Here is a 72089-nt window from a genome sequence, read left to right on the forward strand (position 1 = left end):
ATGGTGATGCCACCAGAGGTATTTCTTTTGCCGAGTATATGTTTGGATATGCGAGGCTTTCTGCCTTTCCATATGAAATTTGAGATCATTTTTTCTATCTCTGTGAAGAGCAATGTAGGGATTTTAATTGGAATTGTGTTAAATCTATATATTGCCTTTGGTAGGATTTTCATCTTCACAATGTTATTTCTGCCTATCCAGGAGCACAGATGAGCCTAAACAATGGTACCAAACTGACTGTATTTACTGAAAAGAAAACTAATAAATTAAATTTATTAATTTATTAAATATTAATTTAATATTAATGCTTGCTTCACAGGCAAGTGCTTAACCACTAAGCCATCTCTCCAGCCCCATACTTATTACTTTTAAGACAGAGACAGATAGAAGCAAATATATATATATATATATATATATATATATATATATATATATATATATATAAAGAGAGAGAGAGAGAGAGAGAGAGAGAGAGAGAGATCATAAGTGCACCAAAGCCTCTATTCACTGCAAACAAACTCTAAACACATGCTCCATCCTATGCATCCGGCCTTAGGTAGCTACTGGGGAATAGAAGCTGGGTCTTTTGGCTTTGCGAACAAAGTACTTTAACCATTAAGCCATCTCTACAGTCATATTTTAGGACATAGTTTTGACATCTTCAGAGGCCTATTCAGACTTCATTAAGTAAAGTAATCTCTATAATCAGTAGTCATGTGACAGATGAAGTGATGACTGGAAGACCAGAGCAGGAAGTGCTGGGAACAATAGAACTCAGTCAGGCGTTAGTGACAGGCATGTTTCTATGGTCTGTGGGAAGATATTTTGTTGTTACCACATTACTGATTGAGTTTGAGGGTCAGATATCTCTGTGACTCCCGTCAAATCCGGGCCTCTCAATTGTGTCATCCAAGATGTGTCTTGTATGCTAACTATAGTAACAAATTGGTGTGTAGATAAAATACTCAAAGTTTTCCTATAGATGAGTTTCTTCCATCTTCATTTTCAAAAATAAGAAGAGTGGGCTAGAGAGATTGCTTAGCAGTTAAGGTGCTTGCCTGAAAAGCAAAAGGACACAGGTTTGACTCCCCAGGACTCATGTAAACCAGACACACAAGGGGTGTATGCATCTGGAGTTCATTTGCAGTGGCTGGAGGACCTGGAACACCCATTCTCTCGCTGTCTCTCTACCTGCCTATTTCTGTATCTCTCTCTCTCTCTCTCTCTCTTAAATAAATAAGTAAAAATAAAATATTTTAAAATAAAAAAAATCAGAAGAGGAAATTTAGGAGATTATTACTATTAATGCTTAATGTTACAGGTAAGGAAATGAAGCCCAGATAGGTATTCATAGTGGTTACGAAAACATGAGGCATTTATATATTTCAATTTGGCTATAGAGTCTTTAAACTTGACCACTATAATACACAAACTGTAAAAGGACAGTCTCAAAATAGCTGAGGTTTAATGTGATGGTTAGGAAGCTAGGATCTGCTCAAAGTGCTTTTCATATACACACTGCACAGAGTAAAATGCAGCTCTCACCTCAAAGGGAGCAATAGAGGTTACTTGAGCAAGATATGAGTAACCATGATCTGGGGACACAGATTCAGGCTACTTCAAATACTACAATTTAACCTGGTAATAACCACATGAATTTATTACAGTCATGGAACAAAGAAAGTCATGATCAAGCTAAGGGAAATTTTTATATTATGGAATTTTTTAATAAACACAAAATTAGTATATAATAAACTTTAGGATCAAGATTTTAATCCACAATAAGTTTCAACCTTTTAAGTTTGTGCTATTAAAAATTAATTTTATTTTGAAAATCAAGCATGGTTTGCACATGATCATGTGAAATCTGAGAGAGCTGGAGTAAAGTGTGGATGTGTATGTCATCTCCTCTGACTGCTGTAAGAAGACTTCAGAGGTGAGTTTGAGTGGGAAAATTATTTGGAACAAGATTGTAATACCTTAAGATTCAGATATATTTTAGAAATGGAAAGTCACTGGTTTTCAAGCAATACACACCCTACTCCTCACAATTAACTAGGTTTATCCTTCCCCTTAGCAACCATTATTTGTGATATTTAGAATAAGTTTATAGTGGTCCCAGTTCCCTGCACTAGATGGTGTGCAGGAGGGGATGGCCTGGAGTGAGTAGGCCATATCCCTTTTTCCCAGCTCCTCCCAGTCCTCAGGTCCTGGTACGTCCCATCATGCCTTGGTTGGGGAGGCCTGGTCCCTGTGTGGGCTGTGGAATTAGGCCTTTTGCTCTGGTATCCTCACTGGCCACTGGGTACCAATATTCCTGTTTACCCAAGTCAGAGGTGTCATGAGCCAAAGGACAAAAACTTGCTTCCCACTCAATAAAATAAAAGGTCTCCCTAAAATTGGTAGACCACTATGCAAAAAAGCCAGCGAAAGTCAGAAAAACTGAGAGATCCTCACCAAGGATGCCTAGTCCTACAATGGAAGCCTGAAATGAAATCAGAGAGATATCAACATAAATTCAATCCCAAAATGAAAACACAATAGCCAATGAGACCCCGATCAAAAGAATTGTTGAGCGAGGAGCAAGCCATCAAAGAAGCAACAATTGTATCAGGATATTGAGCAGAACCATCTCTTAGAATATTAGGCTTATTTTTTTCTTTTATACATTTTTTCTTTTTATTGACAGCTTCCATACTTTCACAAGTCTACACTCCACTATATCCCCTCCCTCTCTCCATTAGTCTCTCTTTTATTTTTATGTCATCATGTTTTCCTCCTATGATGAGGCTCTTGTGAAGATAGTGCTAGGCATTGCAAAGTCATGGGTATCAAGGCCATTTTCTGTCTGAGCGATTCATTGTAAGTAGTCCTACCCTTCCCTTGGCTCTTACATTCTTGCTGCTGCCTCTTCTACAGTGGACCCTGATTCTTGTAATGTGTGATAGAGATGTTTCAATACTGAACTTTCCTCCATCATGTCTTCTCAGCACTATGGCACCTTTTGGGTCACCGCCATCTGAAGAGAAAAGCTTCTCTAACCAAACGTGAAAGTAGCGTTTAATATATGGGTATGAACATTAAGTAAAGTGCTTACAGGTCAGCTTGGTGAGCATAATATATGTATTTAGCCAGACAAGAGCAAGTATTACATTCCTCATACTCATTACATCCCCCACCATAGACTTTTGATTAGGTTTTTAAGTAGCAGGCATGTATTCCTTCCCATAGAGCAGGTCTCCAGTTCAATTAGGGAACAGTTGGTTTCCCACATTACAGACCTGCCTCTATTGCACCCATTGGCTCATTTGCCTTGCTCACCCAACTTGAGCCTTGCAGTGTCCACTACGTTCACCACTAATAGGTTCTGTCTCCCATAAGCCTACATGCAGTGCATCTTTTCCTAGATTTCTGTCAGCTTGTCTACTGGGAGAAGGTTTTCAGCTCATCCCTGCTTTGATTTCTTGGTTATCTGCAGCCCAGGCATGTAGATTCTTCAGAAATAGGGTCTTATCATCTACTCCTGGTGGGAAACCAAGAGCCTTGGCAATAGTCTGTAATGTTTTGGGGGCATCAGGGTCCTTCTTGGCCAACAACTCCCTGGACAGTATCCAAACCCTGGCACTGAATTTTGCTGGAAACAGTCTATGGCTTCTGAGTGTACCATTAACCAAAAAAGTAGGTTATCATGTGGCTGATTCACAATATTCTGAGTTTAAATTACCACCCCTACACACACACACACACACACACACACACACACACACACTCCTTTTACTCAATCTCTTCCCCTGACCTTGCTTAGGCCATTTCAACATAAAGTGTGCCTCCATAAAGTCAGGAAAATTGAAGTATTGAAGTAACTTCTTGCATCATGGCAGATCACAATGTGTTAAAGCTAGAAATTAACAAAAGACACATCAAGAACTCCATTAGCTCCTGGAGACTAAACAGTCCACTTTTAAACAATAAATGAATCATGGAAAAAATCAAAAAAGAAATTGTAAAATTCCTAAAATTGAATGATAATGAAAACACAACCTATCAAAATTTATGGGACACAATGAAGACAGTTCCATGGGGAAAATTCATAATGCTAGATGCCTTCATTATAAAAATAGAAAGATCCCAAGTTAATAACCTATCTGTCCACCTAAAAGTACTGGAAAATAAGCAAGAAGAATACAACCCAAAGAGCTCCAGATGGAAAGAAATAATCACTATGAGAACAGAAATTAATAACTGGAAACTAAGAAAAAAATTAACTGATGAAAGGAAGAGCTGGTACTTTGAAAAAATAAACAAAATTGACAAATCTCTGGCCAATTTGATCAAGTTACAAAAAAAATGAGAAGTCTCAAATTAACAAAATCGGAAATGAAAAAGGAGAGATAACAACAGACATCACAGAAATTAAAAGAATCATCAGGGCATACTTCCAAAACCACTATTCCACAATACTGAATAATCTGGAATAAAAGGATGAATTCATAGACACATACCACCTACAAAAACTAAACTCAGAGCAGATTAATCTCCTATACAAACCTATTACACATTGGTGATTGAAATGGTAATCAAACACCTCCCTAAAAGGAAAGGCCAGATCTGGATGGATTCTGAGCAGAATTCTATCAAATCTTCATTGAAGGACTCAAACCAGTATTTCTCAAGCTGATTAGCATAATCTGACTAGGGAAACCTCCCCTGCTCTTTTTATAAAGCTAGCATCACCCTGATACCAAAGTCACACAGAGTCACAACAAGTAAAGAAAACCATAGGCCTATATCCCTGATGAACTTTCATGCAAAGATCCTGAACAAAATCCTTACAAACCAAATTCAACAACACATCAAAAGCATTATTCACCTTGATCAAGTAGGGTTTATCTTAGGGATGCAATGATGTTTTAACATATAGAAATTGGTCAACATAATGTACCACATAAATAAATTCTATCATAAGAACCACATGATTATCTCAATTGATGAAGAGAAAGTCTTTGACAAAATACAAGACCACCTCATGATCAAAACATGGGAAAGAATAGGCATGGAGGGCTTATATCTCAACACAACAAAGGCAATATACAAAGTACCTAAAGCCCAAATAATACTTAATGGAGAAAGACTCAAGGAGTTCCCACTAAGATTGGGAAACAAACAGAGGCGTCCACTCTCACCACTGATATTCAACATAGTTTTAGATCTACTAGCCCAACCAATAAGATATGAGAAAGAAATAAGAAAGACTCAAATGGAAAGGAAGAAATCAAGTTTGCCATGTTTGCAGATGACCTGCTCCTGTACATAAGTGACCTGAAAGTCTCCATATCAAAATTTCTAAAGTTGATAAATTCCTTCAGTAAAGTGGCAGGATACAAAATTGATGCACAGAAATCAGTAGCTTTTCTATATGCAATGGACCAATATACAGAAAAAGAAATCAGTGAAGCTATCCCATTTCAATAGCAACCAAAAAACTAAATAAATACCTTGGAATATCACTAACCATGAATATGATGGATATATATAACAAAATCATTTTTAAAAATTCAAGAAAGAAATTGAGGAGGACTTGAGAAGATGGAAAGACCTCCCATGCTCCTGGATATGTAGAATGAATATTGTGAAAGTGGCAATTCTACCCAAAGCAATATATAGACTTAACACAATACTAATAAAAATGCCAGCATCTGGGCTGGAGAGATGGCTTAGCGGTTGAGCGCTTGCCTGTGAAGCCTAAGGACCCCGGTTCAAGGCTCAGTTCCCCAGGTCCCACGTTAGCCAGATACACAAGGGGGCGCACGCGTCTGGAGTTCGTTTGCAGAGGCTGGAAGCCCTGGCGTGCCCATTCTCTCTCTCTCCCCCTATCTGTCTTTCTCTCTGTGTCTCTTGCTCTCAAATAAATAAATAAATAATTTGTTTTTTTAAAAATGCCAGCATCCTTCTTCATATAGATTGAAAAACTGTCCTCAAAATTCAAATGGAATGGAAGAAGTGTTCATATATCCAAACATATCCTCAGGGGGAAGGATAAAAAAATAGCATGTCTGGAGTTATCACCATACCTTATCTAAAGCTATATTACAAAGCCATAGTAACAAAAACAGCATGGTACTGGAATAAAAACAGAAACATAGACCAGTGGGACAGAAGTGAAGACCCAGACCTTAGGTCAAGTAACTACAGATACTTAGTCTTTGAAAAAGGTACCAATAATGTAGACTTGCAAAAAGACAGCATCTTCAACAAATGATGTTGGACAAATTGGATGACTGTGGTGGTTTGATTCAGGTGTCTCCCATAAACTTAGGTGTTCTGGATGTTAGTTTCCCAGCTGATGGTAATTGGAAATTAAAGCCTCTTGGATTCTCTTTTTCTATCTGCCTCTTTCTCTGTCTTTCATTCTTAAATAAATACATAAATAAATAAATAAATAAAATTAAAAGGGGCTGGAGAGATGGCTTAGTGGTTAATCACTTGCCTGTGAAGTCTAAGGACCCCGATTCGAGGCTTGAATCCCCAGGACCCACATTAGCCATATGTACAAGGGGGTGCATGCATCTGGAGTTTATTTACAGTGGCTGAAGGCCCTGCATGCCCATTCTCTCTCTCTCTGCCTCTTTCTCTGTCTGTTGCTATCAAATAAATAAATGATGAATGAACAGCAATAAAAGAAAAAAGCTTCCTGGAGGTGGTGTATTGTTGGGGGCAGGCTTATGTGTTACAGCCAGTTTCCCTGTGCCAGTACTTGGCACACTTTCCTGTTGCTATTGTCCACCTTATGTTGGCTAGGGGGTGATGTCCACCCTCTGCTCATGCCATCATTTTTCCTTCCATTGTGGAGCTTCCCCTCGAGCCTGTAAGCCAAAATAAACCTCTTTATTTTTCCCACAAGCTGCTCTTGGTTGGGTGATTTCTACCAGCAATGTGAGCCTGACTGCAACAGTAAAGTTGTACCAAGGAGTGGGATTGCTGCTAGACTCCTGACTGTGTGGCTTTAGCCTTTTGGAGCTAATTTTCAAGAGGAATGTGGAAGAATTTGAAACTTTAGCCTAAGAGATGCCTTGGAGTGCTGTAAGTACAGCTTGATGGACTATTCTGGCCACAGTTGAAAGACCTGAATGCAGTAAGAACTATGGACTGTGAAGTTTGGCTTAAGAGGGTAAAAAAGAGCTTTGCTTGGACTGGGCTAGCTGTGTGAAAAGCCCATGTTCTGAGAAGTTGTGCAAGGTTGCTTTACATAGAAATGAACTGATGTGGGCAGATGGATATGGCACAAAAAGAAAAAAAAAAACTTTGGGTGAGCTGCTGCCCATTCAGCTGCAATTGAAAGATTACAACCTTTGAGACTGGGTTAGCTGACCTGCAGTGGGACAACAGAAAGAATATAAACTCTTTTTGAAGGGGCCTGAGTGCTCAAGGAGTGTTCTGTTCTTCAAAGTCTGCTTAATTTCCCCCTGGATTAACAAATTGGCACCCTACCTAGTATTGTGGAGTATAAGAAATGATGAAAAAATGCTGGAAAGAGAGGGTCATGGAGTTTGCAACACAGTCTTGTGTTTTGGAATCAGCCATGGGCAGTGTGAAGCAGGTTTTCTGGATGCCTGCATGGAGACCCCATGGGGCCATGAGGATGAACCATGGATTGCAGTGGAGACTCAGTGGAGATGCTGGGATCATGACATGGCTGCCAAGGAGAGCTGCCAGCCCCAGATGAAGTTTTCCAGGACTAAGTAGCCTAGCTGGAGGAGAGGAATTGGAACTCCAGAGACTCGATGCTGGTTAGAATTATTGGACTTAGAGACTTGTCACTGGCTAGAGTTGTTGGACTTGAAGCTACTGAGTTTGATGTTTGCCCTGGTTGATTTAAGTCCTGTATTGGTTGAGTATTTCTTTTCTGTGCCCTGTGCTATTTTTGTAGTGTGAAAGTTTACTCTGTGCCATTATGGGGCTTTGGGGGGATTTTTGGTGTTACGGCTCAGTGTAAAGACTAGGACTATGGGGATGCATGAACATCACTGGAATTAATAAAAACTATGGGGCTTTTAAAGTTGGATTGGATGCATTGCATTTTACATCATATGTGCATATCAGTTTATGGGGGCCAGGGGCAGAATGTCATGGTTTGATACAAGTGTCCACAATGAACTTAGTTTTTCTGGATGTTAGGTTCCCAGCTGATGGCAATTGCAAATTAAAGCCTTCTGGAGGTAGTGCATTGTTGGAGGCTGGCTTATGGGTGTTACAGGCAGTTTCCCCATGCCAGCATTTGGCACTCTCCTGTTGCTATTGTCCACCTATGTTGGCCAGGGGTGATGTCCACCCTCTGCTCATGTCATTGCTTTTCCCTGCCATCGTGTAGCTTCCCCTCAAGCCTGTAAGCCAAAATAAACCTCTTTTACCCAGAAAATGCTTTTGGTTGGGTGATTTCTACCAGCAATGCGAACCTGACTACAACAATGACCATATGCAGAAAAATTAGATTAGACACACTCATTTCTCCATACACAAAAATCAAGTCCAAATGGATTATAGACCTCAATATAAGACCTGAAACTATTCAATTACTTGTAGAAAAAAATATGGGGTACTTTCCATGATATAGGACTGGGAAAATACTTCCTGAACAAAACCCCAGTAGCTCAGGAAATTAAACAATCACTCAACCAATGGGATCTCATGAAGCTACAAAGCTTTTGTACAGACAAACATACCTCAAGTAGAGTCAACAGATTACCCACTGAATAGGAGAAAATCTTCATCAGCTATACCATTGACAGAAACCTAATATTTAGAATGTACAATGAATTCAAAATACTAAACAATAAAAAATCAGACAATCCACTCCAAAAGTGGGGCAGAGAACGAAATAGAGAGTTAGAACACTTAAGAAAATGTTCAATATCCCTAAACATTTGGTAAATGCAAATTAAAACAACTACGAGATTCTACCTTACCCCAATAAGGATAGCAAACATTAAAAAATCAAATGAAAACAAATACTAGAGAGGATATGGAGAATTAAGAACACTTTTCCACTATTGGTGGGAATGTAAGATGGTACAACTACTATGGAAATCAATATGAAAACTCCTAAAAAGGATAAATATAGAGCTACCAACCAACCCTGTTATTCCCTTACTGGGCATTAATGCTATATTCATGCACCTCGGTGCAGAGATATTTGTTTAGCCATGTTTATAGCTGCTCACTTCATAGTAGCTAAGAACTCGAATCAATCCAGGTGCCCTTGATTGTATGAATGGATAACCAAGATATGGTATATCTAATTCTAGTCAGCAGTAAGAAAAACATGACACAATATATTTTTTTTTTTAAATATCAAACTTGGAACAGAACATATTAAGTGAACTCACAAATAACGCAAAGACAAATGGTGCATGGTCTCATTCATCTGTGGTTCCTAACCTGGATCAGGCCAAGGTTTTGACATACATGACCAGCATCTTAAGGCTTGGACAATAGGGAGGGTAGGACTTGGGAGAAGAGGACGTGGTGTGGTGGTGGGGGCACATAAAGCTGAACTCAAACTGAACTGGTACCCTAGAATCCTATATCCTGGAAGTTAGACTAAAAGGTTGAACCCTCAAGAGGACCTTAGGGGAAATACATGAATAGAAGGACCTTGAAGAGGATGAGATGAACCCTAACCTTAAGTTTCTCATGTTATCTCTTCTTTTTCCTGTCCTTTTTTTTTTTTTTTTTCTTTTTCCTTGGTGCTGCCTTGTAATTCTCTGTACCAGGCTGCAGTTAACCACCACAATGAGCTGTTTATAGGAAGGATCTCCAAGGTCTCCTAAAACAAATAAGACACCCCTTTGTCAGATCACTTTATTACCCACAAGAGGTTAATGGGATGCTGTTGGCATGGACCATGGAAAGACCTGGTTGGAATTCGGGAGAGAGTTCCCATAAAGTTAGCCCATCTAGAGCTGGAAGTTGCTAGGCGATCTACCAGGGAAAAGTGGCCAACCTCTGTCTCAGCAACTCAAAGTCTAAGCTACTCAAAAGCAAACAACCTGACCTGATGCTCACACAAGTGCAGTACTGGCACACAGCCATGATAGGTAACCAACTTCTCTTGTATTGGCTAACAGATCTACTCAGTGGAAAGGAAACCATATCTGGAAGTGAGAAACAAGTCAGAATCATATCCAGATATTGATTTTGCTTTGCAATATAAAGCTACCACTAACCTTGGGCCATAAAAGGGTCTATACCCTTTAAATTCTTTCTAAATTAATAATGGTTTATCCTGTTTGATGGGTGCTGAATTCACTCTCTGTTGGAGAATCTGCTTCTCTTTTACAGATGGGAGTGGGACTTGTGGAGGTAAATGACTCAGTGCACTCCACCCTGGCTCCAGCTGAAACCACAGAGGAATTGGGGAAGTTAGCAAGAGTGCTGCTTTCTCGGGGAACTGATATCAACAGAAGGGTAAAGGAGATAGACACTGAGGACACCCAACACCTACCAAACCAGAAGCTCCTGGGAGCTCATAACTGAAATAGACTTAAAATGCACCTAACGTGGCTTAGGGAATTTTGAGGAATGGGGGATGGAAAGATTGTTAGAGCCATAAGTTGGTCATTATGCACAGAGACACTGTCTCTCCCCCAAAACGGACTGCTGCCCTCACAATGCATGACCCAAAATCACCATGGGGTAGACCTGTATCCCCAATGAGGAGGGCCTCTTTAGAAAAAGGGAAGAGATGAGGGAAAGGATGATACCAACATCTGTTGTTTACATACTAAGTATGTCCATATCTTAAAAAAAAAAATTAAAGGAAAAAAGATAAAGTCAACATAGTATTTATGATGTCAGTTACATCTTTTGACTCCCTTTCTTGGATATATGAAAAATGCCTTCACTGGGAATATATAAAGAGGTAAGTTTATAGTTAGATCTATGATTGGAACATCAGGGGACCATTCAGCCTGTACTGGTTTTAGGTACATAAACAGTAGTAAAACACATGTTCTTAAAGGGAACATATTTTGGGAAAAAATACTCCTCTTTAGCATATCATGTTTATGTGTAGTTGGGAAAAGATATGACTAAAGTCAGATGCATCATGAGAAGGGATGTGGACAGTGGGGAAAATGTTATATACCCCAACGTGACTAGCGAGCCATAGTGCCACGCAAGCTACTCCTCAACCAATAAACATATTTTTCTTGTGAATAACTTCAGAAGAAGCCTTTGACAATGACTGGTACCCACGACTACTTTCTACTCACACAGCCCACATCTGCTTTGGTCATGTGTTTCAAATCTTTACTATTATTTTGCTCTTAATAAAGTTTCTTGCTGCTTCACTACTAAGCACTACTAGTGCCTTTCTTCAGTTCTTTGAGGAAGAAATCAAGAACCAGAGATAATAGGCAACAACTGGGTTAATACATTAATGGGAGCAATATATCAATCAAACAATATATTTGGCAGCAGTCGAGAGAAATCATCACTTTGATTTTTTGCCATAGTGTCTTCATTCTGACCAAAATCATTTCTAATGTAACATATTTATCTGTCTTTGACTTAATGTTAAAAGGCTATCCACATAAAATGTTTCTGTGTTTATTTATTTATCTATTTGAGAGAGAAAGAGAGAGAAGAAGGAGGAGGAAGAGGAGGAGGAGGAGAAAGAAAGAGAGAGAGAGAGAAAGAGAGAGAGAGAGAGAGAGAGAGAGAGAGGGAGAGAACAAGTTTGCCAGGGCCTCCAGCCATTGCAAATGAACTGCAGATGATGTGCCACCTTGTGCATCTGGCTTACATGAGTCCCAGGGAATCAAACTGAGGTCCTTTGGCTTTGAGGGAAATTCCTTAACCACTAAGCCATATCTCCATCTCTGTTTAGTTTTTAAAATAAGTAAAAGACTTTTATTGATTCACTTATAAACTAACTTGTTGCAATATTCTCAGAAAAATATCTAAAGAAATGAAATTCTCCTCACACTTCTCTCACTGTAGAAAACTAATTTGAGTTCTAATTAGTATATAAATGTGATTTAAAATAATCTTTACAAGACAAAATAATTTACACTCAATTAAATTTCATATTTGGTAAAGTACTAGATGGATTATAAATGTCTGAAAAACATGGCTGTTGTGCCCAACTCCTCATTTTTATTTGATTTTTGGAGAGAAGAAAGGAAGTATAGATGTGATTATAGGTCCCCTCTCATCCACAGCCTTTGATCTTGGTTTCTTTCCTACCTTCATTTGAATGGCTGAGGTTTCGGGGTATGTGATGGTTTATATTGATTTTCAACTTAACAGCATCTAGAGTCAACTACGAATCCAGCCTCTGAGCATTCCAGTGTAGGGTTATCTAGATTTGGCTAGCCTCTGGGCATATCCGTGAGGGATTATCTCAATGAGCTTAACTGAGAGGGGAAGATTCACCTGCATTGACTACTTTCTGTTTCCTCACTGTGGACTGAATGTGACCAGCTGTCTCCTGCTCCTGCTGTTATCCCTTTTTGTCCATGATTGACAGTGAACAGGAAATGTCTATTAAGTTGTTTCTGGTCAGCTTTTTGTTAACAAGAAAGGTGTTTCGAATAACTGTAAATAATACAGTGTGTTTTTATAGAATTAAGTCTTTTACCAAGAGAAGGGGAGTATACAGATGGTTAGCTACTCAGACCTAGTAAAAGAAGCTCTAAGTTAAAAAGGATTTTAGTTAAGGTCACAGGTAATTTGTAGTGATGAAATCATTATGCTACATACTTAGAATGAGGAAGATGATGTGAATGAGACACATAAGCCAAGCAATTCAGGTCCTTGTCACTCTCTCATAAGGGGAGAGCCTTCAGCTTAGGAAAAGTAAAGAAATTTGAAGTAGTTTTAAGTGAGAAGGTAATGGAATCAAGTGCCCAGTTAACCAGGTTGTTCTGTGTTCCTTAAAAGTTATTAACTCCTGTCAGAGTAGATGGGATTACCCACGCGGGGTCCGTTTAGTCATCAGCTCACATACTACACACTAGTCTCCACCGAGCAACACACTTAGTTACTGTTCCTTTTCTGCAGTTACAAGTATGGGAAACAAATCTTTTTATATTGTCTCCATCTTAAGATCTTTTCTGCTGTCTCTGTAGCTTTTATACCTTAATTTGAATAAAATAAAAGCGACTGCCATCACACTCTACCATGTTTGGTCTTTTTTTAATGTAGAAATCATTAGCATGTGATGCACACTATGTACCAACTGTTCTTCTGGCCTTGAATATCTACCAGTCAACCAAGGCAGAACAATGTTCCATCAACTGTCTGCGCATCTGCCACTCTAGAAGATCACAAATTCTGTCTCCTGAGAACATCTTGACCCCACACTCTCAGAAAGAGCCAGTTCCTCTTCTTTCATAATTTTCATTTTCAGTTGATGGATGGTAAGCAGCTTGAATGACCGAAAACACTTGCACAAGTACATCCTTCAATACCATATTGTTATTTTAATAGCAAAACAATTGTGTTTTAAAAATATGTTGTATATATGAATATACTACATTTTAGTGTACAGTTGTGAGCATTTGAAGGTTTTGGACAATTTACTTAGCTTTATGTAACTCTTCAAAACTAGGTCATGAATTAGTTGTGACATGCAGAAAGATCCATCATGTCATATATTAGTATAATATTTCCTTTTCTTCTTACCTATCTAACCCTTGTTTTTCTAAAATTGTTGACTTTTCCAAAAAAGCAAAGGAATTGAATAATATAGTGCTGAGCCTTTTGGATCTGGCTTCTTTCTTACAGCAAAAACATTTAAAATTAATTTATGTAGTTGTGATATCAGTTAGTTTAACCTGATATCTTGCAGAGTAGGATTCCATTGAATGATGTTGTTACCAATGGTCTCTTCATGTTTCCAGGTTCTTGGAGTCTAACTCAAGGAATTGAAGAAAGGCACACACAGGTAGTGAGGCAGCAAGTAACTCTATTAAGAGCAAACTAATCATAAGGCTTTGAAATACACTGCCAAAAAGGAAGAGTGCCACTCAGTAAGAAAGTTGACAGGGACCGGGACATCCCATGAAGGAAGGGTCTGCTGCCCAGAGTGTAGTTGACTGGTGCTCTGGCTTGATCTCCAAGTTTGGGTTATATACATATACATATATATATTCCACTGCGCATACCTTTCTCCTAGATTCATCTGATTTTAATCATATGTATGCTCAGTTTTACACAGACATAAGATGCTAAATATGTGTTTCTCCCATAGTTTGCCTTACAGCATGTGCACTCAGGACCAGTTCAGGTTGAATGCTGTTCATATCCTAGGAGCATTTAAATAGGAACAGATCACAAATGACAGTTGCTAAGGGGAGGAAAAACTTAGTCGTCTATGAGAAGTAGAGTACATGAAGTTTAATGCAGATGGGGGAAATCTCAGGATTCCAACAGGTTTCATTATTTAGGAAAATGGTGTTTATTCCCAAGCCAGCCAGTGTCCTCAGTTGCTAAACTATTTCACCTGCTTGCTTGTTTTAATATCACTACAGTTTGCTCTGTAAGTCCACAGCTGAGAGAAATTTAAATTGTTTCTATTATTGAAAATTATGTATAAGGCTCCTACAATCACTTGTATAAGGACTTTTATGTGCACATAAGAGAGTTCTTTTTACTTTGATAAATATAAGGTGTGTTGATAGACTATGATGTAACTGTGGTCATAGTTTTAAAAGAACTTGGAAATTATTTTTGAAGGTGCATTTTACATACATGTGTGAAATGTGTGAGATGTAGTTATTCTACATTATTTCCAGAATTTGGTTATATTGGCTTAAAAATCTGTTCAATTATCTGTATGGCAGTATCTCACTGAGGACTTATATAACATTTTATAATGACTAATTAGTCTGAGCATATTTTATGGGGCTTATATATAGGTATGCATCTATTTTTGTGAAGTTTCTGCTCAAATACTTTGCTTGCTGATTAAACTTTGTTTTGGTTTTGTGTTTTTATTTTTAGTGGACATAATATCACACATGTAAGTTTATATGTAGTTTATGCATGTGATATTTGTCTCTATGCATCAGACTTATTTCAGTCAACATCATTATTTCAATGTCAATCCATTTTCCTGCTAATATCATGATTCAATTTTTTCGTTGTTAAATAGCTTTACACTGAATACACACACACACAAACACACACACACACACACACGACCAATTTTCTTTGTCCAGTCATCTGGTGAGGGACATTTAGGTTGGTTCCATTTTTGACTATTGTGGATAGCATAGATATAATCAGGATGTACGTACTTGGCATGTTAACTTGCAGTCCTTTGATTGTAATACCTTTGAGAGATCTAGCTGAGTTATATGGTACTCCCTTTTGTAGTTTCTTGGGAAACATTCATTTTGATTTCCATAGTAGCTGAAGACAAAAGGGCTCCTCTTTTCCCATTCCTCACCAGCATTTGTTGTCCTTTCTTATTTTAAATAAACACACACATGCACACACATACACATATGAACACACATGTTATACAGTATTAGCCCCCGCCCCAACTCTATGATAACAAATTTGACCTGGGTGATATGTAATCTCAGAGCAGTTTTAATTTGCATTTCCATAACTGCTAAGGAAGTTGAACCCCTTTTCAAGTACTAAACGGTCATTTGTATTTCTTCCTTTGAGAATGGTCTATTTAGTACATTAGCCTATTTATTGATTGGGAGGTTTTTTTGGTATTTAATATTTTCTATTTTTATATATCATAAGTATTTTTCCTATTCTGATATGTATTTGGGAATGGTATGGTCTTTCTCTTCAGTCTGGATATTGTTTCCTTTGCTGTGCAAAGACTTTTTATTTTATTTTATTTATTTATTTATTTTTAAAAGGTTTTTATTTTTATTTATTTATTTGAGAACAACATACAGGGAAAGATGCAGATAGAGAGAGAGAGAATGGGCACACCAGGGCCTCCAGCCACTGCAAATGAACTCCAGATGCGTGTGTCCCCTTGTGCATCTGGCTAATGTGGGTCCTGGGGAATCAAGCCTCAAACCGGGATCCTTAGGCTTCACAGGCAAGCGCTTAACCGCTAAGCCATCTCTCCAGCCTGTGCAAAGACTTTTTAATTTCATAATATCCTACTTGTCAGTTCTTAGAATTATTCTTGTGCTATTGGAGCTCTTTTCAAAAGATTCATATTTATGCATAAAACATGAAGAGTTTTACCTCTATTTTCCTCTGGAAGTTTCAAGGTTTTGTGACTTATATTAAGGTCTTGATCCAGTTTGAATTGATTTTTGTGAAGAATGGGAAAAATGGGTCTAATTTCATTTTTTTTATAAGTGTAAAACCAGTTTTTGTAACACCACCTGTTAAAGAGGATTTTTTTTTTCCTTCAACATGTTTTTGATATCTTATTCAAAAGCTAGGTGGCTGCATCTGTGAGGGCTTATATATGGACATTCTGTACTAGAATGGTGGTTTGCATATCTATCTACCTGTACTATGGTGCTTATAGAACCATCTGTACTATGACTATACTATATAAATAGCATGTCTATACTATGGCTCTATAATATCATTTAAAATCAGATATTATTAGGCCTTCAGTATTCTTTCCAATAAGATTTGTTTTGTCTATTTCAGGTCTTTCATTCTTTCCTATATATTTTAGGATTTTTAAAATATTTCTGGGGAGAATTTTATGGGGGCTTTAGGAAATTGCTTTAAATATGCAATATAGCCATTTCCCAGTGTTTATTTTTCTTATCCATGTACATGAGAGGTTTGTCCATCTCCTACTGTCTTCCTCAATTTCTTTCTTCTATGCCTTAAAGTTATCAATGTAGTGGTCTTTGATCTCTTTCATTAGGTTTTTTTCTGAGCTACTTTTTTGAAATATTTTATTTATTTATTTATTTGCAAGCAAACAAAGAAGAGAGAGAGAGAGAGAGAGAGAGAGAGACAGACAGACAGACAGACAGACAGACAGACAGACAGAGAGAAAGTGCCAATGCCTCTGGCCACTGCCAACAAACTACAGATGCATACACCACTTTGTGCATCTGGCTTTATGTGGTTACTGGGAAATTGAACCTGAGCCAGAAGACCTTGCAAGCAAGCACATTTAACCACTGAGCCATGTCCTCAGTCCCTCTAAGATGACAATCACTTTGTTGAGTTCCATTTTCATATCTTAATTAGACTTCCATATTTCATGTAGCAGTTTGTGTCCTCTTTGAACTTACTAGGGGTTTCGTTCATACATTTACCTGTGTCTTCCTTGAGTTCTTTGTGAATATTTATAACCATACTTTTGAGATTACTGTATTGTTTTCTCTATGCTTCTTTCATGAGTGTTGTTTATGTAGAATTTCTAAAGGGAAGTGTGTTGGCTTGATTTTCATGATATACTGAGAAAAGAGGTAGCTCTTTGTTGAGCCTTTCTGGCACACCTTGTGGTTTGGGAACTTAGAAGAGTACTTGTTGTTTCTTCATGTTTGCTTGTGTAGTTCCTGTTTTATGTTGCTTGGAATTAAGTTTTGAACTGCTCTGTGGATCTTGTAATCTCACTTTTCTTTCTGCTGTGCAGGTATTTAACATTATCACCCAACCTAAATGTGAGCTCTCTGGTGCCAAATGCTGTGCAGAGAAGAAGTCTGCTGAATGGAATCTGCATGTGGGACCTCAGCTGGGGTACTAGCCCCAGCGGTGGACAGACTGTGCCTATAGAGCATAGTGAACCCCCAACGATTCTCCTACTTCAGCTCTTGCATGCTGATTAAAGTCCTGTGTCCCCATGCACAGCTTCTTTCTTCTCTTCATACTTTTTATTGACAATTTCAGAAATATAGACAATATAATACAACCATAATTCCCTCCCACCAATTCCCTTTCCTTCCCCCAATACTCTCTCCACTGAATCTCTGCTTCTCTCCACCTAGACTCTTATGTTTTGATATCATCACTTGCTTTCCTATTATACATGTCATGTGTAGGTAGCATCTGCCACTATGATATTATGAATATCAAGACCACTGTGTGTTGGGAAGACAGTACTGTAAGTAGATCTCCTCTTCTTTTGGCTTTTACATTCCTTCTGCCATGAACCCCACAATGGTCCCTGAGCTTTCAAATGTGTGGTGGAGTTTTACCTGTACTTGTCTCAGTGTCAAACACTCCACTGTCCCTTCTTCTCAGCCCTATGGTCAGTTTTAAGTCATCCTAGTGGTCACCACTATCTAAGAAAAGAAGCTTTTTTTTTTAGAACAAAACAGGTGTATTTGTATGGACTACCTGATACAGAAGATAGTGTGGTATGGATAATATGAATGACAAATAATACAAATATATTTTATTTGAAATAAAAATGTTTACACAGCTTTCACTTGCAAACAAACTCTTGTTGACTGGGTTACTGAACAAAAACAAAGCTGAAGCAAAACACCCTTCTGTTTTGACATACATTTGGAGACAGGTAGGAAGACACTACTTGTTTTTTAAAAAACTGACCTCCCCTAAGGCCTGGTCAGAGAAGTGTAAACAATGTAAATGAATCCACCATTACCAGCTGTCATATCATATCCATGTTACCTGTGCATTCGGAGATCACACACACACCTGCCAATACACCTGGGAAGGGTCGCTATATCACAGTTACCTCTGAGTTCTTGGCAGGCAGGACTGTCAGAGGAAGAGTAATCTGGAATGAATTTTGTGTCCTATTTATTCTCTTCAGTGACGGGCTACAATAGAAAGATACTTCCTGGAAGTTTTCCTTTACACTTTGGTTCGTTTCCAATTTTTATGATTTACATAGTTGTTTGATTCATCTGCCTAAAGAATAAGCCTGCAAAGAAGTATTAAAGCACAAGATACCTATTATACCTTCAAAATCTGTATTTTTCAAGTTTTATATTCTGTCCACAGTGTGCCAGCAGTTCTTGAATATGAAGCAGAAACACAAGTGGGCAGAGCTCTTCTGAGCTGCAGGGGTATGTAACCAGAGCGCAGTGTAGGTGGGAAGGAGACACGGGGAAGGAGGGAAAGCAAATGTTCGTGTGCACGGAATGTGGTTCAAGTCTTTGGATTTAAAAATAAGTTCCTCCAGAGAAGCTGGCTATTACAGTTTCCAGGAAACTTCTGTGTCTCTCAAAATAGACCCGATAGTTCCAATCCAGACTTTTGAAACGACAGTTATGAGATGCTACAAAATATATAGCATAATTGATCAAAGCAGTCAGAGGACAAAGGATGAACGTGTCTTCCTCAGCTACACTTTGTAGCATAGCTTCTTTAGCAGTCAGTGGGTCAGTGGGAAAAAAAAAAAACAAAAAAAACACTGAAGTACCGGAAGTACTTTGAAGCAGTTTTTTTTTGTTGTTGTTGTTTTTTTTTGTTTTTTGTTTTTTGTTTTTTTTGACCAAAAGTGATCATTCTTAATCAGGATTGAATTCTCCAAGCCACACAACTGGCCATCCCTGAAAGATGTGCCTACTAGTGTAATAGTGGCATCGCTGATGTGGGGGTAATCACATGATATTTGAGACTCACTCCACAGGAAGAAATTGATGACTTATACCTGAGAAAAACATATGGCTGGAGTCTCATAGGCCCTTAAGCCACTACTTACTGTTGCTTGGCTAAATGGATAGGTTGTACTCATCAAATAACCTTCTAGATATTTATGTTTATATCAATGTTGTAGAGCTGCATTCCCTTTTAATAAGAAAAAGATTATTTGTAGATGATGGTAGCTATTGGGGGAGACTGAGAAGTGATGGTTCATCAACCCACTAAGGCTGAAATAATATTGTGAAAGAGGTAGTGGAAAGAATGTAAGCATCTAAGGATAGAGAAGAGTGCTGTGGAACACTGTCTCCTTGATACGAGTGGCCACTGTATCCATGACCTCACATTGGCTATTGTAACCTACACATTAGGTCCATCGACATGTCATCATGGATGATGAAGGAAGGCAAAAAAGAAAATAATGTAAAAGAAGAACTAGTTGAAAAAGAAGAAGGGATTATGTAGAAAGGATGTGGAGGAGGGTGGGCAAAATAAAATGGATAGTGATTGTGATCCCTATACATTTATACATGTGTGAAAATCGCCAGTAAAAAATTTCCAGTGCTTTCTTCACCACTAAGAGTGGACCCTACATTTCTACCTCTGGTTTACTGCCATTCTGCCTTCTCCTCCCCCTAGAGCAGGAAAGGGCTAATTTGCTCTAGTGGTATTGGTTGTTCTTTCTGTTTGGAATCCTCTTCCCTACCTCTTTCTCCTCACTCAGGCACAACAAAAAGACTTTAGCTATCAATAAGATCAGCTGCACTCTTCGATATGTAATAGAAAGAGTTCTCCCACCCTGTATCCCAGTCCACTATTTTGATTTCTTCCTAACACTCAATAACTGCACTAAACTACATTAAATATTATTATCATTACTGTGTTGGGATATCTACTATATGAACATATTACAATTGGTGCTAATCCCAACTCCTCTTCTCCATCCCTGTTCGCCAAAGAGACCCCCTAAATATTATTAATATGTTTTTAAATTATTTATTTACTTTGTGTGTGTGTCTGTGTGTGTGTGTGTGTGTGTGTGAGAGAGAGAGAGAGAGACAGAGACAGAGACAGAGGAAGAGAGAGAGAGAGACAGACAGACAGAGAGGGAGAGGGAGAGGGAGAGGGAGAGGGAGAGGGAGAGGGAGAGGGAGAGGGAGAGGGAGAGGGAGAGGGAGAGGGAGAGGGAGAGGGAGAGGGAGAGGGAGAGGGAGAGGGAGAGGGAGAGGGAGAGGATGGGCATGCCAGGGCCTCCAGCCACTGCAAATGAACTCCAGATGCATGTGATACTTTCTGCATCTAGCTTACATAGGTCCTGGGGAATTGAACTGAGGTTTTCTGGATTTGTAGGCAAACACTTTAACTTCTAAGCCATTTCTCCGGCTTCTAAATATTTTAATTTTTTTAATTTTATTTATTTATTTATTTGAGAGCGACAGACACAGAGAGAAAGACAGATAGAGGGGGAGAGAGAGAATGGGCGTGCCAGGGCTTCCAGCCTCTGCAAACGAACTCCAGACACATGCGTCCCCTTGTGCATCTGACTAACGTGGGACCTGGGGAACCGAGCCTCGAACCCGGGTCCTTAGGCTTCACAGACAAGCGCTTAACCACTAAGCCATCTCTCCAGCCCCGGCTTCTAAATATTATTTGTAATGAGCTACATTATTTTTCTCTACTCAAAACATAGTTTGTCAAAAAGTAACATTTTTGTCTTGCCTATTGCAATATTCACATTTCTTATAAAAATAAACATATGCAATATAAATGATTACCTAACTATTACAAATTTCTAATGAAAACAGTTGTATGTTCTCTGGAATTGTTATGGCGGTAGTACAATACAGTGGCATGATATAGAATAAACAAACTAAGATTAAGTAGAGAAATGATGAGCAGCTGAGGAAGTTGAACCAGTGAGATAAACTAGTAAGAAGCATAGCCTACAATTTAGGATAGCTGAATACAAACCAAGTGCTATTTTGTTTGGAATTTGTTGTATTTTTATTACTGATCAGTACAAATGTGGACAGAGAAGGGATTTTGATTAACCATGAATTACTTCTGTCATTCTGCAGCTGCTTGTGTGCAGGCACATCTGGAGATTCAAGAACTTGACCACATCTACACTGATCTCTAGAGGGCTAGAGTCCGGAGGGAACAATGCTCCACTTGCCCTTAATGAAATCACTTAAAAGTGGCATACTATAAAGGAGAGACTTTAGATTGGTAGATTCAGACTTGAGCAGTAAGAGTCAGGGCTGGGAGAGTGAACTTTCAGCTTGGGAAAGGGACAAATTTTTAAGCAGAGAGGGAAATGGGAAAACAGCAGCAGAAAAGAATAGGGAAAATAAAGCACTAAGGGGCAGAAAGGATACAAGAAAAGCTACTCTATAAAAGTAGTATAATGTGTTTCGTTTATTTGAAAATAGGATTGGGACCCAAAATTGAAAATAATCTTGACCCATGCATCTGTTTTTACTGACAACTACAGACAGGAAACACAGATGTCTGGAAGGAAGATTAAGTAAGAGCTACCACAATATTGCCCCAAGGGTTCTCAGTAAAGGTATCAAATGAACTGGACTTCATGAAACATGATCACTGTGGGGGAACAGATTTGCACAAGGATGGGAGGGGATTCTAGCAAGAAACAAAAGAGTAAAGAACCTTTTCTAGTAATTTAATTAGATGTATAAGTGATATAAATAAGGAGGAAACAGGAGAAAGACACCAGTTTAACAAGCCACACATATTCACTTTCACACACACAAGCGGTGGGTGGGTCCCATAGTCTGCAGTTTCACCAAAATGGAGAGATGAGGGCAAGCCTGAAACTACAGACAGTAGAGAAGCTCCCAGAATCACATTAGAAACACACACACACACACACACACACACACACACACACACACACACACACGAGAGAGAGAGAGTAAGAGAGAGAGAGAGAGCAAAAATCACTATAAACACAGACACAGAGAGGCATGCATCCACATAGTATTATAATACCTTCACAGTATAAACAGACATACAGAGAGAGAGAGACAGTGAGGCATCTAGCATAACAGTATAGACAAACACACACACACACACATACACAGAGAGAGAGAGAGAGAGAGAGAGAGAGAGAGAGAGAGAGAGAGAGAGAGGGAGAGAGAAGGAATAAAAGAAGGGGAAAAGGAAATAAAAAGAAAAGGAGAATGAAAAAAACAACAAAAAAAAAAACTACACCAAAAGTTGATGTTATGATAGAGCAGGCATCATGGTTGGAAACATGGTATCATCAGTCACCATTTAGAGAATTCTATAGACATGAACTTTATTTTCCATATCCAGTAATAAAGTGTAAAAGCCTTCAAATAATGGAAACAATTGCCTCTGCTCTCCCCAAGGAAACACTTCAATTGGCAAATAATGGTAACTGCATCATTACCATTTAATGTTCCAGGCATTTCCAGTAGTACCTGGAAGATAATGAAAAAATGCCAGCTTTATTCATATCTTTTAATTGTGTCTATTAGCATTCTTTGTTATCCTGTGGGCAAAATTGTTAACACTTGGCTAGGCATGCAGTGGATAAGAGATTCTTAACAGTCTAGACTGAAATACTGTCCTATATACCCAATACATTGGATAGCTATGAGCAAATATGACTTTGCAATAAAGCATATTTACTGGCAAAAACTACATTTGCCTTAACAGCTTTATAGCATCCAAGCCATTAAAATATCTATTTCAAGTTGCAACTGCTCTTTTGATAATTTGTCTACAAAATAAAATAAAAGAGAAAATGATACAAAAGAAAGTGTAAATCCCAAGAGACAATTACGAGACTACGTAAAACACCACTGCTGTCTGACCTTCGCGCCACTCCCTGCCCTGCAGCTGTGGCTGTGTCCTTCCGTGCACGCACACACTGAAGGGTTTAGTGAAAGGAAGCAGCACACTCGCCATTAACCAGGCTTGGTGAAACATGCTTATGAGTATAGGAAATGTCTGATATGGGAATTTGGGGTGTCTTTGAGAATAATGGAGCCTGTATCAACTATGAAAGTTGAATTTTAAACTCAGGAGTTAGGATGTTGGATACTCTTGATCACATAAACTTCCATTGAGTTAGTGGCTTCCAGGTTCTTGTCTTGTGAATTTGACGAACAAAGTCCACAAATCATAGAGAGTGAGATTTAGAAAGGTTTTATCAAAGAGTTTAAGAAAAGAAAGAAGACGGAGTTCCTGTAGAGGAAGAGAGGTCCTAAGAAATATCATCATAGGGAATAAGGAATAAAATTCCCAATTGGAAAGAATCCCAAGGAAGTAGTATTCATGATGATTTGCATGAGGTTTCTTGAAGGAGTCGGGCTTCACTGACTGTGAGAGTGAACTTGTGGGTCCAGCTCCCTTGCCAGGTGGCCCTGCAGTCTTCGTCACACCCTCACACCTTTCTAGGAAAGGAAAACGTCTTTAGGGAAGAATAGATAAGGAACAAGAGCATAGGCCCCCTTAAAGGCTCAAGACATTTCCTACTTCTACCCTAGAAAAAAAAAATCTGTTCATTTTTGAGACTTTGCTATCCTCAACTGTCCAGCAAACTTTTATCTCATGTTAACCCTCAACTGCCAACTTTTATCTCCTGTTCTTCACCATCTATCTATAAGAGTCCTGAACAAATACTTTTGTATTAGTTCGGATACACAGTCATGCATTCTAATAAGAAATTGTGGGTGACGTTTGTGATTCTAGGATTGTGTGGAAGTCTACGGTACAAAATGGGCAAGATGAGTTTGTGTGCATAAAGCAGGTAAGACCATTTGAATTTCAACCCAATCTACCTTCCAATTCCCCTATATTCTTATTTACACACATTACTGAATGACTTGCAATTCAGAGGAGGTAAGAATGACATAAAACCAAATGTGATTCCCCACCTAATTGAACCTACAACCACAACTATTTATTCATTTGCCACACATATTCTAAATGTATGTCATGCTGATATTTTGACACTTATGTAAAGTGAAAAGGTAAATGAGGAGCAGCATTTGATCTTGAAAAGTCCTTGACCACATTGTGTGAAGGGAAAGGCTGAAATGTGAGGACATTGTTTTGTTGGTCCTCTCCACAGGGTAGTGTGTTCATTGTGCACACATACCTGCTCGCTAACAGAAGAACATTTTAAAAAATTACTTATGTATTTGAGAGAAAGATAGAAAGAAAATGAGATAGATAGATAGATAGATAGAGAGAGAGAGAGAGAGAGAGAGAGAGAGAGAGAGAGCAAGAATGGGCAGGCCAGGACCTCTTAACACTGCAAAGGAACTCCAGATGTATGTGCCACCTTGTGTATTTTGCTTATATGAGTTCTAGGGAGTTGAAACTAGGTGCTTAGTTTTGCAGACAAGCACCTTAAGTGCTAAGCCATCTCTCCAGTCCAAGATATAAAATTCTGAACAATTAGTTTAACTTGAAAGGGATCATCTTAGCATCTCAAGGCTAAGCAAAACACTTTTCCCTTCTCATACCTAAGTCCTGTGAAACATCAAATTTTCAACATTCATATTAACTGAATTCAAGAAATAACTGCAAATCAGCAGTAAGATTCATTCTTCTTAACTTTATGGGACCATATTTCCTTAGTTTCTGATGTGCATACTTCTTTTTATCTCCTGCTGTAGTCATAGCCTCAGGTTGCTGAGATGAACTTCCAAACTAGCTGCTATGGAGGAAGAGACATTTATTGAAGCTTATAGATCCAGAGGAAGTTCCATAATGGCAGGAGAGAGAGAGAGAGAGAGAGAGAGAGAGAGAGGCCCAAGCAAATAAATAAATAAATGACAACAACAACAACAAAACCATATGACAAACAAATAAACTTCAAGAATGTCAGGTACTTTGCATCTATAGACTAGAATTGCAAATCCACCACCACAACCTATGGCTGGACCCTAAGATCTGTCCAGTGATACTTCCTCCAGCCAGGTGGCTGCAGATGCAAAGGACAAACTAATAAAACACTGAATATTTTGAATATACTGAGGGCCATCTTTCCAAGTACCATACCCCTATTAGAACATTCAAAATATTTTAATAGTTTTTATTTTTCCAACATAAATAGGCATTTATCATACCATCTTTGCCTTTTGGTTTAGAGTGGAAACTCTAACCCTATGCTTTTAATCATGGTAATATAGTTCATTGTATTTTAGTGTTGTAGCTACATAGAATTGTGCCTTGGGATAATTTTCTACATTAATGAACCAGCTTGTGAACTTCATATGATATGAGTATCATGGTTTTTCATTGCGATAGTCCTTGTACTTTAAACAGTATATAATTATCTCACATGGGAGATCATAATTTTCCCCAATGGACTAACTGCAAATTTCATATGGTTAGAGTGATCACAAAGTGGTAAGCCCAGATTCCTTTCTCTGGCAGAGTTAAATCTTCTCACTTTATTTCCCATGAGAAATAGCTGCAAGATTGTTATACTGTTCTGACTCTCACAGAAGCTACAGAGCCCCAAACTCAGTTTAAAATTGAAAAGAACAAAGTCATCTGGGTGTGATAAAGTCTTGGCAAAGCATTGATTTGTAGGTCCACCATGATCCTCCATCTTCCTGGGAGGAAGTCCTTACACAGATAAGCTAATGTGATGCTTGGGATTTCCTGGATTGCATGTTCCACTTGAGTGTTGCCAGTGGAACAGCACTCTAGGCTCACGCCACCTTCCGGAAGTCCATGGGAACATTACACCTGTCATAGACAATGAAATCATTTCTCCTCAGATTTTCCTTTTGGCCTGATATTCATTTTCGAGTTTGTGGACTTTTTTTTTTCTTTACTTCCAATTACTCTAGCTATAAGGTTATATTTCCATCCCTCACTACCTAGACTCATCCCACTTGATGAGAATAAAAATTTCTTTTATAAACCATGTTACTGCCGGGCATGGTGACACACGCCTTTAATCCCAGCACTCGGGAGGCAGAGGTAGGAGGATCACTGTGAGTTCAAGGCCACCCTGAGACTACATAGTGAATTCCAGGTCAGCCTGAGCCAGAGTGAGACCCTACCTCGAACTCCCCCCCCCAAAAAAAAAGTTACTAAATATACTTTTGAGGAACAAAAGGTGAGTTAAATACTCTCCCCCAATGAGAAGAGACAAAGATAGAGAAAGTGTGAGAGAGAGGGAGTTCCCTGATATTTGTACTTATTCAGTGAAGAGTTCAACATTTTAGAATAAGAGCTGGTATCAGAGTCACTGCCACAATGCTGGCATGAGTGTCTAACCAACCAGAGATTTATAGGAGAAAGGTATTTCTTTCAAGCTTACAGATCCAGGGAATATCCTATCAATTGCAGATGAAGCTGGCTCCTATTCATAAATCCAAGCTGAGGGAGAACCCACCATCAGCCAGCAAACTCCCCATAAGCAGTAAGTATGAACCAGCAGCAAGGTGGACCCTTAGAACTCAGACTTCTTTTTACAACTTTGGGCTGGAATCAGATCTGCCCTTGTGGTGGTTTGTTTCCGGTGTCCTCCTGAAACTTAGGTGTTCTGAATGCTAGTTGTCCAGCTGATGACATTTGGGAATTAAAGCCTCCCGATGGTAGTATATTGTTGGAGGAGAGCTTATGGATGTTATAGCCAGTTTCTCCTTGTCAGTGTCTGGCACACTGTCCTGTTGCTGATGTCCATCTATTGTTGGCCAGAAGGTTATATCCACCCTCTGCTCATGCAATTGTTTTCCTCTGTGATTGTGGAGCTTCCCCTCAAGTCTGTAATCCAAATTGAACCCTTTTTCCCACAAGCTGCTCTTGGTTGGATGCTTTTTGCAGCAATATGAAATTGACTGCAATAGCCCCAAAATATCTCTGAAGGCTGGACTTTAGGATCTTTCCCCGGTGATACTTCCTCCAGCCAAATAGCTGGAGATTCAATTTACAAGTTTAAACTAATGCCTGAGTCTGAGGGTGGGGGACATACATTCACATTCAAACCACTACAGTTAGGTATATGGCCCATTCCCCATGCAATCCTCATTTATACATTTATTTGTTAATACAGGATTTTCTTTTATTTGCTTACAGACTCTCATTCCCTACTTCATGATTTTATATGCTTATGTATGTGGGTACTTATATTAAACACTTTAAAGGTGACTCAACAGTCAAAGGTGCTTGATTGCAAAGCCTGCAATTCCATGTTCAATTCCACAGCCCCCCATGAGAAGCTGGATGGGCATTTGTTTGCAGCAGCATGAGACAATGGCATGCTTATATACAGGAATGTGTGACCACACATGCTTATGTGTGTGTATGTGCATGCACACATACACACACAATTTCTTTTCAAAAACATCTATGTGTTCAAATCTGAATATTTTATTAACCCCTTTGGAAAACTGCAACCCTTAAATTAAAAGCATAATTTTCTGTCTTTAAATTATTGCATATAACCATACTTTTATGTGCTTTCATATCATAATTTTTACACAGCACCAAACCTAGTGCTTTCTCCTTTAGAACATTGTTCTCTGCTGAAGCTGAATCCAATGTTTTATTGATGAGTTCAAAGAGAAAGGCTCTTTCAAAATCCACCCCACATAGAGACAGATATTGGCTATGTACCTCTGGCATTACCTTAAAGAGCATCACTGATCTTTATAGTACAAAATAAGCTGCCTCACTCTTTGTTAAGCTTTGGTACTGAATCTCAGACCCATGAAAACCCAAAGGCAGTGCTCCAAACAGTCATACCACTGGCCATTGATAGAGAAGTAAAGAGGCATCGCTAGCTATTACTATCATATACTGAATTTACTTTTATTTCTGAGGAAGAAGAAAACAAGAGTATATTATTAATGTTTTCATATTGCTGAGCTTTCCTTCCTTACTACTGACACTTAGAATGAATAGAAAATCAAATATCCATAGATTCTTAACAATACCAGAAGGTATTAAAAATGGTTGAATGCAGTTTTTCCATTTGCAGAAAGCAGGCAAATTATCAAATTATTAGCTTTTTGCTGATCAGTCTTCTGAGGACTCTACAAATTTTTCTTGTCAAACTTTTTTCAAATCATACCTTTTAAGAAGAATTGTTTTAGAATAAACATTTGGGAATTAAAATAGTATATTTTGCCAGGAAACTTTGGTAAAGCAAGAACTAAAAGCATTGAACAATTTGTAATTCAGGAGTTGATGAAGAGAAGATGCAAGGATATTTGAGTACTTATACTAGAAAAAAAAAGTGGAGAGTTAAAAAAAAAAATGAAAGCACTGAACTGATATCATTGATGCTTCTAAGTTCACTACTCTCCTGAAGGCCATGGGAGAGGTCATGGGAATCTGAGGAGCAATTTGCATAAAGTTTTATTTTAGAACAAGTACACCCCACAGTTGTGTGAACAGCAATATTATTTCATGACTCAGCCCCTCAGATACTACCCATATCCCATTGAAGGGGGTCCTCAGGTGGATAGGGTCAGGGGAGAGGTGACATAGAAGGATAATCCAATGAGAATATGACCACTTTGTAATGTGTTCATATATTAAAGTTCTCAATTAAAAACAATACCTACTGGTAATTTTCAAGGTCACTAAAAGAAATTTGAGAAACTGTCACAATGAAGAAATCAATAAAAGGCATGGCAACTAAATGTAAACTTGTCTGTTGGCAGGGATCCTGGAGCAGAAAAGAAATGTTACAGAAAAATACAGGAGCTATGGAATGGATCAGCGATTAAAGGCACTGGTTTACAAAGCTAGCCTGCCTGCCTATGTTTGACTCCCTAGTATCAATTTAAAGCCAGATGCACAAAGTGGGGAGTGTGTCTGAAGTTTGTTTGCAGTAGCAAAAGGGCCTGGTGATCCCATTCTCTCTGTCTACTCTCCAAAAAATCTTACAAAAATAAATCAAATATGGAAATCTTTGTAAAGCATGAAATTTGATTAATCACAATGTATAGTTATTGTTTCATTAATTATGATGATTTCACCAAAACAATGATAATACATTGTTAATCGTGAACACTGACTGTGGAGCTCATGGGAACTCTGCACTATCATATCAATTTCTCTGTAATTCTAAAATTATACTAAAATAAAAATATATGAATTTTTCCCCAAAATCCTTTGTTTTTCCAGCTCTATGGCTGAACATCAGCAAATGCTTGTCTCTTTACTATGCCCTAGGGCCACACTGGATAACAATGTCACCAAGATATTAGAAAACTTCTTTCGAGTTCTCTGACTCTCACAAGGCCCAAATATAGATTAACCAGTTTATGCTTGTTTTCAAAATATCAAAGCTGCATCTCCAAAGTGATGTGCAGGGTACCTTGAACATAAAAGCAATCTGCAGCCCAAATACTCATTTGCTTAATTATTATTATTATTATCAACATATTTCATATGAATACATCATGTGTTGGCACCCTCTTTTCCTTTATCCCTGTTCCCATTCTGTTGGGGATGTGCCTCAGTGGAGTTGCACGTATTCCCCATGGGGTTGTAGTTTATGTGTTGTGGGATCAGTGGTCAGTTACTTTATTTTTGGGTGGGGGGAATGCCTCTGGGCATGATGTCTCAACCTGTGGCTCTTACAATCTTTCTGCTCCCTCTTCCACAAAATTCCTTGAGCCGTGGTGTGTGACTCTTACTTTTAATTACTGGTTAACAGTGAAGAGAAATCACAAATGATTCATTTTTGACCTTTCTCTGTGAATTTCCACTTCATTATCAGATCCCCAAAATTATCTCCTGAAAATACTTCTCCATACATGAGGATTCCTTTAAAAAAGTAGCTGAACTCCTCCTTCTGGAGGATTTAGTTTAGTTCCATCACTTTCTACTGAATGGTGCCATAATTTTCTAGTTGTTCTTTCTAACATCAAATATCCCTTCCATCAAATGTATTTTACATTCTTTTACCAGAACTATCATCCAACAAGAAAAACTCAGATTATCTTAATTCTCTGTTCTAAGGAATATTTCTGTGACTCACGGAATGAAGATTGAAGCATGAGATGGATGTCTCCTTCCCAAGGTCTCTCTAAGTCATTACCACATCTTTTTGTAGAGATAATTTTCTCCCTTAAGCTTCACATTCTTGGTGTCTGTGAGACCTTTATATTTCAGCCTATTAGTATTTTGGCAGACATATTGATAAGTAATTTTGGGTTTCCTTTCATTTCAGTGTGCTAATAATTTGGGTGTCCCTGGATGCCAGTCTTATCAATTCAAAAAATGAAATCCAAAGACCAGACGATAAGGTTCAGAAAGATTTCATTGATCTTAAAAGCATAGGAAAGAGAAGAGGAAAAGGAGACTTAAGCCCAGAACATAAGAGAAGGAAGCAAGTTGGAGCTTTTGCCCAGGATATAAAGGTGGGATTTGAGAAGGCCCACCAGACAAGAAGGCAGCGCTTATACCTAGAGAGGCAACAGGGGGGTTGATACTCAGATCTGGGTTTTTATGGGGAGTGGTTATGTGAGGAAGACCAGGTTTATAGGCTTTTATGAGCCCCATGGATGGATGGTTAGTTTAGCCAGTTTACTCCTGATACTAGGAGTCTGAGGTCAGGAATTTTGGAAAGGGCCAATCTCAGAATGTTAATTCTCTAGGGAGTGGAAGGACTCTGTAAGAAGATAGAGATTTAAAAAAAAAAAAAAAAATGCCAGATACTGACATTTCTGACCTGTAGTAAATTGTAATAACCTACATTTTCTCCTACAGGCTCAAGAATAGTTCCTTTACTTACCTAAGAGAAAGCTATTTACTTTGGGATTTGTCACTCCTAAACTACCTAGCCAGTTTTTGTCTCATATTAATAACTTCTGCAAGAACTTCTTTCCTTCTGTGTCCACCTAGCAAACATGGACTTAGCACTCAGAAACTTTGTACATTTCTTCCATGAGAAATTCATTACATTTTAGTGAACTTGTATCCTCTCGAGAATCCACCAACATTTCTTAACTCATTCCTTTTTTCCTTCTCATTTTTCCAACTACACTGTGAGCTTTCTGGAAACAGAACTGACCACATTTCCAAAGCCTACCCACCAAGACTAAGGATATTATCACACATTTCCATCCAAACAGATTTAGAAATGTCCTTATTTTTCCATTTTATGCTCATCACATCTTCAAAAGTCTCTATCATACTTACATCAACTAATCAGACAGTAAATTCATATTAGCAAATTGGTAAATCAAGAAAAACTTCTAGATGAGCCTGACAAATTGGTCCAGAGATCTGTGGGAAAGGAGAGGGAGAAAGAAAAGACTGAGGCTTTGAGTCTAAATGTAAAAGGACAACATTCCCAATATTGTTGAGAAGAATTCAGATCCTTGGTTGCTATGGCAACCCCTACAAGCAATAAACTGTAAACAATTACAACTTGGTCCAGACTATTAGCTGTTTTGCTCAGCTCACAGACAAGATGAGGACGACAAAATGATCTTCTGAACCAGTCACTTAAGGTGCTCCAAAAATAGTCTACCTTCAGAATACTCTGCCTTCAGCTTTCCTGGACCTACAGTCTCCATTAAGGGCCCACTGAAAATTCACGTTTTATTAGAAAATTCCCAACTCACTTCCTACATTTAAAGCTTGGCCAAGTGCAGGTAATGGGAATTGCCTTAATACAACCAATTCTAAATAATTATCCCGTTTGGCTTCTTATGTGTGAATAGGTCTGGATGTCTGCTCCTATCTGAGACAGGTTGAAGAAAATCAGCCTAAGAGAAAAATAAAACCATAAAACCAATTCCATTTTATACAGACTCTACCAAGCACAGAACTGTGGAAAGTATAAACATTTTCACATTCTCCTGGTTTATTGCTATTATTCTCACCTTTTTTTTCCCCTGAGATGATTCATTTATACCTAAAACTCCCTCAATTTCTGCTCTTCAGTTAAATTGCTTCAATTTAAGAGACTTTTCTCCCACCCCTACTTGTGGATATCTGCTCACTTACTTGTTTCTCCCTCAATAAAGTACTCAGATGAAATTTCAAAATTTCCTTCCTGAGGCCATACAGGGTGGCTCATGCCTGTCATTTCTGCATGGGGAAGGCTGAGCTAGAGCTGCAGTTTCTTACTAATCCCAGATTCCTAAATTTACTGAGCTTGCCATTTTTTAGGTAGTTCTGGAAATTTCCAGGTCTATGCTCCCCTATGGGATTGGGGTTACAGATGTGCATGGCCAAACTCAGCAACTCATGTGGGTCCTAGGGTACAAACTGCAGTGGTCTCTCATGCCTCCTCAGGCCCTCCTGTATGCACAAGATGTGCTTTTATTATTGATGCATTTCTCCTGTTCCAAACCCCATTCTTAAAGAACATACAAATAAATCCAAAAGTTTCTTATGCTCTGGGTCTGATGCCAGTAGAGTACTAGTACTACATATGTGCTGTGTTTAAGTTTTTAAAAACCAACTTACTAATATACACAAGGAACTTATTAACAATAGAGTGTCACAGATTTATTTATATGAGTACTATATATTTACACTATATTTATATTTGTACTATATAAGTTATTCCCAATTATTTTTCTAGCAAGTTTTTTCTAAACATTGGCGTTTTGGGTGACTAAGAAACACTAACACAGCAAGAAAGGAAGCAATGCAGCATCCCATGTAACCATGAAATAGATCACTGAGACGCATGAATAAGACAACCAGACAGAAATAATCACAAGAAAACAGGGACTGAGAGATGAGAATTATTCAACTAGGTACTACATTCAGTGCAATGATCAAGCAAGAGAAACTTGTAACCTATTATGTACAACAGGCAGACGTGGGCTGTGCTTACACGCCATTGTGTTTCACATCTGTTAGGGACTGTGATAGTTCTGGCAAACTGACTCCTCTTTTCCTCACATACTCCTCAGTGCTTCACTCCAGATTCTCCACTGCTAGGCTTCAAATTGACCTGAGACTGGTGGGGTCCTCTGTGTAGGCTGCTTCACCCTCCTGCCACCATGTCTTCCGTGCTATGATGGCCTATGTCTTCAAAATATGAGCCCAAACAAACCCTTTTCTCTTTAAATTGCATTTGTCTGTTATTTTTGTCACAGCAGTGAGAAAAACAACAAGTATAATTCCTCCTCCTAACTTTCCTGCTTAATTTGCTTGACATTACATGAAAGAATTATATAAAAAATGTACATAAAATAAGCATGATTTGGAAGTCTTCACATATTTGGGGCTCAGGTGTTGGTGAACTTAAGCATTCAATTTAACCTACCAGTTTTCTGTGTTCATCTGTGAAGTGACTAGATGAAGATCAGCCCCTCAGAATCTCTTTCTCAGCCCTTCACCATCATGACCCCCTTTCATGTCGTCTCACAAGTGGTGGCTTGATTTCAGGGTATCACTAACATGCATCGCATTATTTAGACACAATTTTGGTTAAAATTTTATTAAAAATATTGGATAGCATGGTTTCTAGTAGGAATCTATGCTATAAAGATAATATGTTTCTTTCCACATATGGGGTTATTTTAAGGAAATATGAAAATGATGTATTTTATCAGGCGAGTGAATTGGAGGCTTTCTAACTCACTTGGTTCTTCTTTGTCTGGAAGAGTTTTTCCTCCTTTCCAAGGCCACACTTGTCACAATATGGTTTCATGGATTCTTACTCAATTTGTCTCTCATTATTTATCTGAGTTTCATTTTTCCCAAGTTTGACCAAAGTAGCTGACTTTGGCTCCCCACTACCCCCCATGTGGTTTTGATATGACTGATGATGATGCATGCACTCTCTGAAGTCACAAACTGATGGAGACTTTTCATTGCTTTCTCTGCCTCAGTGCTGGTATCACCCTTGTTTCCAAGGAAGCAAGTTTCTTATTAATAGACAATGTATATAGAAACAAAGTTTCTGTCTATATGTGTCCCTCTTTTGAGTAACTCAGCATTTCTGATCCTCTTTGGCACAGGGATTTTATGGGGAAATAGATATTTCTGTATCCTGGCAGAAAGTAGACTTAACACGGATCATACATAGTGTTTCTTCATTATCTTAAACATGAAATTCCTGTGTTTCATAGCACTTCAGCCATACGATGTATTGTAAATGTCTTAAAAACTCTCTGTTGTTACTGTTGACTTCTGTAGAAGGACTATTAGCTACCAGGGACTCTGACAAGATGATGTAATAAAAAATAAGTAAAAATGCAGTTGTTGTTACTGCTTTAAGCATAAAAGATATCTGGAAAAATATAAATTTTAACAAATATTTTATCTAATTCATGTCTGGATATAGCAAACAAAGTAAACGAATGACTGTTAACTAGAATACTTACTTCTCTAATATGAAAAATTCATGATAACCTACTAAATGGCATGAGTTGTAAATTTTATAGACCTAAGAGTCAATCTGATAGTACCAAGTAAAATATTGTCACTATTCAAGTAAACCAAATATTCTCAGTGTTGTTCAGTTTTGCAGACACTTGATACTATGATTGGCATGAGTATCATTTAAGGGCCACACCTGTAGGCTTGGTGATTGTCATGAGATAGTGTGAATCGTTAAGAGGACAGGTCTTTCAGAAAAGTTCTTTACAACATTGGAGGTATGCCAATGAAAGACAAGGTGGAGCCCCACTCTCTCTGCTCCCTCCCTGGTTCCTGGTACTAGAGGACCACTTACTCGAAAACTTACTTCAGCTATGATGGCTGCCTTTGCCAGACACTTCACACCAGGGCTGCCCAATCTTGGTGCTTAACCCTAGACCTGGGAACAAAAACACACCTTTCATTAATTTATTAATGATTCTTTCAGGTATTTTTATTTTAATTTTTATTTATTTATTGATGGGGTGGGGGCATGCCAGAGTCTCTTGCTACTACAAACACCAGACACACTTGCCGCTTCTCATGCTTGGCTTTAAGTGGCTCTCTGCGAATTTAACTGAGGCGCCAGGCTTTGGAAGCACTCACCTTTAACTATTGAGCCAACTACCCAATCCCTCGTACCAGGTATTTTGTCACAGTGATGGAAAGCTTACAAATACATCCATCCCTCTCCAAGTAAGGCAGAGAAGCAGAGGAAATGATAAAGATTTCTATGTTTTACATCTAATGATCCTTTCATGAATACAGGAGAATTAGAAACTTTGTCTTTAATAGTAATCAACAGCTAAAAGGATTCTGAGAGAATGTGGAAGCTTGTCTAAGATAGATGTTCTGGTTTGGATGTGGTTCATCCCCAAAAGTCTGATTGCTGAGGATGGTCCTCAGGGTAGTGATGTTGAGTGGGATAAGTCCCAGAGGAAGGTGGGTACATCTGTGGAGACGCCATCCTCAGAACAGAGTAGGCTGGCTCATGTGAGACTAGCGAGTTCCTGTGAGAGTGACTTACAGTAGAAGTGAGTCTGACCTCTCTCTGCTCCACAGCTTCCTGTCCCACCATGGAATCACTCCTCACATACTCCTACTGTGGTGATGCCATCTGCTATGAGTCTGCACCAGACCATGCTCTTAAGTGAGATCGAGACACCTCTTTTCAAAGTACCTAGGCCAAGGTGTTTTGTAACAGTAATAAACACCAAAGTAAATTTTAAAAAGTGCTTCACTCTTAACAGTTCATCTTCTACATTACTCCACGTAAAAGAGAGACCTGCACAATTTCTTATAGACTGAGTATGTCAAAAAGTTAGTCAGACTTTGTCACATTACAAAATCATTAAGAAAACAATTTAATTTTTTAAAAAAATTATTTGCAAGCAGAGAGAGATAGAAGAGAGACAGAGAAAGAATGTGCACACCAGGGTCTCTAGACACTGCAATGAACTCCAACCGTGTGTGCCCCTTGTGCATCTGGCTTACATGGGTCCTGGGGAATCAAACCTGGGTCATATGGCTTTGGAGGCAAATGCCTTAACTGCTAAGCCAACACTCCAGCCCCCCCCTTTTTAAAAAATTTATTAAGAAAACAATTTGAGCTGGATGTGGTGGCACTCGCCTTTAATCCCAGCACTGGGGAGGCAGAGGTAGGAGGATCATCATGAGTTTGAGGCTACCCTGAGACTACCTAGAGAATTCCAGGTCAGCCTGAGGTACAGTGAGACCCTACCTTGAAAAACAAAAATACAAAAACAAAAACAGAAACAACAACAAAAGAAAACAATTTGAGGGATGAAGAATTTATTGTCAGAAATTTTGGTTCATAGTTTCTGGCTTCATTGCTTCTGGGCATGGTGAGGCAGAACACCAGGCTGGGGAAGCAGGTGGTGGACCAAGATAGTTCACCTCATGATGACAGGAAGCAAAGATAAGACTAGAGGAGGCCAGGGACAAGATGTACCTTTCAAAGATACAACCCTAATAACCTGCCTTCCCCAACCAAGTTCCACCTCCTAAGAGTCTATCTAGCTACAAACTCATCAATGGAACAACACACTGATGAGGTTAGTACCCTTGTAAGTGTCATGACCTCTCAACAGTGCGTCAGCTGCCACCATGTCTTCAACACATGAGCCAAACTACAGAAAACCATGAAATGAGCAGGAAGTACCAGCAAGGGAAGAAGGAAGGGAAGGAGGGAAGTTTTAGAGTACGTAGAGTTAAAGAGATGAGGAACAGAGGTGGAGGGGAGCAGAAAGAAATAAAAAGAAGGGAGAAAAAGCATCCAGAATATCTCAGAAAAGAAGTAAATCCTTTCCCAGAAACTTATATCCTTTAGATGATTTTTATCTCCCTGCTCTGGCCATGCAGTTTATCTCATTTTACTAGAGATGTTTAATATGAGCATATTAAAGGGAAATTTAGACGTCATTATTGTGAAAACTCTAATGAGAGTGTGATCAATTCAATGAATATCTGCTCCGGTTAGTAAAGGTAATGAGAACCATTTTTATAACATCATAAAGAGAGGCTTGAGAATGGTTATTGCTTTTATAGCTCAGTACTTATTTCTTTTGACCCAGAGATTTTCACATTATCACAGTTAGACAAGTATTCTACCATCCAGGTGTTATTTCTTAAAGTCAGCTTAGTGCTATGGTGGTTAAATGTATGCTCTAAGGTAAAGTTTCAAGTTTAATTCAATCTGTCTCCTAAAAATTGTAGGAGGACATTTTTATTTCTAAATAAGAAAATTTCTTGTTTTTAGGCTTTATTACTAAACAAGCAAACTAGAAAAAAAGAGACAGTTGGTTAGTTTCACATCTTCAATTTAAAAAAAAAAAACATATTTCAATTGACAGAAAGGAAAACCCTATTTTATTCTTTTGTATTGATCTTATTTGTCCTTCTCTATAAATCTATAATAATCAGGATTCACCTATTTGATAGATGTTTTGCTTATATAATGAGCTAAGTTAAAAAAAAAAAAAAAGGCAGTTAAGATTTCCCCACACCACCCACACAGCAAATCAGTGGACGCATAGGGCAGGGACAGCTATAGCAGAGCTACTTCACGGCAGGCAAAGGCAAACTTTGCTGTGCCTCCAGGTGATCCTAAGAGGAACTTTTCCTGTAATTGTGTGTTATTTGGAGTACATTTGAACTGTTTATGAACATAATCATAATAAACTGGTAGAAAGATTCTATCATTTCAGCATGGTAGTAGCAAACTGTTCTTTTTTTTTTTTTTTTTTTTTTGGTTTTTTTTTTTGGGGGTTTTTTTTTGGTTTTTCGAAGTAGGTCTCACTGCAGCCCAGGCTGTCCTAGAATTAACTATGTAGTTTCAGGGTAGCCTGGAAGTTGTGATGATTCTCCTACCTCTGCCTCCAGGGTGCTGAGATTAAAGGCATGTGCCACCACATCCAGCTTGGTAGCAAACTTTTTAGAAAGACAGACTCAAACATAGAACAAATGAGTGATCATTGTGACTAATGATAAAGATAATTGAAAAGTTCTTCATTTGAAACAAGTAATGTACTTCTATTGAGATGCAGGAAGAGTTTGAAAATATAGTTTTTTGTAAGAGAAACCCAAGTATATCCCTACAACACTGTGGTTTTAAGCAGACGTTAGCAAATACTTAAAGAATTCAACAAGCAATGCCCAACATGTCACTCTCCATGCATTATTACTTTGCAATGTTTTTCCCACTAGTTAAAAAACTCTTTTCCTTGTGACCACTCTATCACACTCTGTAGGTTTAATTATGTTATGATTTCTGAAAGTTTTCTCAGAATGTTTTTCAGATCCCAAGTCTGTGAATAAATTAATCTAACATCTGTTCATCTTTAATAATACACACACATTTATCCTTGAAATGATGGCATTTTTGTTACTATTTGTGTTTTATCTCCTTAACTGTTCTTTAAGAAAGCTCATTTCATATGAGTCCTCAGAACCCAGACTTGACACTCAGCAGACGTAGGTTAAGTGAATTTGACTCTGAACACAAAGCCTCCTTGTTCCCTGGCCGAAGACCGATTAGCCGTTTTACCTTTGAAGTAAGCAGAGTGGTATGATTTGCTTATCTCTTACTCGACAGCAATAGAATTATTTTCGGATCTGTTTACAAAAGTCCCCAGTATCTGAGTTCAAAAGATTCAGAATTATATACGGAAATATAATAGTGAATCAACTGTCTTTTACAATAGAACATCATATAAAACAGAGGCAAAGGTTCCCAGAGAAGGACAATCCCATCCGAATGCTCTGAGAGATTGGGGAAACAGTTTACTCATTTAAGGAGAACATTTTTAACATTTCATTTTATTTGTTTGCTTGTGGTTTAGTGTTTTGGACATCGTTCCCACATAATGAAGATTGCTTCAAACAGAAGTAATTATTTCAGAAAATGTGAGACGAAAAGGAGGAAATTTAAGGAAAAATACTCAGCTTTTCACAGAAAGTTAAGCTTGGTTATCACAAACATTTTATCAATGACCTTGATATGTTCCCAGCGAATGGAGATTTGGAAATTAACTCCTCTTGGGGGCAATGTGTTGTTGGGGGCAGGTTTATGGGTGTTATAGCCAATTTCCCCTTGCCAGTGTTTGGCACACTGTCCTGTTCCTATTGTCAACCTGATGTTGGATAGGAGATGATGTCCAGCCTTTGCTCATGCCCCTTCAATGATGGAGCTTCCGCTAGAATCTATAAGCGAAAATAAACCTCTTTTTTTCCCACAAGCTTCTCTTGGAAGGGAACTTTGTACCACCAATGCAAACCTGATTACAACACCATGAAAGCCAGGTGTACAAAGTAGTATATGTGCCTGGAGTTCGTTTGGAAGTGGCTAGAGGCCCTGGCATGCCCACTCTCTCTCTCTCCCTCCCTGTTTGCCTCTCTCTCCCTAATTAGTAACTAAATATTTTTTTGTAAAAAAAAAAAATTACAATATATAGTTTTAAAAAATCCTCACTCCCATAATCAATACTTAGAAATCTGCTAAAATGTTCAGAAAATACAAGCCAACCCAGGATCAGAACATAAATCTACAAAATGATTGTTTTTAGATGCTATTATAAACCATTTGACATCATTTTGATTTAAGGTTTCCAAAATAAGATGCATGCTTTCATTTCACAAAGAAAGAAGCTTCTAACCTTAACAGATGCCACAAGAGAAAAACTCCACAGAAAAGAGGTGACTTTGAGTTCCTTTGTTCTCTGATATTATTTAAGCCACCTGGAACACCATATGAACCAAGAGTCACAATAATGCATTTTTTAAACATTTTTTAAAAAATTATTTTATTTGTTTAAGAGAGAGCAAGAGAGAAAGGAAGAGGCAGATATAGAGAATTGGCATGCCAGAAACTTCAGCCACTGTAAACGAATCCAGATACACACGCTACCATGTGCATTTGGCTGATGTGGGTCGTGAGGAATCGAACCTGGGTCCTTTTGCTTTGCAGGCAAGCGCCTTAACCACTAAGCCATCTCTCGAGCCTTTTTTGTTTTCAAGCCTCCTTTTTTTTTAAAAAAAAGTATTAACATTTTCCATGATTATAAAAAAATTTCCCATGGTAATTTCTTCCCACCCCCCCCCAACTTTCCCCTTTGAAATTCCATTCTCCATCATATTACCTCCCCATCTCAATCATTGCACTTACATATATACAATATCAACCTATTAAGTACCCTCCTCCCTTCCTTTCTCTCCCCTTTATATCTCCTTTTTAACTTACTGGCCTCTGCTACTAAGTGTTTTCTTCTCACTCAGAAGCCCAATCATCTGTAGCTAGGATCCATATATGAGAGAGAACATGTGGAGCTTGGATTCTGGGCCTGGGTTACCTCACTTAGTATAATCCTTTAGAGGTCCATCCCTTTTTCTGCAAATTTCAAAACTTCATTTTTCTTTAATGCTGAGTAGAACTCCATTGTATAAATGTGCCACAACTTCATCAGCCACTCATCAGTTGAGGGATATCTAGGCTAGTTCCATTTCCCAGCTATTATAAATTGAGCAGCAACAAACATGGTTGAGCACATACTTCTAAACAAATGAGATGATTCTTTCAGATATATACCTAGGAGTGCTATAGCTGGGTCATATCAATCTTTAGCTGTTTTAGGAAATTCCACACTGATTTCCACAATGGCTGGACCAGATTGCATTCCCACCAGCAGTGTAGAAGGGTTCCTCTTTATCCACATCCCTGCCAACATTTATGATCATTTGTTTTCATGATTTTGGCCAATCTGACAGGAGTGAGATGGAATCTCAATGTAGTTTTAATCTGCATTTCCCTGATGACTAGTGACATAGAACATTGTTTTAGATGCTTATATGCCATTCATATTTCTTCCTTTGAGAATGCTCTATTTAGCTCCATAGCCCATTTTTTGATTGGCTTGTTTGATTCCTTATTATTTAACTTTTTGAGTTCTTTGTATATCCTAGATATTAATCCTCTATCAGATATATAGCTGGTGAATATTTTTTCCCATTCTGTAGGTTGCCTCTTTGCTTTTTTCATTGTGTCCTTTGAAGTGCAAAATCTTTGTAATTTCATGAGGTCCCAGTGATTAATCTGTGGTTTTATTGTCTGAGCAATTGGGGTTGCATTCAGAAAGTCTTTGCCAAGACCAATATGTTGAAGGGTTTCCCCTATTTTTTCCTCTGGAAGTTTTAGAGTTTCAGGTCTGATGTTAAGGTCTTTGATCCATTTGGACTTAATTCTTGTGCATGGTGAGAGAGAAGAATCTATTTTCATCCTTCTGCAGATATATATCCAGTTTTCCCAACACCATTTGCTGAAGAGGCTGTCTTTTCTCCAATGAGTATTTTTGGCATTTTTATAAAATATCAGGTGGCTATAGCTACTTGATCTTACATCTGGGTCCTCTATTCTGTTCCACTGATCTACATGTCTGTTTTTGTGCCAGTACCACGCTGTTTTTGTTACTATGGCTCTGTAGTATAGGTTAAAATCAGATATGGTGATACCACCAGCCTTATTTTTGCTGCTCAGTATTTAGATATTGGAGGTTTTTTGTGATTCCAAATGAATTTCTGGATGGCTTTTTCTATTTCCATGAAGAATGCCATTGGAATTTTGGTAGGGATTGCATTAAATGTGTAGATTGCTTTAGGTAAGATTGCCATTTTCACAATATTGATTCTTACAATCCAGGAACAAGGGATGTTTCTCCACTTTCTAGTGTCTTCTGCTATTTCTCACTTGAGTGTTTTAAAAGTTCTCATTCTAGAGATTCTTTATTGCCTTCTTTAGGTTTATTCCAAGGTACTTTATGTTTTTTGACGCAATTGTGAATGGGAGTGATTTTCTGATTTCATCCTCTGTGTGTTTGTTGTTAGCATATATGCAGGCTACTGATTTCTGTGTATTTATTTTGTAACCTTCTATATGGCTGTATGTTTTGATCAGCTCTAACAGTTTGCTAGTAGAGTCTTTAGGGACCTTCATGTGTAGAATCATGTCATCTGCAAATAATGATAACTTTATCTCTTCCTTTCCAATTTGTATCCCTTTTATGTGTGTCTCTTGCCTTATTGCTATGGCTAAGACTTCCAAAACTATATTAAATAAAAGTGGGGACAGTGGACACCCTTGTCTTGTTGCTGATTTTAGTGGAAAAGCTTCCAGTTTTTCCCCATTTAGTAATATGTTGGCAGTAGGCTTGTCATAAATAGCTTTTATTATATTGAGATATGTTCCTTCTATTCCCAGTCTCTGTAGGACTTTTATCATGGAGGGATGTTGGATTTCTCTGCATCTAATGAGATGATCATGTGATTTTTGTCCTTCAAGCAGTTTATATAATGTATTGCATTTATATACTTGTGTATATTGAACCATCCCTGCATCTCTGGGATAAAGCCTACTTGGTCAGGGTGAATGATCTTTTTGATATACTCTTGTATTCTGTTTGCCAATATTTTGTTGAGAATTTTTGCATCTATGGTCATGAGGGAGATTGGTCTGTAATTTTCTTTTTTTGTTCTATCTTTGCCTGGTTTTGGTACCAGGGTGATGCTGGCCACATAGGAGGAGTTTGGTAGAATTCCTTCATTTTCTATCTCCCGGAAAAGCATAAGAAGCAATGGTGTTAGCTCTTCCTTAGAGGTCTGGTAAAATTCAGCAGTGAATCCATCCGAGCCTGGGCTTTTTTTAGTAGGGAGATTATTGATAACTGTTCGGATTTCCATGTTTGTTATAGGTCTATTTAAGTGATTAATCTCATTTTAAATTAATTTAGGTAGGTCATATAAATCAAGGAAATCATCCATTTCTTTCAGATTTTCATACTTTGTGGAGTATATGCTTTTATAGTATGTCCCTGTGATTTTTTTAATTTCTCTGGAATCTGTTGTGATGTTACCTTGTTCATCTCTGATTTTATTAATTTGTTTATCAATCTTGTTTAGCCTTTCAAAGAACCAACCTTTTGTTTCATTAATTCTTTGGATTATTATTTTTTTGTTTCTATTTCATTAATTTCTGCCCTAATCTTTATTATTTCTTCCAGTCTACTGATTTTTGGTTTTCCTTGTTCTATTTTTTCCAAGGCTTTAAGACGAAGCATTAGGTCTTTTACTTGTGACCTTTCTAATTTCTTAATATAGGCATTTAAGGCTATAAATTTACTTCTTAAAACTGCCTTCATTGTGTCCCAGAGATTTTTATATGTTGTGTTCTCATTATCGTTTGACTCTATAATTTTTTTTTATTTCCTTCTTGATTTCTTCATTGACCCATTCATCATTTAGTAGTGTATTGTTTAGTTTCCATGATTTTGTGTATTCTCTATAGCCTTTCTTGCTACTGATTTGTAGTTTTATTCCATTATGGTCATATACAATGCAAGGAATTATTTCAATTTTCCTTATTTTGTTAAATTTTCCTTTGTGTCCTAACATATGGTCTATTTTAGAGAATGTTCCCTGTACTGCTGAAAAGAATGTATATTCTGCAGCCTTTGGATGAAATGTCCTATAGATATCTGTTAGGTCCAATCTTTCTATGACCTCATTTAGTCCAGATGCCTCTCTGTTTATTTTTTTCCCAGGATGACCTGTCAATTGATGAGAGTGGGGTGTTAAAGTCACACACTACCACTGTGTTTGGTGTTATCTGTGACCTTAGTTCTAATAGTGTTTGTTTGATGAATTTGGGAGCCCCCATGTTAGGTTCATATATGTTTAGGGTTGTACTGTCCTCCTGTTGCAGTGTGCCCTTAATCAATATAAAGTGACCTTTCTTATCTTTCTTGACTAACGTTAGACTAAAGTCTACCTGGTCAGATATTAGGATAGAAACCCCTGCTTGTTTTCTAGGCCCATTTCCTTGAAACACCTTTCACCCTAAGATAATGTCTATCCTTTTTAGAAAGGTGTGTTTCTTGGAAACAGCAAATTGTAGGATCCTGCTTTTTAATGCAGTCTACAAACCTATGTCTTTTCGTTGGCACATTAAGGACATTGATATTAAGAGATTATTGAAAGGTGTGTATTTATGTTTGCCATTTTTATTGTTTTTTTTTTTTTTTTTGGTTCTGGTTCTACCTGTGCTGTCTTGTGTTAACTAGTATTTGAATATTGCTTGTTTTGTCTAGGTTCCTTATATGTGTGCTTTTTCTTTTCTTCAGCATGGAGGATTCTATCAAGTATTTTCTGTAGAGCTGGTTTTGTCTTCAAATACTCCTTTAACCTGCTGTTGTCATCTCTCCATCTACTTGAATGGATAGCTTTACAGGATAATGTAACCTTGGTTGACAGTTGTTATCTTTCAGAAATTGGAATATAACACTTCAGGCCCTTCTGGCTTTTAAAGTTTGTGTTAAATAATGTGCTGTATTCCTGATGGGCTTGCTTTGTAGGTAACTTGATTTTTATCTCTAACTGCTTTCAATATTTTTTCTTTGCTGTGTGTGTTTGGAAGTTTGATTATAATATGGCGAGGAGAGGTTCTTTCCAGGTTTTGTCTGGCTGGGTTCTAAAGGCTTCCTGTATCTGCATTGGCACCTCTTTCCCAATTTGGGGGAAATTTTCTTCTATGATTTTGTTGAAGACGCCTACTATGCCTTTGGAGTGGAATTCTTCTCTTTCTACTATGCCCTGAATTCTTATATTTGATCTTTTCATAGTGTCCTGAATATCTTGAAATTCCCAGTCATACTTTTCTATAAGTTTGTCTTTCTCTGTGTTGGACTGTATTAGATCAGCCACCTGGTCTTCTAGCTTAGAGATTCTGTCCTCTCCTTCATCCATTCTACTGGTGAGATTTTCTACAGAGTTTTTTTTTTTTTTTTTAATTTCATTAACTGTCTTCTTCACTGCTAGTTATTCTGACTTGTTTTGACTTGTTTTTCTTTATTATTTCTATTTCCTTATTTATGTCTTGCATTGCCTTCTTTACTTCATTAAATTGGTGTCCTGAGTCTTCTTTGATTTCTTCTTTGATTCCTTAGATTTCCTCTTTGATTTCTTCTTTGATTCCTTTGATTTGTTCTTTGACCTCTTTGAACATATTTACAATCATTCTTTTGAAATGTTTCTAAGGCATTTCCTATAAGTCGTTCTCACTGGAGGTCATTTGTGATGCATTAATACTTGTAGGTGGATTTATATCGTCTTGCTTTTTAGTGTTTCTTCTGTTATAATGTATATATTTTGCATCTTGGATTAAGTTAATGCTTGGATTTTCTAGCTAGCTGTGTATTCTTAGCTGTATCAATTGATTTGATGTAATATATTTTCAGGGTAGGACCTTAAGGTATTAGGTGTGGCTCTTAAGACTCTCAGAGTATCTACAAAGATGTTCTTAGTGGTTGAGTTTCCCTGCTATAGGAGTATTCAAGCAGGCTGAGTGGAATAAAATACAGGTAGATTCTAAAATTTAACTAAACACTGTACACATTCAATCAAAATCGGCCCCCAATTATGTATGCAAGAGTAGTTATTATAACAGATACTCTCTCAACATAGAGGTTAAGATTTCTGGTCTGTTGAGAGATCCAAGTCAGCTTGTGACCAAGTGAGACCCTTCCCTGGTGCAATCCCAGTTACCTTGGATGATTTTAGTCTCAGTCAAGTTACTGGCTGGGTCACTGGTCTGCTGTTCTGATTTCTGGAGTTGGGCACTGACTTTTCCTGTGGGGCAAACTGAGCCTGGCAAGTGTGGCCCTGCAGATCAGTACCCCTGCTGCAGGAACTGCTGCTGCTAAAGCTGCCACTGTTGGGTCTGTCACCACTGCTGCTGAAGCTGCTGCTGCTGCTGTAGCTGCCACTGCTGGAGCCACCACTGCTGCTGAAGCTGCTACTGCTGTGTCCACTGCTCCTGCTGCCACTGAAGCTGCTGCTGCTGGATATGCCACTGCTGCCTCTTAAGCTGTTGCTGGTGGATCTGCCACTGTTGCCACTACTGGATCTGCTGCTGCTGGGGCTGCTGTTACTGGTGATGGAGCCACTGATGTTGCTGCTGGACTCTGCTCCTGCTTGGGTCCCACTGTCAGCTCAAGTTGGCATTGCCGGTTCTGGGACCACTGCTGTGTTTGCTGGAGCTGGGCTCAGGCAGTGGGGGAGGGAAGCGAGCCACAGCTTCTCTAGGTCTCTCGCTGTTTCACGTGTTCTTCTACCTCGTGGTCTGCTCCTCTGTTGCTCACTGCCACTCTCCCTTCATGTTTCTTGATTTGTGGCGCACTCCGGTGTGAGTGGAAGCTCCCTCAACTGTTTTTTCCTGTGGCTCTAGCTGAGCCTGGCAGCTTTCTGGTGCGCCGTCGCTAGCTGCCATGGTCGGCGGAGCTGCCAGGCAGCTTTTGCCAGCCTGTGCAGGCTCTGGATGCTCTGGATCTCTTCTACTTCTCCACTGCCACTTCAATTTCCTATATACCTCACATTTTAGTAAAAGTGTGTATTTTGCTGAGTTGTTTTTGGTCTTTTTCCCCCCTAGGCTGCTTTGCCGTGGTACCTACACTGCTATCTTAACCAGGATAATGTAATTTTTTTTTAAAGGTGTGAATATGCAAGTTTAGAAGTAAATCCTTCTCTTCTCTGATTCTGTATCGAGTCTGTATCTATTTATATGTAATTTAATAATCAATTATTCCAATACATTTTTCTTATCTCTCAAAGTGTATATATTTTGTATATTGTGTTTTCTGTATGTGGTGTGTGAGGTGTATGTGTGTGGTGTGTACATGCATGTTTTTTTGCCCTTGTGGCACCCCACATGCTCACCTTCATTATGAGTTTCTTACCTATAGGAGGCCAGATTAGAATGTCAGTGTCCCAATCCACCACTTTTCTGCCTGGTCTTGTTTTGAGCCAAAGTCTCTTGGTTCTGGAGTCTGTGGGGCTCTGTTGATTCACAAATTCCTCTGTGGGACAGGGGTTAGAGTGTGGCCACACTGAGCTGTTTAAATGAGATTTAAAGTTTGGATATTTGAACTCAGGCAATCTCAGGCTCCCTTAGTCCATCATTTGCTCAGGAAGTATACTTAACTGCTAAAACATCTCTCCAGACTGTACATTGTTTTATTTTGATGGGCTTACAATGATACTTCCTGCCCTTGTTAGTTCTTAGCTAGAAAAGTATTTCACCATGGATTGTTTTTCATTTCATCACTTTTGTGTTCAAAAGTCTTCCAAACAATACATGGGGTAAATATATCTCATTCAGGCTCATCACAGTTGTGTGTGTTTGCCTTCCTTCTAGTTCATTAAAAGTACCAGGTGGCTCTGACCAGATCACCCTTACATATATTCACAGGTACCTTTACACACATATTGAGGCTTTACTAAACAGAAAAGCAACAAGAATATATATTTGAATAAAACACCAATATCATCTACAGAGAAATTAGATTGTGTTTGAGGAAGAAAAAACATTTTCATTGGGACTATGCCTGAAAAGAAGGGTGAGACTGTACCTGGAGTGTACTTTATGTTTCTGTTCCAGAATATCATGTTACTAGATTCCCTCCCATAAAATACCACTTAAGTACATACCTGCTTGTTTTTAGGGATTATTACTGAAGTCAGGCAAGTCAGCATATTTCATATCTCCCCAAAATATTATGTGCAGAGTAAACTTTTTACTGGACACCTGATATTTCATACTGTTTAGAACAGGCTAGGATGAGATTAAATATTCAGTAAGTAATGTTTGGCTTTTGAGACTGTAGCGAACCTTGCTGGTACCCTTCTCAGCCAGCCTGCTCTGAGCTGGAGCACCTGCTGTGGACACTATCAACTGGGGTTGGTGGTGCTTACAGCTGCACTTGCCTTTGGAGAACTGTTGTCAGCCTCATTGTTCCTCATAGTCTTGTGTGAACTAGGGGCTTGCAGGTTCTTGATGTCTTATTCAAAAATCAGATAAGGACAACCACATAACCAACAAAGAAGGAGATGAACCTAAAGTGTCAGTACAGGATACCCTGAGAACAGCAGAAGGTTTCCTGGTTAATGTGACTCATAGCAGAGGCTACTCCCCAGGCTTCCTCCTCAGGGTCTGAGTTGGTTGCTAGGAGTAGTCTGTGGATGTTTTATTTGTTTGTTTTATTGACAGGATTAGGTTGTGTAACACTTCACTGTGCATCTCCTTTCCCAAGACACATCTGATTTTAATCATGTGTATACCTAGTTATGCATAGGAATTAGATGGCAAAAAAGGGGATTTTCTGTAAAAGTTTACTCATTAGACTCAGTTTGCCTTACTACACATGCACTCAAAACCATCCCAGGCTGTATCAGTCCTGTGCCTTCAGGATGTGCTTAAGGATGTGTTCGGATGGAAGCTAACCACAATATGACAGTTTCGAGGGATGCTCAGGGTAGAGTGGGCATTGCTTTTTCTGGGGACATGTATGCATGCAGGTCTTTGCAGGTGTGGGTCTCAGATGTGCAGCTTAGGCCAAGTGGGATCCATGTTGCTCAACTAACTCTAAGCCTACCAGCTTCCTGGTGGGAACTGTCTTTCCTAGAAGGTTAGTCCCTTTGCCAAAATGTGTTGAACATTGACTGACTCACAGGTAATTATAAAAGCCTGCTTCTTTGGTGTTGCTTTTTGTCTGTGTGGTGTGATATGCCAATGCTCCCAAGCTCCACACATATTGGGCTGAATCTGTTCTTCAGTTGAGATGCATATTAGCCTACTTAGTTTCTTTGCCCTGCCCTTGTTCCCCCATGTGCTGTCTCCTGGGAACATTGCCTCAAATTACCACATGGACTAGATGTCTTGTCTTAGGGTTAGATTCTTGAGGACATAGTCTTAGTGATTAGACCAAGTGGAAAATACTGTGTGCAGTATTTCTGCCTATAGAGTGTTCATAGAGACAATACATGGTAAACCTGCCATTTTTCTTTTAGTGTTCCATACATGTAATCAAATTCATTGATATTTGCATAATAATGGCCCAAGGATAGTTCATCAATTTCCTTTATAGAGCATTTGTCTTTAGAAAGTATGCATTGAGGATGTCAACTCAGTGAAAAATATAGGAATGATTTTTTTTAAATTACTTTCTAGTATGCTTTTAAAGAATTCCTGGAACAGTATAATGTAGAGTTATTTCTTAAAGATTGCTAGCTCTTAAGAAGCATACAGGTTAGATTAGTAGTGGGTCTGGGGCTTTATATGAAAAATATTAATGTACTTGCACACTTAGAAAGTAAAGGTGAGAATGCAAAGAAACAATAAAATACAGGAACAATGTTTATTAAATGTGCACGCAGTTATTTGGATAATGAGGAAATACAATAAGGGAGTAAAATATCTTATGGGAGCTTAAGACAATTACAGATGATAAGTGGAAAATAGAAATTTATGCAAGATTTCCCAATGTATAATGTAACCCCTCACCCATGATCTTATAAGTAAACTGAATTAACTCAGTGATTCATGAAGCTGGGCTTAGGTGGATTCATTTCTTTGGTTTGTCAAATTATCAATAATCCCCTCTACTTTAATGGCTCCACTTAGGATTGTTTCAGCCATTGGTTTTCCTTTTCCCTGGAATAGTTGTCTATGTCCTGACTCCTTTGTTTTTACAGAGCTGAATTTAATCTCTCAGCACTGCTAGAGTAGTCTAATCTATTAAAAAGGCCTTTGTGAATTTTCCCTGTAGTTTTGAAAAGTATAGAATAATTTTCTATTTTATAATCACAGTTTATTTACATTGAAGTTCTGTATGCTTATTTGTGAACTAAGATGCCACTATCACGTGAAGATAGTGATCAGAGGACACCCATGTTTTGGTTAGAGCAATGTTAAAGGACATTTAGAGAATAAAAATTTGAAATGGGTATTTTGTTAGACTGCAGATGCAGCAAATGAATGCAATGTGTCATTGTGGAAGGCATGATTGTGGTCTCCCATTTTTTAGATATTTAAACCTATGGTAGAATGACAGTGTAGAAGTTTGGGATTTATATAGGGATCTTGGATTTCTTTCACAGCTTGAGAAAAAAAAATATTAAAACATAAAATCTCAAATGCTTTTCAATTTATAATAGCAGTCCATCTCAATAAACCAGTTGTAACTTGAAAGTATCATTGACAAAAATATACTTACTTTGCTTTATGAATTGGAGCAGTGATTCCCTGGCTTCCTGGGGTCTGTGGCTTACTATGACTACTCAGCATGGCAAGAGACTATGACACTAGCCTACCATGAGTCCAGGAAATTGAAAATTTAGTTCTGTTATTTGCTTGTGTGCCACTTTTTTTTGTCACATTAAGGAGGAATCATGGTTAAAATATGGACAGCTTCATGGATTGTGATGGAAGCCCCACCAGTTCTTGTACACATGCAGCTGTCTTCACCTTTATGGCCAAGGCAGCCCCCATTTGGGCTTCTTCTTAGAGGCATTTCTTCCTTTTATTTTAATTTTATTTATGAGAGAGAGAGACCGAGAGAGAGAGAGGGAGAGAGAGAGAGGGAAAAAGAGAGAGAAGTAAAATAGGCACACCAGGGCCTCCAGCTGCTTCAAACTAACTCCAGACACATGGGCATCTGTGACTTACATGCATTCTGGGGAATCCATTCTGAGTCCTTTGGCTTTGCAGGCAAGCGTCTTAACTTTTAAGCCATCTTTCCAGTCCTAGTGGCATTTATATAGACTGTTCCGTGGTACTACTTGGATTGTATCATTGGTGATTTTATGTATTTTAATTCTACCACCTAACAATTCCAAGGGGGAAGGAATACTCCCCATTAAAATGGCATGGGACTGTTAACTATAAAATTAACAACTTGAGAGTAATACTTGCAATCATTATCATGCACCCCAGATAGGGCCCAGATAACAGATCAAAACACAATTGCATCAAAGTCCAATTTTGGTGAACCAATGAGCTCGCTGGGGTTACTTACAGAGCTTGGGTGAGAGATTACTGACAGGTGTGTGAGTGACTCAAAAATAATTGCATCACTGCAAAGTGCCACCCCATCCTGGATGCCAACCTCATGGCAGCTATGCCTTGGAGTGCCTCTTACCATTAACATTCTATTTCCTACATAACCTAGCTTCTCCTGAGTTCACTTGCAGCTTCCCAGAAGAAACAATCACTGGAGTACTGGTGAGGATAATGTGACCCAGCTCTCCTCCATCTACTTGGGAAAGTCAGAAGCTCCATTACAAGGATCATATTTCTATCAGTGTTGTTAGACTCCGAAGTTGCCATGGCAACCGGGCCAAAACATTCTATCTTCTACGATGGCGTCAAGGTATGTCAGAGGTTTAAACAACAACAACAACAAAAAACTCCATACAACACTTGAACATCTAATAGTAATCAAAAAATAAATCATAGGGTTTGTGAAGTTAGACATCTGCTGATTTTAAAGTCTTCTCTCTTCAATTATGTTTCTTGTTAGGTCATGTGTTATGCTCACTGGGGGAAGTAAAGTCAATATGATTGCAACCATTTCACCATGTTGAGTGGTGACGACCATGCTTAGTTCTTCCTGCCTGTGTCCTCAGCACACTGACAATGGACAGTACACTGAGAGAGCACCATGGAGTGTGCAGTCATATTAGCATATAATAAACCAGGCAGATGCCAAGCTGTTCAATGTCACTTTTGCTTTAATAACATATAAGACCCTCTTTTCCCCTGATTCTTGGAATCTACTTGGGCTTGCTGTCACCACAACATGTCCTTTTCTTAGTGAGTCCTTCATAAATTTTAGTCTGTGCAATTCTGGACCTCTCTGGTCCCCTGCTTCAGTCTCATCACACCTGGACAGGTGTTCTTATAACTAGGGCCAAGTTTTTCTGAGGAAACCTAGACAAGTATAAAAATCACTCAGGATTCACACTAGAATATAATATATGAAGTTCTATGTGGGGGTTCAGACAACAGTGTATACCTCCCACACTGACACTGCTTTATGGATGACAGACAATTGCCAATGTATAGTTGTCATTTTAACTTCAATTTTATCTTTTTATTATTATTTATTTATTTGAGAGCAACAGACAGAGAGAGGAAGAGGCAGATAGAGAGAATGGGCATGCCAGGGCCTCCAGCCACTGTAAGTGAACTCCAGATGCGCGCCCCTTGTGCATCTGGCTAACTGGGTCCTGGGGAATCAAGCCTCGAACCGGGGTCCTTAGGCTTCATATGCAAGCGCTTAATGGCGAATCCATCTCTCCAGCCCCTCCCCCTTTTTGTGAGGAAATGTTTCACTGTAGCTCAGGCTGACCTGGAATTCACTATGAAGTCTCAGGGTGACCTTGAACTCATGGCAGTCCTTCTACCTTTACCTCCTGAGTGCTGGGATTAAAGGCATGCACCACCACACCCAGCTTTGATTTTACCTTTTTTAAAGAAATGTGAATTATTCTAAGATCAGCTTGAATTTTCATAGAATATGCAATACATCTATCACTGTCCTACTTCACTGCCACCATTTTGTTCAGTTCAGCATGCATCTCTGCACATGTGCAGGCAAAGTGCCTGGGTGTGCAGGCTAGAGGAAAACCTCAGGTATGGTTCCTGAGAAATGATGGCCACATTTTTTTTTTAAGTTTTCAACAGTATAACACACACAAACACATATATCTTTATGTACACTATATTCACCATTATCATTTTCTCTTATCCCCTACCCTACCCTGCTCAGCACCTCCTTATCAGCTGGTTCCATTTCTATTTTCTATTTTTCTGTCTGTTGCTCACATGGAATTGAGTGCCATCAGTTCCTCATAGAGGAGTAAGAGCTTGGGAGGCCCTCCCTACCTAGTTTGGAGTGTTGATGGGCCCAAATTTGTACAGGTAACAGTAGCTGCTGTGAGTTCATGAGTGCAATAGACATGCATCTTCAGAAGACAGCGTTCCACAGTACTCCTTCCCATCCTCAAGCTCTAACGCTTTTTCTGCTCCTTCTTCTATGATTTTTATGAGTCTGAAAGGGGGTTGTAGAAAGGCCCCACTTAGAGTTGAACACTCAATAGTCATCTATTCTTAGCACAAAGACCAGTTATTACTATCTTAACTATCTGTTGTCTACTACTACAAAAAAAAAGGGACTTCTTTGACCAGGGCCAACAGTAGCACTAACCCATAAGCATAAATATGCACGTTTACAATACAAATTGATGTGTACAACATGATCTAGTGAGTAAGATGTCCTGCCTTGCAGTTTTGATGTTGCATATGCAATGATCACCTTCCTGGATAACTGATGTAATCCTACTGAACTCTCCCATCTAATTGGAAAGGACATTATATGATGGCAAATCCTTTTGATTCTCAGCCACAGAATACAACTATGTGGTTTTCCTTGACATTTAAATATGTACTCTGTAGTGAGTTTCTATAAAATGAAATTTTAAAAAATAAGATAGTTTATGTTTAGTTCCATATGTTTAAGATGATATTGATCTTCCTTTATTCTTGCTAATTGATGTTAGAGTAAAAGTGAGTCAAAATTTCTCTTCAATAGTATTTAAGGCAACGTCTTAAAGTGACTTTTTAATTATACTTGATTTCCTGGGGAATGAAGGAAATTTTCCATTGTACTAAATAAACTGCCCACAAAAGAAGAAAGAATAGGAGGGAGGAAAGGAGAAGAGGAGGAAGTAAGAACAAAGGAGAAATAATCAATATAGCCTATCACTGGGGCTAGTTAATCTATGTGGACAATTGAGTGGGAAAAATGAGCATGCCATATATTTCTATTACACTGATGACCTTAGACACTTTAGTTCCTTCATTTGTAGGTCAGTCTTGAGGGTAGATGATGAATAAATCTCATTCAGCTTTTTCATTCTTACGTTGGGCATTTGCTATATTGAATTTCAGGAACAGCTCTGGGTAATTAATTTCCCATGTCAAGATAGTATTTTCTCCATAGCTAGAGATGCACATTCTGAAATTGATTTCTACTGTCTTCCTATATGTGAGTTTTATTGCTAGAAGAAGACCACGGCTTAATTTAGAGCGTTGATTATATCTTGGTCCTCTCTTACATTTCTTAGCTACAGTATCCACAAAAAGGCAGGTTTACAGATATTTTGAACAGCACTTATTCATCTGGACATGTCAGTATGCTTTGCTCACACCATTCACTCTAGAAAATCAAACAGCACTCTTGAAAAAAACCTTAAAATTCAGGTCTGATTTTATTTATTGTATCCAGTAAGACCAATAATACAAAATCTCATGCATGAACAAAAAGCAATTCAGGCCTTCAAAAGTTATCACACCATGAAAACATGACCATGTGGTATCCATTGCCAATACCACCATATGGATTAGTAGCATTTTGTTTCTGATGAACAAAGGACACACTTGATGAATGGATAACTTTTCATTCCTTGTAAGTGTGTTTTCAGGTGTGTGTGTATATTTCAAAAGACTATACACTTTGTACACTAGGAATTATACCCTTTAATAAAATGTGCATAAAACTCAACCTAGGAATATTCCTTCACTTTAGTTTTACGCTGTATTTCAAATGTTGCACATGTGTGAAATCATTGCTATTCTGTGCACAAAGTTGGCCCTTGCTTATGTTTATAACTATGTTCCACAAAGAACCAGAACTCTCAGGATTCCCAATGAAATTCTCTATCAACCACTCTTTAGAAAATAATCACTAATGTCAATGAAACTCAGCTGTACTGAACACATTGAGAATTATGTTTTCCCCTGTCAGTTAGATCAAGAATACAAAGCTCTCTTTACATGGGTTTTATGGTCTTCTTAAGGACAGAGGGTGCAGAAGAACATCAAATTCCTGGGTTCTATGCTCTACAGCATGCAATGATTGACATGCATTTGAAATACAACAAAAAACTAAAGTGAATGTACATTTCTAGGTTGAGTTTTATGCACATGTTTTACTAAATAGTATAATTACTATGTTTGGGGTGTTTCATGTACCCCATAGAAAGCCACTGATTTTATATCTAATCTCTTCATTTCTTAATGGGTTGATGGGTTATTGTTCTTTCCTGTGAAGATCATAATGTTAACAATGGCATAATATTGATCTGAAAGGTCTTTACAAGATTCTGTGGCCCATCAGCTTCACTGTTGGTCCCCCACTCTACTTCACTGGAAAGCTGTGGGACAGATGTTTTGTTCTGCTGATCTATGTAGCATTTTGGTGGGTGACTGTAGATACCATAGTCACTTGTGCTCTAGGATATCAGAGTTCTGAGGACAACTATGGTAGACCCAAAGAATGTGAGTACTCTCATCCAACAGAAATCCTGTGAGGTTGTAGCTTTAGGAAGGTCAACTGATGAGAGAACAACCTAGATCTATAGTTCTTTGAACCATGTTACACTCAACAAGACTGTGCACATGGTTTTGTATAGAATTTCTCTTTCCTTATACTTGTCTGCTATTGTTGTTTATAACATCAACCTTCTTTTCAGACCCTGTCTTCCTGGAGTTTGATAGCTTGTTATGAAAAGCCTCATGTACTTCTGATCAGGAGGAGATGTAATTTAGGGGTGTGATCAGGGGTTCTAGCCATCATGAAAAGGTTCCTGCTACTTATGATTGGTTTAGACTTTTTCTTTCTGGAGTTGGTCCAAACTGCTGTAGCACATTCCTGGCCAGCTAGGATGCTCAGACAATACGATTTCAAAGTGGATGTTGACTGTGAATTTCAGACTGTTAGCTGACTGAAATACTGGAAAGGAGCACACTTTTAATTAGTCTAGACAATTTCCAATGTGCCACGCTGTTATAAGACATCACTGGCATGACAACAGGAGACAGAGCTGGCTGCGGGCCAGGTCAGGCTCACGTGTGACTCATGCAGACTTGCAACCTGAAAGCAGTACACAATGTTCCACATAAAATGTGTTTTTATAGCCTCAGTGTTCAAAAGTTAGGAAAGAAAATAGAGTAAGGTAAAATTATTCAGAAAATCTATTTTGAGGAGCACATTTATGTCAATGTATACAACTTAAGTTTGCTACAAAAATATAATCAAGATTATATAACAAGGTTTGGCAAGGTACTAAACCAGTTCAAACAGACTTGGGTATGTGTAGATCCGCTGTAAGAACTATGTATGTATTTCACCATCTTTCTTGTTGACATTAACATTCGGTTTATGAGCAAAACAATGTTATTCCATTTCCTAAGCCATTTTTAACATGCAAAACATAGCAAAGGCAGTAGAAATCAATGGATACAGTTTTGTTTTTGTTTTTATATTAGGTTACAAAGAATTATGTGGCCCAGGAAAGGAGGATAAAGCCAATCTTGAGTTGAGAATTATGATGTTTTCATACAATTGCTTTTTATTGCTTCCCTTTCTTCCCCTCTCCCTTGTTCCCACCCCATCTTAGCATCCTTTTGACTTTCTTTCATTATTGAGAATTTTAGTATATGAACATGCTGTGATTTAATCATAATTCCTTCCCATTACTTCCCCCCCCCACCCATATTCCACTGAGCCCCCACCTCTTCAAAGCAGTCTTTCTTCCATTTTGATGTCTCATTCTTTTTTTTTCCTCTTCTATCATCTACAATTCTTAATACACCCTCCAAGGCTGAGGGAACATCGCGAAAAAAAGAATGCAATGCCACCTGGTGAAGGAAAAGCACTTGGAGGAATTATCCTCCAGACATGATCTGATGGGAGCATTCCTTATGTCACAAAGAATGTTATTACCACCACAAGACCTGTACAATGCTATGACAACAGGTACTTTTAAAGGCATAGGGGACAAATTATTCATATATCCATGTTGCTTAATAACACGGGAACTTTTCACTATATACTAAGCATGTCCTAGTGACCCAGTAACTTGTTAATTCACCTAGAAATATTAAAAGTCACAGAATCTGGCTGTTGAGGGACAGAAACCATAAGCCCAGAGACAAGAGTGGCATAAAGCAGGAAGCTATCTCTTTACATCCAGAAGACCCATGTACTTCTTAGAAGTGAGGACTGTTGTTATTAGGCAAACTGAAGGTAGAAATTGGAACAGCAAAAACAACTGAAAGAAGTCAGAAGCACAGCATGGAAGTACCATGCCTGTCTCACCTCACACTATGGGAGGCCAGTAAGAGGAAATGTGGCTTCATGGTGACCAAGACAGATGCAAAGAGACTCATGTCACTCATAGGCCAGGTGAGCAAGGTGCCCTGCACTGAGCTCATGCATGCAGCTGTTCACAGGGTCTAAGGCTACATGCTGCCTGTCAGGCTGCACTCACAGACAATTAAATCTGCCTTTCCCCAGCAAAAGTGTCCCTCATCATAGATGGTGAAAGAAAAACTTTCAATAAAAAGTCAACTCTATAATTATATGAACACAACACCAAACCTACAGAGACTAATTGAGGGAATACGGCATATAAAACAATCAAACAACCAATCTCAGGAGCCAAGTAGTAGAAGGCCACAGTTACCAAAGTAGATGAGGCACAAAGCAGTACATAACACAAATAAGCACCCAACCTCATAAAACACCAATAAAGTTGAGGATTAATTCAAACTTCACAGTAAAAACCTTTAATATGAATGGTCTTAACTCACCCATCACAAAAACACAGGCCATTAGGATGAATCAAAAAACTGGACCCTTCTTTCTGCCGTCTTCAGGAAACCTACCTTACTACTAACAATATACACCTCCACAGGGTGAAAGGTTGGAAAATGATATTCCAAGCAAATGGAAATAAAAACAAGCAGGTGTTGCTATATTCATATCCGATAAAATGGACTTCAAACCAAAAGTAATCAGAAAGGACAAAGAATGCCACTTCTTACTCATCAATGGAATGAATCAACATGAGCACAGCATAATCATAAATATATATGCCCCAAACACAGAGGAATCACAGTATATAAAACAAAATCTACTCAACAATAAAACAGAAATAAACACCAACACCATGGAGACTTCAATACTGCCCTATCATCAATACAGAGATCATCCAAACAGAAAATCAACAGGGAAATTATAGAGCTCAACAACATCATAGATCAATTAAACCTAAAGAGTTTCTACAGAAATTTCTAACCCAACTCTACAGAATACAAATTCTTCTCAGCAGCCCACAAAACCTTCACCAAAATTGACCATATATTATGCCATGAAGCATGCTTTAATAGAGTAAAGATAATTGAAGTAACTTCCTGAACCATGTCAGATCATAATGGTTTAAAGCTAGAAATTAACAATAAGGAACATATAAATAACTCCACCAACTCTTGGAGACTAAACAACACACTTTTAAACAATAAATAGGTCATAGAAGAAATCAAAAAGAAATTGTAAAATTCCTAGATTTGAATGATAATGAAAACACAATGTACCACAACTTATGGGACTCAATGAAGGCAATCATAAGGGAAAATTTGTAGTCCTAAATTCCTACATTACAAAGACAGAGAGATCACAAATCAATAACCTGACTTTTCATATAAAGATACTGGAAAAAATGAGAAGTATTCAACTCAAAGAGCTCCAGATGGAAAGAAATAATCAAGGTTAGAGCTGAAATTAATTAATTAGAAACTACAAAACAATTTTTCAAAATAAATGAAATGAAGAGCTTGTTCTTCCAAAAAATAATAAATAAACAATATTTACAAACCCCTGGCCAAAGTGGTCAAACACAAAAAAGAGAAGTCTCAAATTAACAAAATCAGAAATTCAAAAGGAACTATCACTACAGACATCAATGAAATTGGAAGAATTATCAGGGCATACTTCAAAAACCTCAGCTCCACAAAATTAAATAATCTGAAAGAAATGGATGAATTCTTAGACACATAGTACCTACCAAAACTAAACTCAGAGCACATTAATCTTCTAAACAAACCTATAACATCCATAGAAAGGCTATGAAGAACCTCCCAAAAAGAAAAGTCCAATACCATACGGCTTCTCAGCTGACTTCTATCAAACCTTCACAGAAGAACTGAAACCAATTTTTCTTAAACTATTCCTCATAAATAGAGACCAGGGAATCCTCCCTGACTCTGTTTATGAAGCGAGCATCACCCTAATACCAAAACCAGACAGAGATGCAACAAGGAAAAAAAAAATTACAGGCCTATATTCCTAATGAATTTAGATGAAAAGTTCCTGAACAAAATCCTGGCAAACAGAATTCAACAACACATCAAAAGAATTATCCGAGGGGACCCCAGAGAGCCCTGAGCAGCCCCACCACCGCCTCCGGCCTAGTTACCATCACACCCCGGGAGGAGCCGCAGCTGCCCCAGCCGGCCCCAGTCACCATCACCGCAACCATGAGCAGCGAGGCCGAGACCCAGCCGCTGCCCGCTTCAGGATCATAACACTGGAAAGAATAGGCAAGGAGGGTTTATATCTCAACACAATAAAGGCTATATATAAACTCCTAAAGCCCAAATAATTCTTAATGGGGAAAAACTCAAGGAGTTCCCACTGAGTTCAGGAACAAGACAGGCATGCCCACTCTCACTACTGCTCTTCAACATATTACTAGAAGTACTAGTCCAAGCAATAAGACAGAAGAAAGAAATAAAAGGTATTCAAATTGTAAAGGAAGAAGTCAAGTTGGCTCTGTTTGCGATGACATGATCCTACATATAAGTGACCCAAAAGTCTCCATCCCAAAACTTCTAAAGGTGATAAATTTCTTCCGAAAAGTAGCAGCACACAAAATCAATGCACAAAAATCAGGAGCTTTTCTACATGGAAAGAACAAATATACAGTGTGAGACTGTCCCATTTTCAATAACAAGAAGAAAATTTAAATACCTTGGATAACACTAACAAAGGATGTGAAGGAACTATATAATGAAAATATAAAAAGAAAGAAATAGAGGAAACTTAAGAAGATGGAAGGACCTCCCATGTTCCTGGATAGGTCGAATTAATATTGCGAAAATTGCAATTCTACCAAAAGCAATATACGTATTTAACACAATACCAATAAAAACAAACAAAGAAAAAGCAACCAGCATCATTCTTCACTGAGACTGAAAAATTGATCTCAAAGTTCATATGTAATGTCAGAAGACCTCGGATATTCAAACTTATCCTCAGCAAAAGAAACAACTATGAGATTCCACCTTACCCCAGTAAGGATATTAAACATAAAAAAAATCAAATAAAAACAAATGTTGGCAAGGTTGTGGAGAAATAGAAACCCTCATTCACTGTTGGTGGGAATGTAAGCCAGTACAACCACTATGGAAATCAATGTGGAGACTCCTGAAAAAGATGAATATGAAGTTACCAGCAGACCTTGTTTTCCCTTACTGAGCATTTATCCTAAAATCTCTACATCTAAGTTCAGAAATATTTGCTCAACCATCTTTATAGCTGCTCAATTTGTAATAGCTAAAACCTGGAGTCAACCCAGGTGCCCATAATTGCATGAATGGATAACCAAGATGTGGTATATCTACATGATGGAATTCTACTCAGAAGTAAGAAAAAAATGACACAATGAAATTCATAGAAAAATGGTTGAACTTAGAATAGATCATTTTATGTGAACTCACACAATCACAGAAACACAATCGTTGCATGGTCTCACTCATTTGCAGTTCCTAACCTGGATCAGCCTGAGATGCTGACATAACTGAATAGCATCTTGAGGCCTGGACAGCAGAGAGGGCAGGGCCTGGGGGAAGGAAGAGGGTTGGGGTGGTGTGGACACAAAATCTGAAATCAAATTGAACTGGTACCATAGAATCCTATATCCTGGAAATCAGAATAAAATGTGGAACTCTCATGCAAACCTTATCCGGAACATCTGAACCGAAGGGGCCTGGAGAGAATGAGAAGAACCTAACCCCAAATTTCTACTGTTTTGCTCCTTCTCTGGCTTTTTCTTTTGTTCTTTTCCCTTGGTGCTGGCCTATAATTCCCTATACCAGGATGTTTTCTACATCCACAATGAGCTGTTGATCAGAGACACCTACTAGATAACCCAAAATGAACAAAACAGACTTCTGTCAGAAAACTTGATTACCCAGCAGAGGTTAATGGTAAGACCCTACTGCTGAAGACACCAAATGCTGTCAGCACAGACCATGGAGAGACCTGGTTGGAATCCAGAGGACAGCCAGTCCTCAGATAATTAGCCCATCTGGTGCTGGAAGGTGCAACATTAGCTACCAGGGGAAAGTGGCCAAGATCTGTCCAAGCAACTCAAAGTCGAAGCAACTCAGAAGCAAACAACTTGACATGATGCTCAGACAAGTGCAATAGTGTCACACAGCTGTGGTGGGTAACCAACTGCTCTTGGATTGGCTGACAGATCAGCTCAGTGAAAAGAAAACCATATCTGGAACTGAGAAAGAAGTCAGAATCATATCCAAATAATGATTCTGTTTTCCATTGTCAAGATCCCACTAACCCTACACTATAAAAGTGTTTAAACCCTTATAATTCTCTCTAATAATGTTTATCCTATTTAATTGATGCTGACTTCACTCTCCCCTGGAGAATCTGCTTTTCTTATTCAGATGGAAACTGGGCTTGAGAATATAAATGACCTAGAGCACTTCACCCAGGCCCCAGCTGAAACTGTAAAGGAACTGGGGAATTGAGCAAGAATGCTGCTCTCTTAGTTAAGCTGTTATCAGCACAAGGGTGACAGAGAAAGATGCTGAGGACACTCAACACCTACCAAACAAGACATCTAGATGCTCTTAAGTGCCCATCACTGAGAATGAAAATACTTAGTAGCAGAGGCCAGTAATTTAAAAAGGAGACATAAAGGGTAGAGAAAGGAAGAGGGGAGGATACTTAATAGGTTGATATTGTATATATGTAATTACAATGATTGTAATGGGGAGGTAATATGATGGAGAATGGAATTTCAAATGGGAAAGTGTGGGGGTGGGGAGGGAGGGAATTACCATGGGATATATTTTATAATCATGGAAAATGTTAATAAAAATTAAAAATAAAATAAAATAAAATAAAATAAAATGCTCTCAACCTGGCTCAGGGGATTTTGTGGAAGTGGGGGTGGAAAGAGTGTTAGAGCCACAAGTTGGGACATTTTGCTCAGAGACATTGCCTCTCCCCAATAACTGGCTGCTGCCCTATAATGCATGACCCACAATACCCATGGGGTTGACTTGCATCCCCAAAGAGGAAGACCTCTTCAGAAAAGGGGCAGGGGTGAGGGAAAGGATATTTACCAACATGTGTTGTTTACATACAAAATATGTCCATATATAACAATAAAAAATGAAAAAATAAAAGGAAAGGCTATTCTCATAAATGACTAAATCCATGTGTCCAGACAAACATACACAGCCACATTCCTTGCTTAGTAATGGAGATATTAAAACAACAATTGCTTTTCCCTGTTTGCATCTTCCTACTTAGTAAACTGAGGATGTGGTTTTAAGGCAAATGCCATTGAACTAGGTAGAAAGATGAGGGACACAGATGTAGATGGCATGAGGGACAAAGCACAGGAGGTCAGCCTGACTGCAAGGCCCACAGCAGTTTCATTGAAGTAGAAGGAGAAACAGCAAGACCTGCAGTTTCCTAACTGTCATCTTATGTTTTTTTTTTTTTTTTTTTTTTTTTCTCTAATGCAAACTCTCAACTTGTCTTGCAGGATTCATGTAATGGTGCCACTGTCTGTTCATTGCAGTGGCCCAGGTTGGGAAGACATCCACACTTAAAACTTACATTTGTTTGTGGATTATCCTAAGGGTCCTCTTAGGCTACTGGATAGAAACAATGGGCTACGGAGTTCAAGTATTGTGGGATTGTGAAACAGATGTTCCCCATAAACTCGTGTGTTCTGAATGTTTGATCTCCCAGTGGCAGTTTGGGAGCTGGAACCTTGCAGAGGGAGGTGTGTCGTTGGAGGCAGGCGTAGGGCTGTTACAGCCAGCTCCCCCTTGCCAGAGTTCAGCTCACTCTCCTGCTGCCATTTCCACCTGCTGTGGCAGAAGTGATGTCCAGCCTCTCTTCATTCCATGCTTGTCCCTTCCACCATGAAGCTTCCCTGCAAGTCTGTGAGACAAAATAAAAATTTACTTCCAGCTCTTTTTGGTTGGGTGCTTTGTTCCAGAAATTAAAAGGTAATTATTACAAGTACAAAAAAAAATGGGCAAAAAATGAAAAACAGAGAAAGAATGGGTTTGAAGAAAATTGACCAAAATTCTGATATTTATTTCCCTGCCACTAGAGACTCATACTTACTTTTACTCTTAGGATTTATTATACTGTGTGTCAGTGCCATGAAGTACAGTGTTTAGTCATAATCAGCAATACAGTTATGCTTATGGTGGTTGAAAAAAAGAAACTTACTTGAATTAAATTGGGTAATAAACTGATACTGAGAATATAAGGGTGGTTGATTCTAATCTGCAAGGTCAGCCTACAGACTGAAGAGGCAGAATTACAATCAAGTTCAAGAGGACAGACCATAACATGTAAGACAGAGATCTCTAGATCTCCTTGGTCCTTGGTCTCTGCTTCTTGTGTCACATAACTGTCCCTGTGGTGGCTCCTGGTTCATCAAAGCCAAAAGAGACCCAGGCTGTAAAACATTTTAGCAGGAAGGAGGAAGCAAATAAAAAATGTGGGATTGTGGTACAGCCTATTTAAGCATGGTACACCTTATGATTCTAGCACGGGTGACAAAGAGATCATAGTACCCCAGATGCTCAGTGGCCAGCCAATCTAACCTAGCTGGTGAATTATTTATAGACCAATGAAAGACCTATACACATATGTACATAGACTGTACATACACACACATGCAAGTACACACACACACACACACACACACACACACACACACACACACACACAAATTTAAAAAGAAAATCATTCTGAGAAGTGAAGTTATAGTAAATCACCTCTAATAGGCCCAGGTCACTACAAGAAAGAAATTAATTGAAACTTTGAGTTTTTGAGTAGAAAAGCCAATTTAAATTCATCTTTTTCTACTGATTAGCCTAATAGATTTGGATAGGTTACTTAAACCCTGGAACCATTTTCTCCTTTCTTTATGACATTCCTCAAGGGAGCATTGTCAGATTGTATTTAACTTACCCAGAATAAAGTGATTTGTAAGGCATAAAGACTTCTACATGTATTAGTAATTGATTATAGTTTTTTTTTCAATTCTAGATGTGTAATAAATCTGCGATTTTAAGGAATTTTAGCCACTAGCAGCTTAGAGGGAAAAATTTAAGACTATTTATTTTTCCTATTGTATGTGAGCCTTGGACAACCTGAAGTAGTGAACAACTGAACAAGAGGCAGGGGTTCTGAAGGTGTGTAGAGGACAGGAAGTAGAGTTAGGGTGAAAAAATGTCCATGATCTGCCATGGTATTTGTCCTTCTCACTTTGTCTCTCATGCTCTTTTTGTTTGTTTGTTTGTTTCTTATCTCTCCCTTTCACTCCTTCTTTCTCTCCCTTTCTCCCTTCCCTTCTCCCTTCCTTTCTCATGTCCCTTTTTCTTTCCTTTTTTCCTTCTTTGATTATTATTTTTTCTTTCTATCTTGTTTTCTTTTCCCAGAGACAAGGTGACATTCAGTATCCCAGGATATACCTGAAGTAGTGGCAATCCTCCTGTCTCAGCCTATAAGTGTGAGACATAGGCTCTGATTTTATTATTTTAATGGATATTTTTACTCCATAAGAGAAAATGCTTGAGAGGAATGAAATGAAATTTAGGGTTACAAGAGATGAATGGGCTACAGAGCTATGGCTCCTCATAGCATAACCTCACAGCAGGCAGCCTGCCAATCACCTCCTTCCAGCTCTGTGTGCATGCTTTTACTTTTTCCAGTCATCAGAGGTTTTCATGGCACAAGTATGAACTCATTAATAGTTCTGTGAATAATGCAAGAGTTATTAAAGCATAATTTTAGTCACTTTTATAAATAGGAAATTGCACATTAATGGTCAATGATATAATGCCTATGGTCTTCCTCAACTTCTACTCAACCAATACTGACTTATTTTGTTTTATAATAGTAAAGGTGTATGTAAATAAAATTAGCATCTATAAACATAATATCAATATGCATTTTAAATGAAATTCTTTTTTTTTTCCCCTTTGAAATTCCATTCTCCATCATATTACCTCCCCATCACAATCATTGTACTTACATATATACAATATCAACCTATTAAGTACCCTCCTCCCTTCCTTTCTTTTCCATTTATGTCTCCTTTTTAGCTAACTGGCCTCTGCTACTAAGTATTTTCATTCTCATGTAGAAGCCCAATCATCTGTAGCTAGTATCCACATATGAGAGAGAACATGTGGCGCTTGGCTTTCTGGGCCTGGGTTACCTCACTTAGTATAATCCTTTCCAGGTCCATAAATTTTTCTGCAAATTTCATAACTTCATTTTTCTTTACCACTGAGTAGAACTCCATTGTATAAATGTGCCACATCTTCATTATCCACTCATAAGTTGAGGGGCATTTAGGCTGGTTCCATTTCCCAGCTATTAGCAATTGAGCAGCAATAAACATGGTTGAACATGTACTTCTAAGGAACTGAGATGAGTCCTTTGGATATAAGCCTAGGAGTGCTATAGCTGGGTCATATGGTAGATCAATCTTTGGCTGTTTTAGGAACCTCCACACTGATTTCCACAATGGCTGGACCAGATTGCATTCCCACCAGCAGTGTAGAAGGATTCCTCATTTTCCACATCCCCGCCAACATTTATGATCATTTGTTTTCATGACGGTGGCCAATCTGACAGGAGTGAGATGGAATCTCAATGTAGGTTTAATCTGCATTTCCCTGATGACTAGTGACGTAGAACATTTTTTAGATGCTTATATGCCATTCGCATTTCTTCCTTTGAGAATGCTCTATTTAGCCCCATAGCCCATTTTTTTGATTGGCTTGTTTGATTCCTTATTATTTAACTTTTTGAGTTTTTATATCTCCTAGATGTTAATCCTCTATCAGATACATAGCTGGCGAAGATTTTTTCCCATTCTGTAGGTTGCCTCTTTGCTTTTTTCACTGTGTACTTTGCAGAGAAAAATCTTTGTAATTTCATGAGGTCCCAGTGATTAATCTGTGGTTTTATTGCCTGAGCAATTGGGGTTGTATTCAGAAAGTCTTTGCCAAGACCAAAATGTTGAAGAGTTTCCCCTACTTTTTCCTCTAGCAGTTTCAGAGTTTCAGGTCTGATGTTAAGGTCTTTAATCCATTTGAATTTAATTCTTGTGCATGGAGAGAGAGAAGAATCTATTTTCATCCTTCTGCGGATTATATCCAGTTTTCCCAACACCATTTGCTGAAGAGGCTGTCTCTTCTCCAATGAGTATTTTTGGCATTTTTGTCGAATATCAGGTGGCTATAGCTACTTGGGCTTACATCTGGGTCCTCTATTCTGTTTCACTGATCTACATGTCTGTTTTTGTGCCAGTACCATGCTGTTATTGTTACTATGGCTATTAGTATAGGTTAAAATCAGGTATGGTGATACCATCAGCTTTATTTTTGTTGCTCAGTATTATTAGATATTCTAGGTTTACTGTGATTCCAAATGAATTTTTGGATTGTTTTCTCTATTTCCATGAAGAATGCTTTTGGAATTTTGATAGGGATTGCATTAAATATGTAGATTGCTTTTGTTAAGATTGCCATTTTCACAATATTGATTCTTCCAATCCAGGAACAAGGGATATTTCTCCACTTTCTAGTGTCTTCTGCAATTTCTCGCTTCAGTGATTTAAAGTTCTCATTGTAGAGATTCTTTACTTCCTTGGGTAGGTTTATTCCAAGGAACTTTATTTTATTTTACTTTATTATTTTGATGCAATTGTGAATGGGAGTGATTCTCTGATTTCATCCTCTCTGTGTTTGTTGTTAGCATATATGAAGGCTACTGATTTCTGTGTATTTATTTTGTATCCTGCTACATGGCTGAAGGCTTTGATCAGCTCTAACAGTTTGCTAGTAGAGTTTTTAGGGTCCTTTATGTATAGAATTATGTCATCTGCAAATAATGATAACTTGATCTCTTCCTTTCGAATTTGTATCCCTTTTATGTGTGACAGTTGCCTTATTGCTATGGCTAAGACTTCCAAAACTATATTAAATAAAAGTGGGGACAGTGGACACCCTTGTCTTGTTCCTGATTTTATTGTAAAAGTTTCCAGTTTTTTCCCATTTAGTAATATGTTGGCTGTAGGCTTGTCATAAATAGCTTTTATTATATTGAGATATGTTCCCTCTATTCCCAGTCTCTGTAAGACTTTTATTATGAAGGGATGTTGGATATTGTCAAATGTTTTCTCCGCATCCAATGAGATGATCATGTGATTTTTCTCCTTCAACCCACTTATATAATGTATTACATTTATAGATTTGCGTATATTGAACGATCCCTGCATCTCTGGGATAAAGCCTACTTGGTCAGGGTGAATATTTTTGATATACTCTGTATTCTGTATTCTGTTTGCCAATATTTTGTTGAGAATTTTTGCATCTATGTTCATGAGGGAGATTGGCCTGTAATTTTCTTTTTTTGTTCTATCTTTGCCTGGTTTTGGTATCAGGGTGATGCTGGCCACATAGGAGGAGTTTGGTAGAATTCCTTCTTTTTCTATTTTCTTGAAAAGCTTAAGAAGCAATGGTGTTAGATCTTCCTTAAAGGTCTGGTAAAATTCAGCAGTGAATCCATCTGGGCCTTGGATTTTTTTAGTTGGGAGATTATTGGTAACTGTTCAGATCTCCATGTTTATTATAGGTCTATTTAAATGATTAATCTCATTTTTATTTAATATAGGTAGGTCATATAAATCAAGGAAATCATCCATTTCTTTCAGATTTTCATACTTTGTGGAGTATATGCTTTCATAGTATGTCCCTATGATTTTTTGAATTTTTCTGGAATCTGTTGTGATGTTACCTTGTTCATCTCTGATTTTATTAATTTGTGTCTCTTCTCTCTTTCTTTTGGTCAGATTTGCTATGGGTTTATCAATCTTGTTTAGCCTTTCAAAGATCCAACTCTTTGTTACATTAATTCTTTGGATTGTTTTTTGTTTGTTTGTTTCTATTTCATTAATTTCTTCCCTAATCTTTATTATTTCTTCCCACCTACTAATTTTTGGTTTGCCTTGTTCTTCTTTTTCCAAGGCATTAACATGAAGCATTAGGTCATTTACTTGTGACCTTTCTAATTTCTTAATATAGGCATTTAAGGCTATAAATTTACCTCTTAGAATGGTCGTCATTGTGTCCCAGAGATTTTGACATGTTTTCTTCTCATTATCATTTGACTCTATAATTTTTTTTATTTCCTTCTTAATTTCTTAATTGACCCATTCATCATTTAGTAGTGTATTGTTTAGTTTCCATGATTTTGTGTATGCTCTATAGCATTTCTTGCTACTGATTTGTAGTTTAATTCCATTGTGGTCTGATAGAATGCAAGGAATTATTTCAATTTTCCTGAATTTGTTAAGATTTGCTTTGTGTCCTAACATATGGTCTATTTTAGAGAATGTTCCCTGTGCTGCTGAAAAGGATGTATATTCTGCAGCCTTTGGAGGAAATGTCCTGTATATATCTGTTAGGTCCATTCCTTCTATGACCTCATTTAGTCCAGATGCCTCTCTGTTTATTTTTTCCTGGTATGACCTGTCAATTGATGAGAATGGAGTGATAAAGTCACCCACCATCACTGTGTTTGGTGTTATCTGTGACCTTAGTTCTAATAGTGTTTGTTTGATTCATTTGGGAGCCCCCATGTTAGGTGCATACATGTTTAGGATTGTAATGTCCTCCAGTTGCAGTGTGCACTTAATTAATATAAAGCGACCTTTCTTATCTTTCTTGACTAACATTGGACCAAAGTGTACCGTGTTAGATATTAGGATAGTAACCCCTGCTTGTTTTCCAGGCCCAATTGCTAGAAACACCGTCTTCCAACCTTTCACCCTAAGATAATGTCTATTCTTTGTAGAAAGGTGAGTTTCTTGGAGATAACAAATTGTAGGATCCTGCTTTTTAACCCAGTCTGCAAACCTATGTCTTTTCGTTGGGGCATTGAGACCGTTGATATTAAGAGATATTATTGAAAGGTGTGTATTTATGTTTGCCTTTTTTTTTTTTTTTTGTGGTTCCGGTTGTACCTGTGCTCTCTTGTGTTAACTAGTATTTGAGTATTGTTTGTTTTTTCTAGGTTCCTTATATGTGTGCTTTTCCTTTTCTTCAGCATGGAAGATTTTACCAAGTATTTTCTGTAGAGCTGGTTTTGTCTTCAAATACTCCTTTAACCTGCTTTTGTCATGGAATGTCCTTATTTCTCCATCTATTTGAATGGATAACTTTGCAGGATAAAGTAACCTTGGTTGACAGTTGTTATCTTTCAGAACTTGGAATATATCACTCCAAGCCCTTCTGGCTTTAAAAGTTTGTGTTGAATAATCTGCTGTAATCCTGATGGGCTTGCTTTGTAGGTAACTTGATTTTTCTCTCTAACTGCTTTCAATATTTTTTCTTTGGTGTGTGTGTTTGGAAGTTTGATTATAATATGGCGAGGAGAGGTTCTTTCCAGGTTTTGTCTGGCTGGGTTCTAAAGGCTTCCTGTATCTGCATTGGCACCTCTTTCCCAATTTGGGGGAAATTTTCTTCTATGATTTTGTTGAAGACGCCTACTATGCCTTTGGAGTGGAATTCTTCTCCTTCTACTATGCTCTGAATTCTTATATTGGATCTTTTCATAGTGTCCCGAATATCTTGAAATTCCCAGTCATACTTTTCTATAAGTTTGTCTTTCTCTTTGTTGGACTGTATTAGATCTGCCACCTGGTCTTCTAGCTTAGATATTCTGTCCTCTCCCTCATCCATCCTACTGGTGAGGTTTTCTACAGAGTTTTTTTATTTCATGAACTGTGTTTTTCATTGCTAGTAATTCTGACTTGTTTTTCTTTATTATTTCTATTTCCTTATTTATGTCTTTTACTGCCTTCTTTATTTCATGAAGTTGGTGTCCTGCATCTTCTTTGATTCCTTTGATTTCCTCTTTAAGTTCCTCTTTGACTCTTTTGATTTTTCTCTGACTTCTTAGAACATATTTTCAAACATTCTTTTGAAATCTTTCTCTGCATTTCCTCTAACTCATTCTCACTGGAGGTCATTTCTGATGCATTAATACTTTTAGGTGGATTTATATCATTTTGTTTTTTAGTGTTTCTTGTGTTATAATGTATATATTTTTGCATCTTGGAATAAGTTAATGCTTGGATTTTCTAGCTAGCTGGATATTCTTAGCCGTATCAATTGATTTGATGTTATATATTTTCAGGGTAAGAGCTTAATGTGTTAGATGTGGCTCTTAAGACTCTCAGAGTATCTACAAAGGTGCTCCTAATGGTTGCGTTTTCATGCTATGGGAGTATTCAAGTAGGCTGAGTGGAATAAAATACAGGTAGATTCTAAAAGTTAACTAAACACTGTACCCATTCAATCAAAACAAGCCCCAAGTATGTATCCCAGAGTAGTTATTGTAACAACCAGATCCTCTATCAACATAGAGGTCAAGATCTGGTCTGTTGAGGGATCCAAGTCAGCTTGTGACCCAGTGAGACCCTTCCCTGGTGCAATCCCAGTTACTTTAGATGATTTTCATCTCAGTCAAGTTGCTGCCTGGTCATCGGGCTGCTATTCTGATTTCTGGAGCTGGCCACTGGCTTTTCCTGCAAGGCAAACTGAGCCTGGCAACTGTGGCTCTGCAGATCAGCACCCCCGCTGCTGGAACTGGTGCTGCTAAAGGTGCCTCTGCTGGGTCTGTCAGCCACTGAAGCTGCTGCTGCCTCGCCCACCACTGCTGCTGCCTCTGCTGCTGCTGCTGCTTCTGTAGCTGCCACTTCTGGAGTCACTGCTGCTGCTGAAGCTGCTGCTGCTGGGTCTGCCACTGCTGCCGCTCCTGGTTCTGCTGTTGCTGGGGCCACTGTTACTGGTCCTGGAGGCGCTGATGTTGCTTCCAGACTCTGGTCCTGCTTGGGTCCCGCTTTGACCAGTCCCGGGACCACTGCTCTGTTCGCTCGAGCTGGGCTTAGGTGGTGGGGGAGGGGAGGGAGCCGCAGCTGCTCTGGATCTCTCACTGTTCCACGTGTTCTTCTACCTCATGGTCTTCTCCTCCGTTGCTCACTGCTGCTCTCCCTTCATATTTCCTGAGTTGCGGAAAGCACCGGTGTGAGTGGAAAATCCCCACACCTGGCTTTTCCTGCGGCAGGACCCAAGCCTGGCAGCTTTCTGGTGCGCCTGCTGCCGCCGAGGTTGGCAGAGCTGCCGGGGCCACTTTTGCTGGCCTGTGCGGGCTTTGGATGTTCTGATTCTTTCCTACTTCTCCGCTTCTGCTTCAATTTCCTATACACCTCACTTTTTAGTAAAAGTGTGTATTTTGCTGAGTTATTTTGGTCTTTTTCCCCCCAGGCTGTTTTGGCGTGGTACCTAAGCCACCATCTTAACTGGAAGTCTCAGTCTTTATTAATATTGTTACTTAAATCTCATAAGAGATGTGGAATGATTTTATACAACAGCTTCTCTTTTGCCTTAAGGGTCTATTTGAAACCCTGGAAGGTAGGGAGACCTATCTAGAGCTCTTTGTCTGCAGAGAGTCCCGCCATAGTGTACTCTGTAAGATGATAAGGCATTGTAGTAGCCT

Source organism: Jaculus jaculus, chromosome 15, assembly GCF_020740685.1.
Source record: "Jaculus jaculus isolate mJacJac1 chromosome 15, mJacJac1.mat.Y.cur, whole genome shotgun sequence".
NCBI lineage: Eukaryota > Metazoa > Chordata > Mammalia > Rodentia > Dipodidae > Jaculus > Jaculus jaculus.